This window comes from Acinonyx jubatus, chromosome A3 (assembly GCF_027475565.1).
Source record: "Acinonyx jubatus isolate Ajub_Pintada_27869175 chromosome A3, VMU_Ajub_asm_v1.0, whole genome shotgun sequence".
NCBI lineage: Eukaryota > Metazoa > Chordata > Mammalia > Carnivora > Felidae > Acinonyx > Acinonyx jubatus.
This window is the reverse complement of record NC_069388.1, coordinates 80,820,032-80,891,351: the sequence shown is the minus strand read 5'-3', so window position 1 is coordinate 80,891,351 and position 71,320 is coordinate 80,820,032. Positions and strand designations below refer to the sequence as shown.

Sequence of the window (71,320 nt, the reverse complement as noted above, 5' to 3'; positions counted from 1 at the left end):
GGAGGGGGCTGGGAAGGCAAGTAGCTGGGTCTGGGTGTATCCATGGGGTGGGGGTCTGGTAAAGCTGTGTGCAGTCACTGGATGAAAAAAGCAATTTAGTCGTGTGTGTGTGTGTGTGTGTGTGTGTGTGTGTGTGTGTGTTGGGGGGAGGGAGGGTGCAAGGGAGCCCAAGGCAAGGGGCACCAGCTCGTTAACACATGTGTATGAGTGCCTGCTGTGTGCTCAGCAAACCCTTAATTACTCAGGAAGACCTTCCAAAACTGGGAACTCAATATTGGTCCCTAAAAGGTTGGGTAATGGGTTTTTCTTGCATCTGAAATCTGAGGGAACAGACCTCTGGCTCCCCTGGGCTCCCAGATTCTTCTAGATGGCTTTGTCTTCTAAAATTCTGTGCTCCCACGGGACAGCACTTAGTTAAGGACATCAGAAATGCATACCCTTCAACCATATTCATCATCCTAAAACTCTTGCTTTGAATATATCATGTCCTCGATTCTGGTCCTCAGCAGCACCCACTACTTCAAGGGGCTTAGGGTGACTGTGTTCAAGCCCTCTCACCATGCAGACTTTTCTTCCCCAGCTCCCCACATGCATTTTCCCCTGAAGCCAGCCTGGCCCCTCATGGTCCCTTGGGCTTGTTGGTGGCTCTGCTTTATTTAGACAGGGAAGATCTCTTTGAGGAGGTGACTTTTGAGGCCTTATGGTTGGGAAGGACGCAGCCCTGTGGAGATCTGGGGAAGAGTGCTCCAGGGCAGGAGGGATAGTGAGTGCAAAAGCCCTGAGGCAGAAATACACTTGTTGTGTTCCAGGGTGGGCAAACCAGGGAGGCCACTGCCACTGTCTGGGGGCAGGGGAGGGGGAGGGCAGTGTGAACAAGGAGATTTGAGGGGCTCAGGGGACATAGGCAGGGACTAGATCATCAGTCCTCATGGGCCAAGGTAAGGAGTGTGAGTTTAATTTTGATTGCTGTAGGAAGCCTTTGGAGCCTCTTAGTTGGGAGTGAAGAGATTTCATTTACCCTTTAGAAAGATCACCCTTGCTGCTTTGCAAAACATAGTCTAGGAGCTGAGGAGAACAGTTAAGATGCGATTGCAGAAGTCCTGGCAAGAAGAAACAAAACCAGGGTGGTGACTATAGAGATGGTGAGATGCAGTACTGGTTTCTGGAACAATTTTGGAGGTGTAGTAGGTAGGACTTACTGATGCTCTGACCTATGACAGAAAAGAGGAGTTAAGGATGATGCCTCCATTTTTAGGCCAAGTGGATGGAAGGGATGCCCATGTTGGGGGAAGAGATGGATCAGTAGTTCTGTTTTGATAGCCCCCGCCAAGACCTATCAGACATCAGCTGGACACACGGAGGCAGGTTTGGGTCTGGAATTCAGGGGTGTCTTGCCTTCAGACTTAAATTTGAGACTAAGCATGTAGATGGTGTTCCAAGCTGTGGCCTGGATAATTCCACTCAGGGAAAGAGTAAAGACAGAAGACAGAGGGCTGGCCCTGAAGCCGTGGCCACATTTAAGGCTCTGGTAGAGGGAAACCAGTAAAGAAGCCTGGGAAGAACAACCTGTGAAGTTGGGAGACAAACCAAAAGATTCTGATTCTAACGAAACTCAGCCAAGGAAGTATTTCAAGAAGCAGGATGTATTGGTCTGTTATTGCTGGGTAACAAACAGCCACAAACATCTCAGTGGTGTATAACAGTAAATATTTCTTTTACTCATGCATTGTGGGTCATCTGGAGGTCAGCTAGATGCGGCTGACCTTGGCTGGGCAGCTCTGAGCTGCACTTGGGTCCGAGCCTGTTCTATATATCATCCTTGCACCGGCAGGGTGGTTAGGGCAGGTTTTTTTTTCCCATGGCAATAACATTGGCACAAGTAGGCAAGTGGAAACGTGAGGTGCCTCCTAAGGCCCAGGCTTAGAACGGACATCATGTCACTTCCTCCTATATTCCAGTGGCCCAAACAGGGTTACACAGCCAGGCCCAAAGGCAAGGAGCCAGAAAGTATACTCTGCCTCTAGTGGGGGAGGGGGTGGAGACTGCAATATCACATAGAGATATGGACGCAGGGAAGAGTGACAGGAATTAGGATCAAGAATCAGTCTCTGTGAGCAAACATGTTCAATACCACTGGGAGATTTGGTGAGACAAGGGCCATGAACTGGCCATCAGTCTAGTCAAGGTATGGGTCACTGGCACTCTTACTAAGAGCCATTACACCAGAACGAAAGGGATAAAAGCCCAGGTGGAGTGGGTGGGGGTGACAACGGGAGGTGGGGGAGAGGGCTGTCAGTCTAGAGACATCTCTCTCAGGAACATCCGCTCCGCAGAGGAGTAGCCTGCAGGAGATGTGAGGCTAAGGCTAATATTTTTTTTTTAATTTTTTTAACGTTTATTTATTTTTGAGACAGAGAGAGACAGAGCATGAATGGGGGAGGGTCAGAGAGAGGGAGACACAGAATCTGAAACAGGCTCCAGGCTCCGAGCTGTCAGCACAGAGCCCGACGCGGGGCTCGAACTCACGGACCGTGAGATCTTGACCTGAGCCGAAGTCGGCCGCCCAACCGACTGAGCCACCTAGGTGCCCCTCTAATATGTTTTTAAAGTTAGGGAATTAAGTCTGTTTGACTTCGATGGGAAGGATCTAGTAGAGAGGAAGAAGTGAGGTGTACCAAAGTCAGGGAGTACTTGTGTGGTGAAAGGGGAAGGGGCCCAGGGCTCAGCTGGAGGGGCTGGCCACAGATGGGTGCAGAGAACACAGAGCTGCAGAGTTTCTGGTGGCTTTGGTGGCAGCATGATCACACATTTGGTCTGACTGTGCCTCTTTTGTCTCTGAAGGATAGTCTGAGGTCAGATGGAGAGTGAAAGAGGAAGAGTGTTGAAAATATGCAGAGAGAGGAGAAAGTGTGAAGTGGTTGCCCTGTGGAGAGGGAAAAGGAATTTTCTAAGACACTGTAGTAGGATTGTCCAGCAGTTCAAATGCCTATTTGAAATTTATGGCTATAAATTTGAAGTGAGTCCATCCAGAGCAGCTGGGGAATTCTCCTCAGCGGTGCTCAACTGCTCGGTTGCAGGTGTGAAGTAAACAGTTTGATTTAAGCTCAGTTGGGTGTTCGCCAGGTGAACATGATGGAGAGAGACCAGTATAAGGAAGTTAAGACTGTTTGCAAGGGAGATATTTGTGTGCCGGAACGGGCAATCTCAGCTGGCTGAGAAGTGAACTGAGGGGAGACACATAGTGAAGGAACAGCAGCGCAATGGGTTGGAGGTCTTGGGTGGAGCCAAAAGACTGGAGGGGATGAGCTGGGGGGGGGGGGCGGGCTGGCAGGTGGGGGGGGGTGATCTTTGAGTCTGAGATTTGGGGCATGGTGTAGACATGCATGGTTCCAACGTCCAAGGTCGGACCAGAAAGCTAAAGCAGGGCAGGAGAAAATAGACTGTTAGGGCTAAGGCAGTCAAGGGACTCGGGCCGGGGTGTTGGGTGGGTCATCAGCACTGAAGCTGTGGTCACCAAGAGTGATGACAGTGGAGAAGGAGCCTGGCGTCAAAATCATCAAGAAACAGAGAAAGCGACCAGGAGGATTATAAGGTGACACTGGAAGGAGAAATGCTGGGTCGTACACTCAGATGACATGCATTCCAAAGGAGCTGGGTTTTCCAAGGCAGAGGAAACAGATTGGAAATTGGTGAATGAGGGCCTCTTGAAGTGCTTGGTCTGTGGGAGAAAAAGAACCTCTCATGGAGAGACCTGTGGGGACAGCTGTGCCCTCAGGGGACAGACAGACTCCAGGAAGAAGGAAGTGAGGGTCCTAGTCTTGGAGATTTCGAGTAGAGGCAGGGGGGATGGGTTGGGAAGGCAGGGAGGGGAGGGGGGTGTCGGCTGGGGAGTGTTCACCACTAGGGGGTAGGGCTTGGAGCTGGGATAAGTGGGCGTGAAGCACGATTGGTGTGCTTTCCCTGCCCTGGTCAGGGCACCCACACCTGGCCCCTTTGTGGAAGCTTCCCAGATTACCCCGGGGAGGCAGGAGGTGGGAACAGACTTCCTTTTCCCGGAACCCCCATAACTTTTGTTGCTGATGATTCTCAGGCCTTATCATCTACTTCTAGGTGTCTTTAGCGTTCTTCTGTGGATTTCTTATGTCCTCAATGAGTCGCAGGTTCGGGTGGTAGGAAACCCCAGATGAGCCACTTTGCACCCACTCAAGTCCAGCACAGCACCTGACGTGAAGTGGGCGCTTCTCAAATGTTTGTTGATGGAGTTGGATACAATGCGGTAATGGTTCTCTTTAAGGCCAAGAGTGGGGCCCGTCGTCTGGCGGCGGCGGTGCGGTGGGGGTGGGGGTGGGGGTGTCCTTCTACCCGGGGGCCCCCACGCCACCCCCACCGGCCAGCTGCCGCGCGGCCGCCCCTCCCCCCCTTCCCTCGCAGCCGGCAGGGCGAGTAACCCGACGCCTGGGCCCGCTCCCCCTCCCGACCCGGCTCCCGGTGGCCAATGGCCGCGGCCAGAGCCTCCGCGGGGAGTCGCGGGGCCCTGGCGGCGCCGCGCGGCCGGGCTGGAGCTGGGGCACCCGGAGGTGAAGAGCTGCCCGTCTGCGACTCGAGCGGCCAGGCTCAAGCCCCCGCCTGGGCTCTCCGCCCGCCCCGTTCTGCCCGGAGCCCGGCCCGGGCCCTTCCCACTGTCGGCCCCAGGCCCGGAGGCCAAAGGGACCCGGCGCTCGGCGCGGACTGTGGCCCCCAGCGGGCCAAGTCGGGCTCCCCGCCCCCTCTGCTCCCTCCCCCCAGCCCAAGGGGTCGGGACACTTGGCTTGTAGGCCCCTCTCGGGGACCAGCCAAGGGCCCTTGTGAAGTCATGGATTCTCTGAGCCTCAGTTTCCTCATCTATAGTTGAGGCAAGTGCTTATCCACCTCGGGGTGGGGTGGGGTGGGGTGAGCACCCAACCAGTGAAGGGCGTGGAAGTCCTCGTACATTAGCCAGAGGACGGGCCAAACCCAAGCCACTGTGACCTGTCACCACCTGCCCCGCGGCAGATGGGAACGGCAGCTCCTCCTACCCGCCATGCCGGCTCCACCCACCATCCTGGGAATTCCCTGGGTTCAAAGGAAGAGCCCAGCACCGCTTTCCTTGACACCCCCAGTACAGGCATTTCCTGCAGCTCGTCTCTCCCGAGGCAGAAGTCAGCTGGTGGGGTTTAGTAACCCTGGGGGAAGGGAACTGGAAATATACGCTGCGCTGGCAGGATGGAGCACAGTCCGGGCACCTTTCCAACTACCTATTTTATCTCCTATATACTTACTAGAGTGTAAGAACTGTAAAGAGGAAACCCTCACCGGCAGTAGCTTTTTCCTCCTCAAAAAATTAAAACTGCACACTCCTGACCATTACCGTCTGTAGGCTACAAATTCTCATGCGTCTGATCGGAACCCGCCATCATGGTACCCAAAAGAAAAGCAATGGAGAGCTCAGGAAATACGTTACAATCTGAAAGAAGAGAAAGAGAGGAAGTCTTTGTCAAGGATGCGGTATTTTAACATTCATAGCCTCCCCACACCCCCAAAGTAGCAGGTGTGGGTTGCCAGTGGTGATGAGGACACACATGTGGGGGTCCCCTGAGTTCTTGGCTTCTGTGTCTGTGTCTTGAACAGGCTCCCAAGTGCCTCCTGGAACCTGCAGGAGTGGTTCACACTCTTCCTCTGCACTGGGCTGGCAACCCTTGGGCACCTTGCCTGGGGCACAATGTCACAACGATAAACTGTTCTCTCTTTCTTGGGACTTGGACTCCAGGGCCAGCCCGCCTCATCAGGCCTGCTAGATAAATCCAAAGGCAGGAAGTGCCTGGGAAGTGCAAGGGGGTCCTTATGCAGGGAGAGGGAGAGGTGCCCACCAGCCCAGGCCTGAGGTTCTGCAGGCTTCCTGAATTCATTTGCTTCCAGACCTTTGCAGCCTTGCCAAGTCGTGTCGTGAAAGATCAGAACAGCTGGAAATTTCTATCAGGAAAGCACCAGGTGCTGAACAGGTCTCAGTCTGACTTACTTAGGGGCTGGGGCCATTTGGGGTTGGCATTCTTGCCTGAGCAGACAGGCAGGAATTGCTCGCGCTTGGAAGACAGTGCTACCCCTGCCCCTGTGCTGGGGCTGCAGTAAGCCCAGGACACTGTGCTGGGGATGGAAACTGGGAGCCTCCTCCCTTCCAAGCGCCAGTTAGATGATACAAAGGGCCTCCTCTGCTGGCCAAGGAGAAGGGGATGGGCTGACCAGGGGAGGGCTGGGACTGTCACCCAGTCAGAGCCAGGCGGCTGCAAATGAAACACAGGCCTAGAAGGCTCAGACAGGCACTCAATCTTTCCCAGAGCCAAGAAATCCTGGCTAGAAACTTGACTACGGAGCAAGGAAAGGCACCGGGAAATACTTGAAACCAGGCGAGACCCCTGGTAAGGTTGGACTCTTGACAAACAAGGAGCTGAGCCAAATGCTTCCCCCACCCCTCCCTGCCTGGCCCAAACACAAAAGCTGAGCTGGCCAGAGAGGACCCAGGGGAGGTGGTGGAGGAGCCGGGGAGGGACCCAGCAGGAAGAGGAAAGCAGGCAGCAGGGGTAATTTTTACCCTGCTCAGACCTCAGGGTTCTCATACAGCAAGTCTGCGGGGCAGGAAGTCCCCCAGTGGCTTTGCACAAAGCCAAGGTCACTCAGAACCTCTGAAAGTTCCCACGAGGGGTTTCAGAAACTCCAACGTGGCAGCGTGGAGTCCTAAACACACAGTAGCCAGGCTGCATGGGTCAGCTTTTATTTGAAGAAGGGGTTTGTAGAGGCAGCTGCGGAGGGAGGGCCGCACTCCCCCCACCCCCCAGCCCCAGGCTATGGAGGGACTGACCTGAGCTCAGAACAGACTCAGCTCTTGGGTTGGGGGTGGGGAGGATGGCGCTCAGCTTGCTTTATTTTAAACGAATATGCACAGTAGCCTGTTATGAGTAAAATCTATAAACCTACCAAGGAATCCTTTTATTCGTATTTCTTGTAATGTGTGAAGGGGGTTACTTTTTAAAAGTTCTACAATTAAAGAAAAAAGAAATCCTACGTTTGAAGATAGATCCAGGGTCTCAATTTTCTTTTTCCTTTGCTACATTTTGAAAGAAAAAAAAAAAAAAGAATAAAAAGAAATATGCTACAGTATGAAGGCTTCTTGTTGTTGTGTTTTATAAAAAAAGCTGCTTTCTGAATATGAAAGTAGATCATGCTCTATAAAAAGAAATTCAGACAAAAGGTATAAAAAAGGGAGCAGAAAATCAAGTATAATCCCACCACCCAATGCTAGATAGCCTGGATAACATTTTTGTGTATTTTTTCCCTACTATTTTCCATATGTGCACCTATGTTTTTACAAGGGGTAAAATGATTGACATAAGAATGGTCTTAGCCATCTTCCTCCCCCAGCCCTTGGACCTTGGGAAGAGATGCTCTGGGGAAGGAGCTGGGCCTTGGCACCCGGTGAGTGGGGGAGAGGGGAGGTCTTCCCTGGAAGATGGCGAGGGGGCCCACTGGAGGCTCCGTGGAGGATGACTTTTGCTACCCTTTGCCCATTCCACAGTAACTCACTCAGCCCATATTCTTTGGTGGTGCTGACCTCACACCATTTCCCCCTACCCCATCCTGGGCTGGAGCCAGATCAGTCCGAGGTCTCCATACCCTGATCAGGGTGATTGGTCCAAGGACAGACACACGACCAAACCTGGACGAAGTCTCCTCTCTCGCACGGTAAGCATCATGTGACACCAGAACTGGCCGTGGCCCTCTCCTCCCACCAAGTGAGGGGAGGGCTGCTGAGACGCACACGGAGCTGAGAGATGGAGACCAAAACGTTGACGGCATCACTGGGTCCCAGGTACCAACCATGCCTGAAGCCAGCAGGCTCTGTCCTGGACTCTTCATTTACATGAGCTCAGACGTTCCTTTTTCTTTTTCCCCGTTAGATTTTATTTTCTAAGCATTGGATTTAAAAAAAAAAATCCAAAAAAACAAAAAGCATTGGTTAAAAAACAAAGCATTGGTTTTTTTTCACATAACTTAAAATGAACCATGAACCATTTTATGCTTTTTAAATTTTTTTAAACTTATTTTTGAGAGAGAGAGAAAGACAGTGCAAGCAGGGGAGGGACAGAGAGAGAGGGAGACACAGAATCCAAAACAGGCTCCAGGCTCTGAGCCGTCAGCACAGAGCCCGATGCGGGGCTCGAACTCACAAACTATGAGATTATGACCGGAGCTGGAGTCGGATGCTCCACCGACTGAGCCACCCAGGCGCCCCAACCATTAACCATTTTTGAAGGGTGTGGTTCAGTGGCACTGAGTACATTCACAGTTTTATGTTGTCATTGCTTCTATCCAGTTCCAAGACATTTTCATCACCCGAAAAGGAAACCCTGCGCCCATCAAGCAATCGCTTCCTATTCTGCCCTTCCTCTCGACCCCTGGCAACCACAAGTTTGCTTTCTGTCTCTATGGTTTTACCTGCTCTGGAAGTTTTATGTAAATGGAATCGCACAGTGGGTGACCTTTTGTGTCTGGTTTCTTTCACTTAGCACGATGTTTTCAAGGTTTATCCATGTTGTAGAATGTCTAAGGATTTCACTCCTTTTTAGGGCTGAATAATATTCCACCCTGTGAATGTACCTATCAGATTTTGTGTATTCCTTAAGTTAAAAAAAATTTTTTTTGATGTTTATTTTTGAAAGAGACAGAGACAGAATGCAAGTGGGTTAGGGGCAGAGAGAGAGGGAGACACAGAATCCGAAGCAGGCCCCAGGCTCTGAGCCACCAGCACAGAGCCCGACGCAGGGCTCGAACCCACGAGCCGTGAGATCATGACCTGAGCCGAAGTTGGACGCTTAACTGACTGAGCCACCCAGGCGCCCGGATTCTTTAAGTTTTTTTAAATGTTTATTTATTTTTGAGAGAGAGAGAGAGAGTGCAAGTGGGGTAGGGGCAGAGAGAGAGGGAGACACAGAATCCCAAGACAGGCTCCAGGCTCCAAGCTGTCAGCACAGAGCCCGATGCGGGGCTCAAACTCACTAACTGCAAGATCATGACCTGAGCCGAAGTCAGACGCTTAACCGACTGGGCCACCCAGGCGCCCCTGTTTATTCTTATGGACATTTGAGTTGGTTCTACCTTTTGGCTAGTATAAATAATGGTGCTGTGAACATTCATTTGTAAGTATTGGTGGGGATACCTGTGTTCAATTCTTTTGGGTATATAACTATGAGTGGAATTTCTGGGCCATATGGTGATTTATGTCCATGCCTTCCTTTTCTAGTTTAATGTGAATTGGGTTTCTTTCCTGGGCAACTAAGTGTCCTACCTGGAGAGAGCGGACAAGCGGAGATATGGGAGACAACAGGAAATACGTTCTCGAGTGGGAGAGCGACGTGAGAAAGTATTTTCTGGACAAGCAGCAGGGCATACACTGCGTGGAAGACCCAAGGGAAGAGGAATCTTAGAGCAGCTGCTTCAGCGATCCAGTCTGGGAGAGGAAGTGTCCCTCCTCCTCTATTCATTCCTCTTCCCCCTCCTGCCAACGCCCGCCGGCCTGCCTGCGCAGGGATGAGCCAACAGGGGGCAGTCTGGGTGGGAGAGAACACATTTCCCTTTAAACGAGAAGGGTTTGTTTCACTGTGTACCTCCCACAGCTCTGCCAGGGATTGATTTCTCCACTGTGATGAGCCACAGGTCTCTCGGGACCACATCTGAGGGCGGCCAGCCACCTTCAGACATGTCCACTCTGCCTGGGACTCCAGGTAGAGTGACGCCTCTGACCCAGCTTAGAAAAGAAACCACTGGAGCCTCTGCTCCTGTTGCTTCTTTCCCACTGACTGCCACTCGCCCCAGCCCTGAAGTTACCAGTCCATCTGGGGACTTGTTTGCCACGTGGGATCCATGCTTCTGCTCACTCTCGTTCCCATGTGTGGAGATTCTCTTTAGAGTCAGTCTCACCGCCGCTGTGGGATGTCCTACAGGTAGATGGCGATCTTACTGGATTCCTTTCATGTTGAGCACCCTGTGTGTGCGCCAGGTTGAGCAAACGCCTGGGCGATGGGCGAAGAGGAGCTGGGCAGGAACACACGATGGCAGGGCTCTGGAAATATCACTAACTCGAGGCCCCTGACCCCGTGGAGCATGCGGCTCAGTGCAGGGAGACAGACTCCCAGAGGAGCCGGGTGGCAGCATGGAGGGACGCTGACAAAATTACATCAGTAGGGAAATTTGGTTTTTAGAGCCCTCCTAGTGAGCCTTCATTTACTTCGTATTTTCCTTAATTATTTGCTTAATTATATTAACAATTAATATCTACTGAGATTTAATAGAAGTACTAACTTCACCTAGTTTAGGAGCTGAGCTCTCCCACCAACAGCCAGCATCGGATTGCCAGCCAGGTAAGGGAGCCACGTTGGAAGTGGGACCTTCAGCCCCCGTCAAGCCTTCAGGTGACTGCGGTTCCTCCAGCTAGTGTCTTGACTAAAACCTCACGAGAGACCCTGCACCAGAACTGTCAGGCTAGGTTGCTCCTGAGTTTCTGATCCACACAAACTGTCTGAGATAATAAAAGCCTGTTGCTGTTTGAAGCGGCTAAGTTTTGAGATGATTTCTTAGACGGCAATAGAGAACAATCGCACAATGTTTGCTGTTACTATTTTCCAGGGTCGCTACCCTGAGCAGAGAAGCTGGGGACTGTTCTGACTCAGGTGTGCGGTGACCAGTGTTAATAGCTGAGGGCACCTTGCTTCCAGGTCGCGTATAACGTGATGGGCTAAGGACCATCCGGACAGGTTTCAAGGCTTCTTTTGAAAGGATACGTTTCACACCAATCTGGAGCGCACTTCCGAAGCCAAAGGTCTCAGGGAGGAGATGCCAAGGCCGATAGACTTCGTTCACAGATGACCCCAAGCGCTCAGGTGACAAACGTCAAAGCGAGACTTTCTGGGGCTGTTGACCTAATGCAGTTCCCACAGTTAGGAGCTGATGGAGCATGTTCATCAGAAAAGGCAGATTCATTTGAGTCCAGCCCATGTTCCCAGCACGTGGAAGCTCAGCCCTTCCCGTGAAAACACCGTGAAAACCTCTGCAGTATTTCCCAGCGAAACTGGCTTCCCTCCCTTCTCTCCCTGTCACCAGGAGCTGGACAGAGCTCTGGGGCGCATGACAACCACAGCTCACGTGAGCTTGTGTCCAAGAAGTCCCCACCCTCTCCCCTCTTGGTACCAGAGATTCTGGGAAATCAGCTCTATTTTCAGCCTCCAGGTTTCCCTGTTATTATGAGCACTGAGCTCCTCAGAAACAGGTAGCCGCAGGGGAGCTGAAAGAAAGGAAGATGAAGTGAAACCCACAACAGCCCCTGAAGGAGACAGTTCTCAATTTCAACCTGAAAACTCGGGAAACCTTTGACAAGAATCCTCTTAGCTGCTGCCCCTTGGAGACATCGACTGTATTTGGGGTTAGGTTTGGTAAGGCTTTTCTCAGTGAATGACTGGTCAGCCAATTGAGTCTCCTTCCTTGAAAGAAGTTTGATACAGAACACTTCAAAACAGAGTTTTAACATGCCTGTGTTTTTTGCTTCTTATTCCTTTCTTCTCTGGTTTTGCTGCTCAGAGACAGACCTTAAATTCAGCAACATCAGCCTCCCCATGGCTGTAAGGGGAAGCAGTTGAGAAATGACCATTTTTCAATTTACCCTGTCCCTTGGGAAGAAAGAACACTGAACTTGAGTTTGAACTTTTAAGGACCTAGGGGCTTACAAGTCTTTCCTCCTCCAGCAAAGGCCCATAGACAGTAAAGGAAACAAATCCAGCCAACTGGCTATTTGAAAGCCTTCACTTAGCATTTGATGAAGGATGCCATTTGGATTAACCATTAAAATTGACTTCCAATACCCAACAGAAATTAAACGCGCCCAGGCACTGCACGCAGGGTAAATGAAGACACCAACACCGAAAAAGTGAAATCTGGGTTTCTTTGAAATAAACACAGTTTGGGGCACCTGGGTGGCTCGGTAGGTTGAGCATCCGACTTGGGCTCAGGTCATGACCTCATGGTTCATGAGTTCGAGCCTCGCATCGGGCTCTGTGCTGATGGCTCAGAGCCTGGAGCCTGCTTCAGATTCTGTGTCTCCTCGTTTGCCCTTCACCCTGCTCGTGCTGTGTCTGTCTCTCTCTTTCAAAAATAAACATTAAAAAAAAAAAAAACAAGAAAAAAAGAAATAACCACAGTTTGGATATTGGGCTACCCAATAGGATAGGAGGTTAGGAGGGCTCCTCCACAGTTTCCTTGGCCTCCACTCATGTCCTCCTTGAGTGGACAATATCAGTGCCAGGGCCAAAAGGTAAATGGCGTGCAAATAAGGTGTCTCTAGCAGCAACTTTAGACCTGGCTGGCAGTGTAAGAAAAGCAAAAATGAAATCAAAGTAAAATACTGCCAATGCTTCTATTGCAATTTGCATTACATTACCCATAATGATTTGTAATTTTACATTTAAAGCTATTATCTTTTGGCAGACACCTTGACTTTAAATAAGTGTCTGTTACCCCAAGGGGCTGCGGCAAACTGTGCCTAGCATCCCACAGTAAGATCCAGAATGAGGATATCCACCCAGGAGTGCGGCTACCCAGGCAGGAGCACCACCAGCCTGAGGCCGTCTCTCCCTCTTTGGCATGAGGCTGCCCGGGCTTGGCACCTACCATGGTCACTGCTTTGGTGACTGTCATCCTGCCAAAGGTTTTAAGCTACCACCTTTCATCTGCTCCCACTTCTTCCTGCATAGAAAGTATCAAGTATCTTACATTCTTCCTTTGGTGCCCTAGGACCGTCTGACAAGTGCACTAAAGGATCATCTCTTGGTCTCTGACATCTAAGAACCTGCATGTGCTTAAAAACAGCAAGAAAGCTCCCAAAAGAATGGCTTGCAGAATGAGAAGTTGGATGGATTCCAGCTGGAGTGCCACTTCCCTAACCCCACACACCTTTAAGTGACAAGAGACTAAGGAGTGATAGGGGGTTATCACAGAACATTCCCAGCTTTTTGTCAGAGCCTGAGAGCCCCTTGGAGCAAATGACTCTACAGAAATTCAATCAGAATGGAAGAATAGGCAGAAGCAAACGGAGGGGCAGGCTGGGAGCTATGTCTCCTTCACAAACATTCTACACACTGATAGGTACTAATCTAGTAAAAAGAAATAGGACAATGACATAAAGTACATAGCCAGTGGCTGGCACATAGGAAGTGTATCAGTTAGCTCTTTCTGTTTAACCATCCAAAACTTAGTGGCTTAAAACAACAACCATTATTTAGCTCATGATTCTGCAGTTCGGCGTATTGAGGCTGGCTCGCTCACTCTCTGCAGTCAGCTGGTCTTGGATGGCCTCCGCTGGGCCCACTCCTCTGCACACTGTGGCACCTCTTTCTCTGGCAGGCTAGCCCAGCCCATTCACACAAGTTCCCAGAGAGAAATAGGCACGTTCTCCCGAGGCGTAGACTGGGAACTGAACACACGATATCTACTGCACTGTCCTGGGCAAAGCAAGTCACTAGCACAGCCTGAATTCAAAGAGTGGAGAAACAGGCTGTTGCTGGTGGTGGGAGCGGCCGAGAAGTCATCTTGCAAAGCGGTGCTTACAGAGGGAATGAGGAAAGATTGTGGCCATTTGTGCAATCTACTACTGCGGACACCGGTATATTCTGTGAGTACGTAGAGTTTTTCTACCATTTCCAAAAGGAATGATATTGACGTGTCGGTTGCCACGCCTAGGATGAAAAGACACTCGGAAAAGCAAGACCATCAGACTGATACAGACGGTAGTCAGAGGGTAACACCTTTGTTCATGTGCTGGTTTCCCCTAAAGCCAACCCCCATGCCCAGGGGCCCTCCTCTGATCCAGCCTCCCTTCCCCCTCCCCTTGATGGGAGGACCTGGGTGGGCCTTACCCAAGTCCAGAGGCCTGCCTTCAAGACACGAGTGTGTGGTTACGGAGACTTTCTCCATCTTTCATGAAGCTCCCCATCTAGCAATCCTGTGTCCTTGTTTTCTGCTGTCTTCTTGGAGTCATTTCAGTCTCTCCAGCAAGAATGGACCCTCTGTCAGTTAGAGGTTCATCACCTTGATCTGAAATGTTTATGTCCGCCTTATTTGGTAGTTAGTAACGTGTGGCCAGGGTCCATGAGGTCACCCTGTTTCTCAAATTGGCTGGATATTTGGAGACAAGTGTGAAGAAACCCAGGCTCTGTCTCAATGTGTACTAACTGGCTTCTGTCGCATTCTCAGGTGAGACAAATCTGTCTAGTGATTTCCCTTCAGGAGTGGGAAATGTATCCCCTCTTCCTTCTGATTCCCACCACCAGTGTTATCCCACACATATGTGCGACGCACTCATAGAACTGCATGGTTGTTTCTTCAGCAGAGGAGACACGGTTGCTTCTCATCTTCATCCACAACTGTCTTTTTCGTCACCCTTTCTAGCTCAGGGTGAGCATGGGACATCACAGTGACCTGTGAGATGGAGGTAAAGTCAGCGAAGTGAGACTTCTGGAAAAGCTTGTTTCCCTGACTTGAAAAAAAACAAAACAAAACAAAACAAAAGGACCAATGAGCCCTTTGCCCTTCCTCCTTCTTCCCACTGGGAGCATTGCTGTGAGGCCAGGAATTGCAGCAGCTATATTGTGACCATGAGGACTAGAGTCATGAGCCGAGGATGGTGGAGCAAAATTACAGAAGAGGCCTGGGTATCTGATGACGTATTTCAGCAGCTGCGCCAGCCCTAGGGTTAAACAAGTTAGCGCAAGTCAACATTGGTTGGATTTTCTTCTCATTTGCAGCCAAACAAATTCTTTACTGTTACAGGCAGGATCTTTACTGGTTTCAAAGGAAAGTAGATCACAGAAATATAACTGAGAGAGCTGAGTATTTCTTTCTTTCTTTTTTTTTTTTTTAATGTTTATTTATTTTTGAGACGGAGACAGAGCATGAACATGGGAGGGGCAGAGAGAGAGGGAGACACAGAATCGGAAGCAGGCTCCAGGCTGTGAGCCATCAGCCCAGAGCCCGACGCGGGGCTCGAATTCACGGACCGTGAGATCATGACCTGAGCCGAAGTCGGACGCTCAACCGACTGAGCCACCCAGGCGCCCCAAGAGCTGAGATTTCTAAGGAAGTTCCAGAAATATATCAGTCAGAGAAATCACTGTCCATTTCAGGCTTCAAGTTTCTACTATAACTTGCCCAGAAGGGAAATAAATCAGCATCGAGGAGGGTTAGGAGGCCACTCCCTGAAACATATTATTGTATTCTATTAAATCGCAGATGCCATTGGTTGTAAAATGCAGCATCGTCTTATGTATCACTGTGAAAGAAAAAAATGTTCTTAAGACCACCGCTAATTATAGGACACATGAACTCTGATGTCGGACATTTTAAAGTGGAGGGACACCCTAGAATCAGTGAGATATAGCATGTATTTGCTCCTTTGATTATCGCCTGCCGTCCCCATTAGAGGTGACTCGTTCTCTGCTGAGTCCCCATACCTGGGATTGGGTCGGGCACAGAACAGACTCCTTCCATAAATATTTGTTATTGCATGAATCAGGGCTCAAGTCCCTGCCTTTCCAATAACTTCTCATGCCACCCTGGCTGAACAAAGCATTTCCCTTTGTGCCTCGTTTCATCGTAATGTAGTTTAACTGAACCTCACCAGCACAGGAGAGATAAAAAGCCCCACATAAATGGAAAGCGGACCCACACTCTGCATCACCATGGCGATGCCTCCCAGCACCTCAGATGGATGCAGAAAGGCCTCATTCTCCATCATCGCTAGAAACCCCACTCTCCCCAGGGCCTGATTCCTTCTAAGGCTCTGGGATTAACCCTTTCCAGCCGAGACTTTTCCAACCCTCTGGGTTACTCAGTGTGCTCCCTGCAAATGGACAAGAGCAGAGGAAATATGCAAGCGCGTTCAAGCACAGAGATGGAGTTTTGTAACTTCCCTGAATTTCTCCAGGAAGTCAACATGCCAGTGTGTCATTGACACAAAATATCTTTCAGTAACATCAGCCTGCATCTCTCAGAGGGATCGTCTTGCCTAATCAAAATCACTGAGCTGAGGAGGAGGAGGGCTATGTGTGCCCTCAGAAACAGTAAAGATAATGGTAATAACTTACACATAGCAAGCGACAAACCCTTTGTATGTGTCTCCTCATGTAAACGTCAACAAAAACTTGTGGGATAAGAAGTATCATTTTCCCCTTTTTTTACAGGAAGGGAAATTACAGGAAGAGGCATAGAGATGTTAGGTCACAGTAAGTAGCCCAGCCTGGCTTTGAACTCAGAGTCTGTGCTCATTATGGTCTACTGCTTTGTAACTGCCTTCCACTGGGTACCTAGGTCACGCTAGGCTTTGTGCCTGGCACCAAGGCACAGAGAGGAATAAAGCCCAGTACCTTCTCTGAAAAAGTTCATGCTCTGGTGGAGAAGAGAGGCCTGCTGACAGAAACGGGCAGAGATGGGTACACAAAGGGTCACAGGGACACAAAAGAAAGAGAAAAAGGGCTGCGCCTGGGGGCAATCAAGGAAGGCTTCACAGAGGAGGTGGGTTTGAGCAGGGGATTGAAGAGAAAGTAGGAATTTGTTTAGTAGACAAAGGAGGCTCAGAGGATCCCAGGGAGCAGCTTCTTGAAGGCTGGATCTGGGGAAAGGGAGGAGGCAGAAGTCAGGGCTGAAAATAAGGGAAGGGGCTCCATAGGGAGAGAGTTTCCCTGCCTTGGTCAGGGAGCCTGGGAAGGATATAATCAGCAGAGTAACAGGGTTGCCTTACATTTTGGAGAGAGTTTTCAAGTAGCTGCACTGGGGTGATTGTGGGGAGAAGAAGAGGGAACCGCATCGGAGTGGACCGTGAATATTATGTTCCACGAATAACACGGTCAAATGGAGACGAGAAAGGTGAACAGACACGTAGACCAATTTCGGCTTCAAGTAGAGAAGGGGATGGACCTCCATGCCTACAAAACTCTCACACAAACTGTGTAGGCCTTCCGTATGTTCACGTGGAATCACAACGGTTTCTGGCAAGGTCTCTACTCCCACTTCTAAAACACCACCATTTATCTCTCTGATGCCTGAAATTCCACCTCCAGATACTACTCCTCTGGGTTAAACGCTGACCTTTCTTTTTCAGGGTTTTCTTGTTTTTTCCCAAGTGATTCTTTTACTTATTCTTTAAATTTCCAAAGTGGCCTACGTTTCTTACAGAGAAAGAAAACTTAAAAACATACTGAAAAAAAAGGAAAAAAAAAAGAAAAAAAACATCCTGAAGATGTTCTATGTTTCCTTCCTGACTGTGGCTGAGATTCTGAGTGTTCCTTAATATCTATCCTTGTTTCTTTTTTTAGTGGCAGAACTTGGATTATATTCTAGATGGCAATGTGTCTTGCTAACACACACACACACACACACACACACACAGAAAAACAAAAACAAAAACTCCTCCATTTCCTAGACTTTTTTTTTTGTAGTCAGGTGTGACTATGTGACTAGATTCTGGCAATGATGCAAGCAAGAGTGTTCTGTGGGACTCCTGATAAGGCTGCTTAAAGGGATTTGACTCAGCAGGAAGTGGGAGAGAGCTTTAGTCTTTCTTTTCTTCCTTCCAGCCTGCAACCCAACATGATGTGATGACTGGTGCTTCAGCAGCCATATTGGATCATGAGGTAAATTTGAGGATGTCAGCCACATACCAAGATAGTGATCTAGAGGCCACACTAATACCAGTCCCTGGACTGCTCAGCTCTTAGATAGGAAAGAAATACTTTTCCATGTATTAAGCTGCTCTTATTTTCGTATTCTGCCACATGCTGTTGAACCAAATTCGGTATGACACATGAACCATGCTGTCTTTTAGAGAAACTGGCCCAATTGGAATCACCTATGGGCTGTATGAAGCCAGATCCTCCCTCTCAGGACTTAGGAATTAGGTAGAAAAACTCTAGTTAGTCAATGTTGAGGCTTGACATAGAAAGTCACACACTTGTGAGGTTCTGAGGCCACCATTTTAGGGCAGCCACTATGGGGCCGCGTGCTGATAACTGCATGTTTTTTTCACGCAGTCTGCTGAGAGAAAAGATTGAAGTAGACACAGGCAGGAGAGATGAGAGACCATGGAACCCTGGAGAGTGAGAGAGAGTTGGAGACGGCAGCTACCTGAGAACATTTATGATCCCTTGAGGTCATAACTGTACTATCTGCAATCAAGTTTCATGTGAATGCCAGTTTCCGATTAATGAGCCTTTTCTTTTAAACCTAAGCCAGCTTGAGAGCACCAGGGTGGCTCAGTAGATTGAGCATCTGACTCTTGATTTTGGCTCAGGTCAGGATCCCAGGTTCACGAATTCATGCCCCACATTGGGCTCCGTGCTGAGAACGTGAAGCCTGCTTGGGATTCTCTCTCTCCCTCTCACTCTGCCCTTCCCCTGCTCTCTCTCTCCCAAATAAATAAACTTAAAAAAAAATTCTCTCCACTCGCACTAAGATAAAAAGAAAAAAAAGAAAAGATTTTTAAAAAATGAACGTAAGCCAATTTGAGCGAATTTGTTTCTTGCAATTAACAGACACCTAACACAACCCTACAAACTGACCTGTAATTTCCCTTTTAACTTTCTAGGTTCCCTTTTAAGATGCAAATGCTCCTGGGGAAGTAATGCCTATGTCACTAACGCTTTAGGACAAATGACTTGTCATCTTCCTGAGTGGAGGAAGTGAAGCCGGAGGCTGGCGGCACCAGGAGCTGCAGGTGAGCAGATATCCAAGGGGTGGGCCATGTCCCTGCAAAGGCAGGGATAGACCTGCCCGTCCTCATGGTTGTGCTTTGGCTCAGCCCTGCATCCAGAGCTCTCTCCCTGCCCTCAGGTCTGCAGGAGTTGGCTATAAAATTCCTGGAGAGAGTTGTTCCAAAGCACAGGGGTATAATACAGAAGGTAAAGAATTATCTGGAAGTCTGATCTCTTCAGACTGGGTCTGCAGCCCGTACCCAGTTCCGCAGAAATTCAAGACTGTTAATCTTTGCTCCATCTACAAAGAGTATGGAATTATTTTGTTGCACCAAAAACTTGCCATCCCACGATTTAGTCATTTCTCCCACCTTCTCATGTCCCAGGTGACAAACTGTTAATTAACAAGAAGAAAAAAAAAAATCAGCATTCCTAGTTACCTACCAAAACAAGTGGCTTTTTTAATGGCTGGCTTTCGGGAAGGCTGTCGAAAACACCTATACCCTCAAAGCAAGTGCCCAAGCCACACTTCACTTGAACTTACTTATACCCTTTCTCACTCCACAAGGGATCTGAGGGGGCTGTCAACTTTCTGTGTCATCAGATCATTACTCCAAACCTATAATGAACACTGGCCATGTGCAGAGGGCTAGAAATAGAACAGTGGCACACATGAATCAAACGCTTACTGTAGGCAAGCATCGTGCTCAGGGATTAACTCATTTGGTCTGGGAGAGGTACTTCCGTGTTTCACTGAGTCGACATTACCATCCTTTGGGAGTTGCGTCATTACGCACCACACCGTTAAGAAAGAAAAAAAATCTGTCAATTACCTGGAAGATGCAATACCAGTCAGGATATGGAAGAGTGTGCTGTGAAAACAGAACCCCAAAGTTCAATGGCTAAAGAGGCTTATGTTCCTCTCTCCCCTTAAATGCCCATTGACCCCACATTGTCTTCACCCTGGGACAGCCTCTATCTGGAATTTTGCTGCCTTTTTTGTTTGTTTGTTTAAAGTTTATTTATTTTGAGAGAGAGAGAGCACTCACCCAAGCAGCAGAAGGGCAGAGAGAGAGAGAGAGAGAGAGAGAGAATCCCAAGCACGCTCCCCACAGTCAGCACAAGCCTGACGTGAGGCTTGGACTCACGAATGGTGAGATCACGAACTGAGCCAGAATCAGGAACCGGACGCTTAACAGACCGAGCCACCCAGGTGCCCCACTAGCTGTCTTTCAAAGCTTCACCCAGGATGTGACACGTGACACTTCCTTACACACCCCATTGGCCAGAGCAAGTCACAGGGCCACTCCCCCCAGCTCAGCAGATGGGATGCATGCTCCTGTAGAGAGGGGCATTGCGGCAAACAGTATTACAATTCCGTATTTCTGTATCGATTGGAAGACGTATCCTGCCATAGCCCAGTTCCAGGGATATTAAAAGGTAAAAAACTGTACATCCTGGAGTGATGAAAAACGGAACTACCATACCCAGCATAGAGGTGAGGAAAGGAGGCTCAGGTGAGTCACACAATGCACTTGAGACCTTGGAGTGAAAGAGCAGAGGCTTCAGCCCAGGTATTGCCAACCCCACCCTTAACCCGGCCCCAGTGAACCCTCATGGAGGTGCAGGGTCTGTCAGGTGCTGGGGAAGCCTTGGGTGCCCCTAAATTACCCTCCATGTATTAATCTCTTTCTTAAAAAAAACTAAACAAAACAAAAAACCCCTCTTTTCTTCAAATGTATTGAGCTAGCACTAGGCTAGCTACGACACTGAGGACTAAGTCTCTAGTTCCCTTAAACAAAATGTCCCAGGTCAGCCAGGGGTCAAAAGGAAGATTCACAGAGGTCAGCTGTTAGCTGTGGAAGGAAAGGCATGCACTCAGAGGCTAAGATACACGTGACCCCTTCCAATACAGGGCTGGCCCTGACCCTGGTAAACCATCCCATAAAGAGATGACTATTTACTCTAGGCAGAGGCCTGGTGGGTGTGGGTCGAGTGCCAGGAAGCCAGTGAGCTGGCCATTGGAATGCGAGTGTGGGAGGGGTGGGGGGAAGTGGCCACTGGCTTCCACTGAGTCACAGAGGACTGAGTCCAGGAGGGTGGCTGGCCCCACTTGGTGCAGCAGGAAGAAGCAAGGTCAGAAGAGTCAGAGGTTGGGTGGGGCAGGGAGGGGAGGCCGGCTGTCTCAGGCCCCAGCGGATCTCAGAGGTGGCTGGCAAGCAGGCCTCTGATGAAAACACTGCCCAGCGAACACCCCCCGGGATCCAGTTGGTCATCCAGAAGGCTCCTTCTGGGATGTAAATCAGGGTTGCCATGAGAACATCCAGAACCTTGCCTTTGTCTGGTTTGAAATTCTAAAGTTGCTGGGCTAGGGCGTCCAGTACGGATGCTGAAAAGTAAAGACTTAGGGTCCTTCAGCTGCCACTCCTCCCCAGGGCGAGGATCTCAAGCATGAGCAAGCTTCGAGACATTTTAAAAATGGGAAGTAAGAAAAGCTGAGGCTTAGAAGCCAGTCGAAAGAATAGAATGGTTGGAGGGGATGCGGACAGAATGCGAAAATGAAATAACGCCAGCTATAGGACGGACTGCTGGTTAGTCACGGTGTAATGTGAGTGTGCAGTCCCAGCTCTGCTTTATAAAGTGGAAAGGGATTACCGTGGAGAGAGGAAGTGTGCGGCCAGTCAGACAGCTGCCGGCCTCCTGCAGAGCTCAGGGCCCTGCCTTCGCCAGCAGAAACCCAAGCTCCCTGCCCCAGGACCCCTGGAGAGAGAGTTCACTCCTGTCCTCTGCCCCACGGGCCCCCAACCTCCACAGCACTCTTCCGGACCCACCCTCTGGCCTGTGTGGCCACTATCCCTGCTCCTGTCTCTGTAGAGCCTTCTTTCTCCTCCTCCTCTTCCTCCTCCTCACCTGGGCCGCTCGCTCTCCTCTCCATCCTTCAAGGCCATCCTCCAGAATCACTCCAGCCCTCACTGAACACTGCTGTGTCCATTCCTGGGGCTCCTTTGACTACAAGTGTGGGCACCCGGCTTGCCCTGGTGGAAAATAAAAAGCAGGGAAAGCACATAACTAGGGAGCGAAAGCGTTTTCCTCAGCCTTCTTAGGGCCCCTGGCCGTGTCTGAAAATTAGACTGACAAAGACAGGTTAACCGCAGAAAAGCATACAGATTTATTTCATCTAAGTCTTGTGTGACACAGGAACCTTCATAAGGAAATGAAGACCTGAAGAAACCTGAGTATTTTATGCTAGGTTTGACGAAGAGTGGACAGTCACAGAGGAATAAGATAAAGGAGTAGAGGAGTATGAGGTATTGTAGTAAACCGGGGGGAAACTTAGTAAGGCCTCGTTGTAGGGTTCTTCTTGGCGTCCCTTTGTCTTCAGAGATAAGGATGCTTCTTTTGGGGTGCTGGGGTGGCTTAGCTGATTGAGCGTCCGACTCTTGATTTCAGCCCAGGTCATGATCTCATAGTATGTGAGTTCAAGTCTCAAATCAGGCTCTGAGCTGACAGCATGGAGCCTGCTTGGGATTCTCTCTCTCTCCCCCCCCCTTTCTCTCTGCCCTTCCCCAACTCACGCTCTCTCTCTTTCTCTCCCTCTCTTTATCTCAAAATAAATAAATAAACAAAAAAAGGATGCCACTTTCCTCTGAGTATAGCAAGGGCACCTTGCACATGAGGGTTTTATGATTTGTTTCAGGGAACAGTCTTGGCAGTGGTGGGGGGGGGAGGAGAGGGTGGCACTGGGAGTGACTTTCCTGCTTCTGCTTTTTTCTCCCCAGCTCCCTCAGGCTAAAATATTCAATATGCTAAGATGCCATATTTTGGGGTAGCATGTCCTTCCCATCATAACCAACCTGAGGAAACTTCCAAGCTAGATCCTGTGGCCTCAGGGTAGAGGTGGGGGGCTGGGAGGATACTGGCCAGCTAGAGACTTAAACTCCATCTGTCTGTCTCTCCCTGCCTGGTGCCTCCTCGTATGTTTTTCTCTTTAGGTTGGTTTCCTCCTGTCAAGCTGGCTGCCCCCTAAGGCAGGAACATGGCCTTGCTACTCCATTTTTCCCCTTCCATCCTTAAAACGAGGAGAAGTGACCTCTTCCTGTGCTACCTGGTGGCACCCTCCCCAGTGGCTGGGGCTGTGAAGCCTTTGAAGAGAATTGGGAGGCGGCTGGGGCTCAGAAGCCCAGGGCAGTCGAACCGCACAGATCATTATTGTCATATCTGCTAATGGTTGTGGGTGTCGAGGCCTCACCTACTCTGTGAGCTCCTCGTGGGGCTTCTTTCCTGTGCTTGTTGTGCTGTCCCCCAAGAAGCGGACCCTCGGTAAAGGTTTGCTCGCTGGCTGATGAACTGTCAACACCCACAAGCCTGGCCAGGACCACTGATCAATGAAACGAGACCTAACCGTGAAGAATCCTCAGATCTTAGAGTAGAATCCTCAGGATCTTCCAGGCTCTTTGGAAATCCAGAATAATCACGGGAGGTCCAGACCTCCTCCTGCTGCATTGCCACCATCAAGAATGAAGAGTGCCTCTCCCAGCCCGGGGCTCCCACCCCTCTCAGGGCCCAGAAAGGCAGCTTTCATAGAGAGGTCTCCCTGGGCCCGTCCAAGGATCCCTGTTCATTTCCCTCCCACCAAAGATCCCAACCTTAAGGGCTGGGATAAAAATGGCCAGTGAGGGGTGTGGCAGCGGGCACAGTTCCTTTAGCAGAGGTGATATCAAAGTGTATTATAGAAGACAATCAAGGGTTATAATTTGTCATTTAATGCATCCATTTGAGGGGTGAGAATTTCTGCGGCTTTCGGCTATGTAATCGCTCTTTTTCCCACCCCGACATCCCAGGGTTGCCCAGCAGCGCCTCCTTGGTTCATAGCCAGCCTCTCCTCCCCACCTTCCTCAGCCCTCTCTCCTGAGAGCTTGTCTGCAGATTCGAAAAGCAAGGCGGGCTGCACTCACTCCTCAGTCTGTGAGCATTTATTGATTAATCTGTCAGTCGATAAGTACTTAGTGAGCATGTGTTGTGTGTATCAGTCATTGTGCTGGGGGCTAAGAGGACCCCTGAGAAGTGTAAAATTGGACCCACTCTCCAGGAGCTATGTCTACACAGGGAGATCCCTGAAGACACATGATACTGGACTGGATGGTCTTAAAGGTTCTTCGGGGCACTAATATTATGTGGTTATAGACCAAGTGATTAGGTTTGGGCCAGGCTCTGATGGATGGTGGGGTCTGGCTACCTGTTAGAAGGTAGGTGGGGGGTGGGGAGGGGTTTATTATATTCCAAGGACTGGGGAAGGCAAGAAAATGAGAAAGTACAAAGTGTGTTCGAGGCTCAGGGGGTTGACATGCTTGGATAGAGGATTTTTATGAAGAAATGACAGGTTTGCTACAACACTGGTTAGAGCTAGTGAGTACATAACATATCTCAGGCAGAAGAGAAACAGGGAGAATTTGAGCAGGTGAAAACCTACAGTTGAATAGTTTTTACAACGGTGTTCAGACCCCACTTGCCCCCTGCTGCCTCTCTGATGGACACTGTTGGCTTTGCCCTCAACGGCCACCTCCCTCCTCTTTCTTTTTAACCGAAATCTTGGGATCCCAGACTTGGAGTACTAAAACTAGAACCACCTTGGGTAAACTGGGATGGTGGGTGACCCTATCAGGGGCTGTTGAAGTTGTTGGGAAATGCACCCCAAAATGAGGCCACTGGCCATTCCCAACACACAGTCTCTAACCTCTGCAGCAGGTTACCCAGGTTTGGGGGTCCTATTACCCAGTCTGGCTAGCCTGACACCATTTGCCCCCTTTCTCCACAGCACTGGCTTGCAATCTTCACCATGGCTCTCAAATTGCCCACCGGGCTCCCACTGTACTCCCTTTGCAGCTGATTTCCAATTTCACAGAGGAAAGAGAGACCATCAGCCAGAAAGCCCCCCATCCTCCTGCATCCTCAGAATGCATCTCCTTTCCTGCTGCCAGAAGAAGGCTTTCTCCATCTCAGTGCGTTCATCAGAAATCCAGAGGCCACCCCCCTTCCCTCTGCACCCACCTATAGCGATCACCCTCTCTCTCTCTCCCTCCAAGTCTCCTCTGCTGCCCGTTTCTAACTTTCCCGTCAGCCTGGCCTCTGCTTCACCCTTGCTCTTGCCAAGATCTCAAAGGACCCATTACGGGGCTCCTCTCAGGCCACAGCTGGCTGCCCACGGCACTCCTGTTGACCAACCCCTCCTTGAAGCCTGCCCTCCTCCCTTGGCCTCACCCCTTCCTACCTCTGGCTGTTCCCGTTCGGTCTGTTTCTTCTCTTTCTTTGCACTGGAAACATTGGTCTTTCCTTCTCTCCTCAATTGTATTCGCTTCTTTCGGATAATTCCATCTATAAATATGGTTTCGACTGTTACCAAACCCTGACAACTCCTCAGTCTGTAGCTCAGGCCAAGACTTGTTTTCTGTGCCCTGACCTTTATGTGCTGTGAAGTCATCAGTGTGATTGCTAAAGTCTGCGATTTTGGAGTCAGATCTACGGTTGAGTCCTGGCTTATCAGCTGCGTGACTTTGGTCAGGTGTTTAAGCTCTCTCTGTGCTTCGCTTTTCTCAGTTGTGAACCAGAGATCATAATATACTAACCTTATGGGGCTGTTGAGAAGATTAAATGAGATTATGTAGACTGCTTAATATAATGTCTGGCTCATAGTAACAATCAATGCAGTTATTTTTATAGCATTCGGTTGCCTATTACTCTATTTTTTTTTTTTTTTTGAGCATTTGTGTCCTGAACTACCAGGCACTAAGCAATGGAAATCATTCAATCATTAAAAACAAAAAAAAAATTAAAGCCCCATGGGGTGGGTGTTGTGGTCTCTCTGCAGGGGAAGAAACCGAGGCTGAAAGACAAAGCATCTCGTATCAGGTCACGGCTCAGCAGAGGCCAAGCTGGCCTTGGAGCAGACTGATGCCAAAGTCCTTCTCAGTCACGTCAATGAACCCATCTCTCAACATCAAATCAACACGCGTTCTCTTTTCTGCGTCTCACACTTGCCCTTCCGCTTAGAGTCCTGTTTTGCCAGAAGGATGTAGCATTTATTTTGTCAGCAAAAATCCACTCTCTCGGAGAAAGAAGGGCGTGGAGGGGGGAAGTGGTGCTAGTCTGCTCTCTCCCTCTACAGCCTCGCCGCACCCATCCCATCAGGAGGCCCTATCCTCTTCTTCCCATTTAGTGCCCTTGCCCCCCCCCCCCCCCGCAGCCCCTCCAGGTCTTTCGAAGGGGCATTTGCTAAAGCCAGAGTCAGCGCCTACAATAACCTAAAGAACTGTTAAGGATCCCTGGCTGATCTTAGCCTTGCCCCCAAATCCACCCTTTGCTCTGCTGTTCGGGTCACATTGCTAACACCTAACTATGTTCATTTCATTCTCCTAAGGGTCCTCAATGCCCCCCCCCCCCTCCATTTCCCCAGGACAAAACGTTAGGGAGATTCAGGAAAAAGAGAAGTCCCGTGTGAAAGGTTCCGGGGCCCCTTGGAGGAAAGAGAATTGCCAAAATTAGAGCCTCGGAGTCTGTGGCCTGAAGTTTAGGTAAGCATCCTCCCACAGATGCTGGGTTTAAGAACCCAATAGTTGTGTCCAGGTGAATCCTATTGCTCTCTGCTCCCTCCCAGCCCGCCACTGGCTGTCCCCATCACCCCAGGAGGGGTCAGTAGCGAGCAAAAGGTGTTGCCATAGGATGGGACTGGTGACCTCGCTTGTGGGCTTCCTCTCCAGGTCCCCGGGCAGAAGTCCGAAGAAAACACTCTGGCCACACAACTGGGCTTTTATTAGCATCTTTTCTGGCAGTCTCAGGGAGAATTTAGGGCTGGAGCGACTGGAAACTAGATTCTTTTTCCCCTTCTCGGGTTTGGCTCCTCCCACCCCTTGCTCCTGGGGCCAGGAGACTCCCCGGCCGGCCGGGAGGAAGGGCTGAGGACTGTTTGCTGTCCCAGCCCCTGGGCACAGGAGAGCCGCGTGGGAGAGCCGTCGTGTTAATTGCTCCTTGGGCATGCCACCCCCGGGGTGACTCACACTTTTTCCTGCCCGGTGGCGGCGGCGGCGACCGTGGGGGCCCACTGAGGAGCCCCTGGGGCCTTGCTGGGCGCGCCCCTTAGGTGGCACGTGCCCTGGTCATCCCCGGGGTGGTGCGTGGCTGGCCCGGGTGTGCAGCCTCCCTGAGCCTTCTCTGGATGTCTCCCATTCCGCCTTGCCACGTGTGGAGCCTGTGCAGCCGGCCCGCCCTGGGGGAAAACACCGAGTAGAAAGAGAGATCTGTGCGTGGTTTCGCTCTGCAGCCACTCTCTGGAAAACCATGTGAAAAAGGGAAAGAGATCTTCTCAGCCAGTGAACCAGGTCTCTGCAGTATTGGTCAGGGGCCCTAAACTGTTAAAGAGTGGTGGGAGGGAGTGGGTAAGAATACCAAACAAAGGAGGAACCCAAAGATAGTATCCTACTTGCCATTGACCAGGGGCAGTGACTGACTTGGGGGGTGGGGATGGGGGCAGTGAATCAGTCAGTCTGTGGGTTGCCTCTTAGGTTCTTGCCAGAAGTCCCTGCGCTAGTTTAAGATTTATGAACATCAGCTTCTTACTCCCCAGAATTCTAGAACTTTCGAACTAGAGAAACCTTAAGCCCCCCCCCCCCCCCCCCCCCCGTGGTTGTCGGTTCTCATTTAATGAAGGGACCTAGAGTTAGGTGACCTGAGCCAGGCCATGCTGTTGCTGCTGTTAGTTAATGACTAGTCACATCTAGAACCCAAGTCCCCAACCGTCCTTTCACCTATTGTCAAATAAGCATCTGCTCCCAGCCTTACCTGCCAGGGACGGGGTGCGGGGTGGGGGGAGGAAGGCTGGTGGGGGAGATGTACACTGCAAGGAGCTGATTAGGGAAGCACTAATCAAATGAATGGGGTCTCCCCTGTGTTAGAAACTTCATGTAGAAACAATTTTGTGTTTCAGTGGAAAACAGAATCATCCTCCAGGGTTACCAGATTCAAGCCCTATTCGCTGCCTTTAAGCTATTTTGCGACTCCGTAAATCGTAGGTAGTTGATAGGTATGTAAATTCTGTCCTATCTGGTAGAGATTCCACTTCTTCCCACCCCCACCACGTTGGCAGGAGAAAAAAAAAGCCCACTTCTGTCCTCATTTGCAATTCATCTCAACGTTCCCTTACTCCATGTAAATTTGTGCTGTTTTGACTTTTCCTTTGAACCAGTTATAACATCTATCTGCCTGGTTCTGTCATATCATTTGAGCAGAATAAATTCTTTAACACGTGTTCATTTTTGAATATTTTCACGGAAGTCACGATTTTACCTTATAACAGTGTCATACCTCATCCGTGAGACGCGGCCATCCCACTGTGTGCTGTGGTGAGAAGCTGCTGGATGGGTCTGTTTCTCTGTTCAAATGAATCCAACCTGAGCTACTCTTCTCTGGGTTTGCCGGGGGCAGGGGGGGACGGTGTGTCCTGGGAGGGCCAAGTGGCTGACCTGGGCCCTGCATCCCCACTCACTAACTGGTGTTCCTTTTCTGACACTGTATCCAAAAACTATGTCAGAGAGGAAAGTCATACCTAGTTCTGAGAACATGAAGCTGTCTTGGAGGAGAGGCAGAGGCCCAGCCCCCGGGAGCAAGGCTTTCATGGGACAGGGAGATAGCCTGGCTAGGAGCCTCTCTGGGTCATGTTTCCTCGGTTTGAATTCTTTAGCGTCTTTTTGCTCATGGGTTGTTAGAACATTGAATATAACAGAAGTACTTGCTTACTCTACTAAAAAGAGAGGGGCGGGGGGAGAAGGAGAAAGAGATGGGAGGAAATGAGGTAACAAATGGAAACTGGAAGAAATGAGAGAGAGAGAGAGAGAGAGAGAGAGAGAGCACAAAGGGCAGCATACAGACACTTCCCATCATGATTCCCTGGGCTACACAAAATGATCCAAGGACACAGCGTTAAATAAATAACAGTGCCCAGATTGTCCCTTTGACGCTTCAGATCATGTAAAGGAGAAAGCCTCAGTTTGGTGCTAGTCTGTCTTCAACACCTCTCTAACATTTCCTATCTCATCTCTTAATCAAGGGCGGGTAGGCCTCCAGCTCTGAGCCTCCAGTCACCAGCAGTATCCAGCTAGAATTTCATACTATTGCTGCCGTTTTCATTGTATTTGTCTTACTGTTTTATAATTTCCTCCTGCTTATGGCGAGGAGTACTGATTTTTCCCTGATGGAAAGCTTTTTTAAAAAGTAACCTTATTCACGTTTTTAAAAGGGGGCCAAAAGGAAAAAAAAAAAAAAATCAACGTCAAAAAAATTTAAATGAATCGAGGCTGTGCAAAAGTCACGAGGGTGGCACAAAATGACTGGAACTTCGGGCTGAAACACAGAAGAAAAGGGAAGAAGACAAAGAAGAAAAGAGAGAGAAAACATGAATAAGAGAAGTGAAATTGGTGGCGGTAGGGGGGTTTGGGGACAAGGGGGTGGCTGGGGATACCAGCGGGCAGCAGAGGCGGTACAGTGAGGGAGGGGAGGGCCAAGGGGCGTGGGAGGGGGTCCCACTTTTATGTTTGGGGTCGAGGTAAAGACGGCGTGTCTTAGATGTATCCCAACTGCTTAGGAGACTCTGGGAAGTTATTCAGGAAAACTGTAAGTGGTTTAGGGTGACTCTGACCTTCAAGAAAGGGAAGAGAAGGGGTGTCCCTGCCGTGGGCTGCCCTGCAAATGAACTCTACACTCTCTTTCTGCCATCAAAGAGCTACTTGAGTAGACACCACCTCGTTTTTCCTTTCTTCATTGGTATTCATTAGGTATTTTTAAATGTCTAATTGCAAGAACTCATTTCAAGAAGGTTGAATTTTCACGCCGTGACATGAAATTTGTGTCCAGTAACTCAGAGCCTGTCTGCTTCACTACTTAATTTAGAGATATGCTGGTTGGTGCAAAGCTTCCGGTGCCAAAAAAATCTTTCATTTCTGAAGTCTTCTAGCCAAGCTCAATGAAAAATACAGCCATAAATACTCATTCCAACGACTCCCCAGGCCATAGTCACAAAGCTTTTACACTGCATTTACTCAGGGCTCCCCAGCCAAAATTATCTCGCTCATTTTTCTCCAGGGTCCTTGGAAACGTCTGTGTCCCCCCACCACCTGCCTTACTGTGTACCCCGTTTTCTTGCAGGCCATGTGTCTACATGCCGAGGTTGAAGCAGTAGGCCCTGGTTTCCCGCAGCAATAAGCCTCTAACTCTCGGGCTTACCGGGAGGTGATGCTCTGGCCAGAGGCACTGGAGGCTGAAGTCTTGGATTCTGGCTTTTGCCATGGGAGGCCCCTGTCACTGGAGTTCAGATATCCAAGCAAAAGCTGATGAGTCCCTGGGTCGTGGCCTGCAGGGTGGATTTGCAAAATCTACCTATTTGGGGAAAGGGGAGAGGGAGATCTCAGAAGGATCTAGGAGGACAGATAGGAGTTCACAAAGTATAATGCTCCTCTCTCTCACCCCATGGATTGCCCTAGAACCCCTGGAGTTCACTTAGTTTACATAGGCTGCCTCCAAAAGCCAGGCATAGATCAGTCACCAGCCAGCCTGCACAAGGATATGCTTGTGTTTCTCAGTGCTGGCTACATATTAGAACTAACTGGGGAGCTTTAGAAATACTGATGCCTGAGCCCTGCCTCAGACCATTTAAATCTAGAATTTCTGAGGGGTAAGCTTTTTGTTTTTTGTTTTTTGTTTTTTAATTGAGTTATCATGTAAATAGAGCAAAGTGCACAAATTTTCAGTATACACCTTCATGAATTTTTGCACCTGGGCAACTACTACTGAGATCCATATTCAAGATGTGAAAGCTTCCAGTCCCTCCGAAAGTTCCTTTCTGCAAATAGCAAATATCAAACCCATCAAATCAGGAGCAGGGCCAGCCAGCACTTGTCTTGAACTTTTCTAGTCTTCCCAATTGTGGGGGTAGGAGAGGAAAAAAATTCTTCCCTCTGAACATCTTAACTTCATTGGCTGCAACTCTGTAAATTAGACTAACCAAAGATAGAATAATGACAGAAAAATAAGCAGGAGTTTATTTATTTTTTAATGTTTATTTGTATATTTTGAGAGCGAGCAAGTGAGAGAGAGTGTGGGTGGGGGAGGGGCAGAGACAGAGGGAGAGAGAGAGGATCCCAAGCAGGCTCCTGGCTGGCAGTACAGAGCTGGACTCAGGGCTCAATCCCATGAACTGTGAGATCATTACCTGAGGCTGAACCCACTGAGAAACCCAGGCCTCCAGGACTTCATTAACGTGTGCATCATGCATATACATGCAGTGCTCTGAGACCAACAAAAGAACAAAATAACAATGTATTTTTTTTTCTTTTCCTTTTAAAGAGAAAGCCCGCATGAGCACAGGAGATGGACAGAGGGAGAGAAAGAATCTTTTTTTTTTTTAAGTTTATTTATTATTTATTTTGAGAGAGCTATTGGGGGAGAGGCAGAGAGAGAGAGAGGGAGAATCCCAAGCAGGCTCCTCACTGTCAGCGCAGATCCTGGTGCGGGGCTCAAACTCACTAACTGTGAGATCATGACCTGAGCTGAAGTCGGGCGGACACTTAACTGACTGAGCCACCCAGACGGCGCCCCGAGAATCTTTAGTGGGCTCCTTGCTTAGCTCGGAGCCCGACCTCACGACTGCAAGATCGTGACCTGAGCCGAAATTAAGACTCCATCGTTTAATTTTCCCTGAGCTGAAATTAAGACTCCGGGTGCCCCTTTGAAAAAGAGACAAGAGGGAGGAAAAGGACTTTGAACCTCCAAGGGTAGATTGCGCGAAGGCAAATATCTGGGGAAACTAATGGAAGATGAAGGCTGGTATTGGCATGTTCTGTGATGTGGATTCCTCTGGTGCTGTCTCTGGGCTGATAAGGGTCTAGGGTAGCGTCCAGTGATGGACTTTGGTCCTTCCTGACAGAGAGGGGGAGGAGGGACACCTTTACCAATCTATATTCTGCTTTTTTAGGCAAATAGGGGGAGGAGAGAGAGTCTTTCCTGTATCTGCGTCGTCTCAACTGTCTTTAGCTCAAAATAGTCTTCATGTGGAGGAGGCATATCTTGGGGAGGTATGTTCTGCCCCCCTCCACAGGAGACCTGTGTCAGCGCTCTATGATCACCTCTTGGTCTCTGAGGTTGGGTGAGGGGAAGGGGAATGCCCAGGACCCCAGAGCATGTCTCTCCCTGGTGCGGTCACCACTAACATTTAGAACTAATGGCTTGAAGACACCCTGAGGCCTTTAGAAAAGCAGAATTCTGACGGGGGTTTTTTCTTTCTTTGTTTTTAGGGCCTCAGGCCTGCCTAGAAGGTGTTTCTGGTTTTTTGTTTTTTTGTTTTTTTTTTTTTTTTCCATTTAACCAGTCCTGCCTAGAAGGTTCAGCACCTTTCTTTAAAAAAAACTGTTTTTGTCACCTACTTTTAAAGTCCCATATTACCTCTCTGGGTGGCTCAGTCGGTTGAGCGTCCAATTCGGTTTCTGCTCTGGTCACAATCTCACTGTTCGCGGGTTCCAGCTCCGTGTTGGGCTCCGTGCTGACAATGTGGAGCCTGCTTTGGACTCTCTGTTTCTCTCTGTCTCTGCTCCTCCCCTGCTCGCACTCTCTGTCTCTAAATAAATAAACTTAAAAAAAGAATGAAGTCCCACATTACCTCTCTGATAATTGGGTTTTGTGTGTGTGTGTGTGTGTGTGTGTGTGAATACATGATAAAATATACATAACATAAAATTTGTCATTAAAAAAAATTTTTTTTTAATCTTTATTTATTTTGAGAGAGAGACAGAGTGTGAGCAGGGGAGGAGCTGAGGGGAGGGAGACACAGAATCAGAAGCAGGCTCCAGGCCCTGAGCTGTCAGCACAGAGCCTGACACGGGGCTTGAACTCACGAACCGTGAGATCATGACCTGAGCCGAAGTTGGACGCTTAACCGACCGAGCCACCCAGGCGCCCCAAAATTTATCATTTTAACCATTTTTAAGTGTGCAGTTCAGTGGTATTAAATACATTCACACATTGGGCAAACCATCACCACTGACTATCTTCCAGAACTTTTTCAGCATCCCATACTGACACTCGGTACCTATCAAGTTATAGCTCCCTTCCCTGCTTCCCCGCAGCCTCCGGCAGCCACCATTCTACCCTCTCTCTATGGATTGGCCTACTCTAGGTAGGTCATGTAACCGGAATCCTACAGCGTGCATTTGTCCTTTTGTGACTGGTTTATTTCACTTAGCGTGAGGTCCTTAAGGTGCATCCATGTTGTAGCATAGTACACAATTTCTTTCCTTGGAGAGGCTGAATAATATTGCATTGTACGGATACACCACATTTTGTTCATCCATTCATCTGGGGTGTTGATTATTTCCACCCTTCGGTTATCACGAATAATGCCATTATGAATGTCAGTGCACAAATAGCTGTGAAGTGTTTCTGCATGTATACTTTCAGATGCTGTTTGACTGATTCCAACATGCTGGAGGCTCTTCATGTGCTGTCCCTATTCTCAAAGCCGGGCCTCCTCATAGAGCAGGTGGAGAAGCCAGGAGGTGGCAGGACCAGGCAAGCCTTCATGCCATCAGGGCTTCTGATTGATCCCTGGTCATACCCAGTGCTGCCTCCTTGGAAGTGGGCTCCTGTTCTACTCAGCGTCCTTAGCGTCCCTGAGCTCCAGAGAGTTCCTGAACCTTTTCTGCAAGTTGGCCCTCCTCTTTTCCTTGAGAACAGTTCTGCATATGAAGGGGGTAGAGAGGACTTTGTCTTCCACAAAAGATCCTGATTGCACCCTTTTCTTCCAGAGCAGCCTTACCATGAACATGACCAAGAGGGGCCACTCCAAGTATCTTCCTAGAACAAAAAAAATCTGCTTCACGATGACTTCCTGTCTCCGCCAAGTCCCGGAAGCAGCTGGCAGTCCTTAAATTGCTGCTTCAGGGGCTAAAAAAATATCAGCTTTGCTTAGCCAAGCACCCCACTATACTCACTGGCCTGCCAGGTGACAGACAGGATCCGGCCTCAGGTCTGAACTGCACAGCTAGCATGGGTAGAGGTTACTTGGGTGTGAAGGGGCACGGTGCCATGTGGGCCGGGGAGAGGCCCATCTCCCTCCGCCCCAAGGGGCACATGGTGTGGCCCACTGGGTAGTAAGGACCTCCGGGGGTGTAGGTTGTAAGCTGGTATTTCCAGGGCTGGGAGCCTGGGGTCAGGGCTCTTGGCTGGGACCTCAGCTTCCTCGCAGCCTCTGGGAGGAGTGGCAATGCCAGCCGTTGCCTTGGCTTTAAAAGCCAAGACAGTGAGCTCATATGCTCCTCTGGGGCCTCCTAAAATCGGCACCAGAGGAAGCCAAAGTTCTGGGTTATGCCAGTGGAGGCCCAAGCCAAGGAAAGTTGAGTTTTTACTCCTAATGGGGGTCCCCTTTGGGCTTTTAGGCTGTAGGGGGCTTGGAAACTTCTCATTCACCTGGATAATCCTCAAATTCAATCAACAAACAGCGAGACTGATTCTCAGAGAAGTAGTTTCAAATCTTCCCATTTCCCAGAACTACACTCAGTCTATTTTGAGTTTCATCCTCCCCAACTCTCCCTGCTCGGGGGGGGGGGGGGGGGGGTGCTGCTATAGCGTAAAGTGGTCAGGATTCTGAAAGCGAGGCCAGCATCTAGAGGCAGAGCGCACACAACTGCATTGTAAGGCCTGGAACAAGGAGCTAGACTTATCAACACTCTCCAGGCTTCTGGTTTTCATAAAGCAGTTTTTGCCTGAGGATGAAACTGAGACGGCAAGAGCCCAGCAAATTAGGTCTGCCTGCTGGTGGCCAGAGCTGGTCAGACATTTCTGGGGCCACCACCTTCTCTGGGGCTTATTAAGGTCAAGATCTTCCCTAACAAGGGTCATTCAGCTAGTCAACAGTGACTGCCTGCTTTTCCTCAAAGCAAGAGCTGGAGCCCAGGAGAGGGAGGCAGGGATGGGGCCTGGTCAACCCCGGCCAAGAATGGGGTATTAAAGATTCACAAGTTCTTTACATTCGTCTTCCCCATGATAGGCTCTGCCCCCCAACACGCTTCAAAGGAGCACCAATTTTGTGCAAGTCACACTTGCATGCCTTGAGTGATACAGACAGAGATAAGACAGCCAGAAATTTGCCATCTGGTAGAGGAGAGAATCAGGCGTACAAGGAAGGGAGCCAATGCCCCAAATAAAGTGTAGGAGAGGGAAGACATTCCCTCTATCCCCCTGGCTTCAATAGCTGGGTCTGTGAAATCACTTGACAACCGGCAGATTAATGGGAGAAAAGATATACAAATTTATTCATTTCTAATATTACATGGATAAGGGCATCACAGAGGAAAAAAAAAGCAAACGCCTAAAAAAGAGATGAGATTTGAGAGCTTATAGACCATCTTAACAGAGAAGGGGGTGCGGATGCAGGTCACTTAGGGGACAGTAAGTGACTTGGAGGAAAGACGGAGGGGCCCTAAGAAGAACAGAGGGAAAGTATGACAGTGTGTGACAAAGTCCGCCTGGGTGTGGTGTCGACTCGACTCGTAGTCTCCTCTCCCGTGACAGGAGCCAGTCTTCCCTGGTTGATGAACCTCGAGGGTTGGGGGTTGATGACAATGGAGTTCCTTTCAGAGGATCTGTCTTTAGGCAGATGCGGGGAGTTCAGAGAGAGCCTCCCTCTGTATCTGCTGTTTTTCAAGTGCCTTCAGCTCCAAATAATCAATATAGCAAAGCATATTTTTGAACTTCTTCAAAAGCATGAGTAGAAAACGCAGAGTTCTGTTCACAAAGGAAGAAATCCTCAAGCTGTGTGGGATGTTGTTCTTTCAAGGCTGGGGCATTGTTTTTATACAAGTTTGGTATTCTTTTATTTTTTTTTTTAAGTTTATTTTGTGTGAGAGAGAGCCTGTGTGTGCATGAGTGGGGAGGGGCAGAGAGTGAGGCAGAGAGAGAATCCCAAGTAGGCTCCGCCCTATCAGCACAGAATCTGACACGGAGCTCAGTCTCAGGAAATGTGAGATCTTAACCTGAGCTGAAATTAAGAGGTGGATGCTTAACTGACTGAGCCACCCAGGGGTCCCATGGTATTCTTTTAAATAATGGCAGAAGCTCCCAAAATTGAATTAGGGTCAGATGTGTGCTAAGTACTCCGAATGCATTAATTTGTTTAGTTGATATAACAACCCTAAGAGGAAAGTATTATTATATATTTACTTATTTATTTTTAAGTAGACTTCACGCTGAGTGGGGATTCCAGTGCTGGGCTTCAACTGACAACCTTGAGATCAAGACCTGAGCTGAGATCAAGAGTGGATGCTTAACTGACTGAGCCACCCAGGTGCTCCAAGTATTATTATTATCATCATCTCCACTTCACAGATAAGGTTACATGCTGTTTAGAGGTATAAAATACTATTTCTGGGGTGGTCTGCCTGGTAAGAAGAGGAGCCATAACTTTGGCCCAGTTTGGTCCAACTCTAGAGCTTGAGTTGTAGATGCAATGTTGCACTGGATGTCCAGAGGCGTCAATGGGCACGTTGGTGGGAGCTCCGAAGAAGTGGGTGCTGGTTTTGCTGCAAGTGCTATCCAGCCTATGGTCTTAAGTCACAACTGTGCCCCCAAGCCTTCACTTATTTTAATGGTTGAAATAAAATAAAACAGATGGCTACGAACGTGCCTTCTGTTTACGAAAATTCTATTGGATTTTTAAGTTCTTACCATGAAACCACTTCATGTTCACTCTCCTAAATGCCTAAATCCCAAAGCACATTTAGGAGGCAAGCAAGCCGCTATTGTACTTACCCACTTCTGGATGTCTGGGAAGGCTACTAAAAAGGCTGAATGCAGCAAAAGGGTAGAAAGTGGGGGTTCAGAGGTAGGGAGCCATAATAGCATTTGGAAGGAACTCCATACCCTTACTCTAGCATTTATACAGTGTGCGTTAGAGTTGGCTGCTATGTCAAACAGCCATGATGTTTCAATGGCTTAACCCACGGAAAGTTTATTCCTTACTTAGGAGTAGTCCAACCCAAGTGCCCTATTTCAATGGCTCTCCTCCTAGTGGCTTCTCAGAGACTCAGGCTCTGACTGTTTCCTAGATCCTTGGGGTTTTTTGGCTCCAGTTATAGAGGATCACATGAAAGGCTTTTAGGGAGAAAGAAGCAGCATCCTACTTCTACCCCATTCCATTGGCCAGAATTGGTCACAAGATCCCACCCACCTTCTCAGGAGAATTGGGAAATGTAGTCTGACTGTGTGCCCTAAAGGAAGCTGATTTTGATGACTATATAGTGGTTTCTCTAGAAGACCATATGTAGTCAACTCAATCTTTAAAAAATAAGCAAAGAGGAAATTTGCCCTACCAGTCATAGAAGCTCATCATTGCTGTCCTCTCTGTGTTGTTGATGGCTCATCCTCCCACAACTGTTCTAACTTGAGTGTCCCTCAGCAAGAATAAAATGACCCCCCCTTTCCCTCTTTGGTTCTCTAAGGGAAAGTAATAGGACTTCTTTTTCTTCCTTCTTTCCTTCCTTCCTTCCTTCCTTCCTTCCTTCCTTCCTTCCTTCCTTCCTCCTTTTTTAAAGAAAGGCAGACTGTCACATGTAGCACCTCATTTGGATATGTCTGGAGTCTTGGAAGCTTGATTACCATACGTTCTTCTACAAATGGACCTTGAGAGCTTGTTTGGAGATTCTAGCAGGGGAGTGCAACTACCCAGACACCCTCGACCTAAGAATGGTCCTCCTCTATGGGGAAGGTTATCCTCTTTGACCAAGTGTGCAGCTTCAGGGGGGAACACACAGAGAGGTGAGGGAGGAAGGGGACACCCACTTAGCCAGCCAGATCAATCAAATCAACCCTGGCGATCAATGGAATGACAGATGTCTCAGCCAGATTGCCCTCACATCTGGTAGTAGGCCTTTCTTAAAGTGTATAATAGGACTTTCTTCAGTATCTTGTCTTGGGATCAAAGGTAGTAATAGTAACTAGCATTTATCGAGCACATATTGTATAATCAGGTACTTATATCATTATCTTAGGATGGGGCAAATCTTAAGATCTGGATGAAATATGTAAAATTAGTAATGTATTCTAATTTACTTTTTTCTATAAGTGGCTTTCATCCCTTTTTTTTTTTTAATGTTTATTTATTTTGAGAGAGAGGGAGAGAGAGCATGTGAGAACACATGCGAGCAGGAGAGGGGTGGAGAGAGGAGAGAGAGAATCCCAAGCAGGCTCCACACTGTCAGCACAGAGCCTGATGCAGGGCTCAGTCCCACAAACCTTGAGATCATGACCTGAGCTGAAGTCAAGAGGGGAGTGCTTAACTGACTGAGCCACCCAGAAGCCCCTAAATGGCTTTAACTTCTCTTTTTAATGCCCATTCTTCTGGGTGGCAGAAACTTAATTCCAGTTGATTTTGGCTCCTGCTCTATTCCAGGTTTTGCCTGAGTTTCCAGGTGATGGGAAGAGGCTGGGATTCCATGTCCTGGTGTCCATCTATCCATAGTGGCATCTGCCATTACATCCTGTCAAGTGACAGAACTGAAGCAATTTGAGTTTAATGTCCTTTATTCAAGGGAAAACCCTCCACAGACGAGGGAGTAGTGCCTCACAAGTAGCAGAGCACTGTTCCCAAGGGTGTTTGGGCAAGAGCGAGTTTTATAGGGCGTTAGAAGAGGCAATGTGGAAACAGGGCATGATTGATGAGGGTTTCCTTCTAAGTCTAACAGGTCTTGTTTCCTAGGGTAAGGTAACCTCGCTAAAGCTGAGGTGGAGGATTGTGATCGGTGTGTGTTAGGTTTCCCTGACAGATGTTTTTCCTAAGCACAGGCTGACTTGGGTTTAGATTTGTGACGTGAGCCTCCGTTTTGTGGGTCCCGGTGTACAAATTAACTTTATCAATCCCAACTGCCAGACTTGACATCCCATCAGGACCCTGCCTGGGTTACTCCTTCGCTCCACACCTCCAAGTCATGGTTCTCTCTGCTACCTCAAAACTACCTCCTACTTCACCAAGAACAAGCCACAGTTTCCGGCATCTGGAGAGAGCCTGATACTCCCACCTCCCCTCTCAGCCCTTCTGCCTGACAAATTCTGCTGCCTGGAGCCACCTCCCTGGGGTAAGCCTTTTTTTCAGGGACACTACTACCAACGTTTTGCCTCTCTTTGGCTTCTCTCCTCCCTTCCATAGCCTTGATCATCTTTATATGCCTAGTTCTCTGTTTTTCTGTGTTCAATATTTATGCCACAAACTTGATGCTTCCATCATTCAAGGGTTAAATTTGGCAGTTCGAAAGGCCTCCTTACCACTCCTAAGTAGTTTTGTGGCTTTTCTGCCTTATCACTCCTCCCCTGAGGCAATAAAAGCTAGCTGACTTCAAGGCGATAAGGAAAGACTACAGACAGAATCAGGAGGAGGGCAAGGGACACTAGGAAATAAGTACACAGTTTAAAAAGCATTTGTAAATTTGTCAAAATATTTCCCTGTCACAATCTCATTGAATTCTCAACGACCGCTCCCTGATGGCCATTACTATCTCTATTTGACCCACGAAGACACTAAGCTGTGTTCTTAAGATCTACCTTGCCAGGATACGTTTTGGTGTTTGGCGGATGAAAGAAGTTATTTCCATTTTCAATCGGTAGAAAGTTGGGAGAAAAGGCCATTTACAAGACATTCACTGTTATTACTTTTAAGCGCCAACACAAACTGATAGGAAATCTTATCTAATGGAGACAAGTCTTAGACATTCTTTAACAAATACCTAAGGCACACTTGAAAATTGTAAGAAGCCTATTATTTGGAATGGATAGAACAAAACATTCGAGAAGTATCCTCTTAATTAAGTTAAACTCCTTCCAGCAATCTCTTCTAATGATTTGCTTATTAGGAAAATCCTTTTATTTACCAACAGTGTGAATGTAAAGTTTGCTTAATCATTCAATAAATATTGATTGAGGCCTTTTTCGAGGCCGAGGCCAGACAGTAATTAGGTTTTAAACTCTCCAATTTGCGGCATTGAGATTCCCTGAGCTGCCTCCTCCCCTCAGCTTTAAAATCTTTTTCTAAAATTTAACAGCAAGGTTTCTTCATTCAATGAACACTGGAAGCAGGAGGTTCTGCACCAGAGGGGGCTCTGGGAGCCTCACAGAGGAGAGAGGGTGGGGGGCCCGGAAAGAGGTGCTTAGAACCGTGGGCGGGGGGGGCGGGGGACAGTGTCTGTCATGGCACGGGTGCCGACGAGGAGCCTGAGGATCTGAGGAATGAACAAACACTGCAGTGGTGTGAAAGGAATAGAAGACCCCTCTGGGGACAGTGCCTCCATTTTCTATAGATGTCTTCCTCCTGACCTGTTTTGACTGACCCTCAGTGCCCCAGGACGACTGGGCTTTTCTTATACCCAGTGAAACCCATCACGCCTTGGTATCCTAGTGCCAGACAGCGCCGCAGAAGAATCTGGAGGAGCATGGGACACAACAGCAGAGACGAACCAAAGAGAAGTGTGCGGCTGGATGTTTGGAGAGGGCAGGTCACGGTTGGGACAGTAACCAAGGTTGGGTGGCAGGGGAACGTGGCTGGGGCTCTCGCTTCTAAAGGAAACCACGGTAAAAAGTGGTTTTCGAAACGCCCAGACCTTTGCCCAGGATTCCAAACAGCACTTATCAGAGAACCTCCAGAGAACTCCTAACCTGCGTGTCCAGGTTCAACGAGGGCTCAGCATCTTACGGTAGAAGAATCAGCAACCTCAGAAGGAGGGACACCTGGCACCTGTGAAGCTTTGCAGGCGTTGGGTTCAATGGTTTCGAAGGCACTCATCTTCCGTTAGGAAAGACGGCGGCTTCCCGTGGGTAGCGGGGAGACTGAGGCGCTTCTCAGGAGAGCTTGGTGCAGCCAACGCTGGCATCCTTAGTAAGAGGTATCCGAGTGGTGTTGATATTGCCACCAACTGCCTTTTCAAACGCCAGAATCAGTAATGGCCATTTCCAGTAGCTGGGAAGGTTCGCGGTTAAGCCTGTAGGGATTACAAAGGAAGGAGTCAGGTGACCTGGATTCAAATCCTGGCTTCACTGCTTTCAAGGTGTGGTAGATTAAGATGGCTGCAAATTCTTTTCACGCCTCCTCCCATTGAGAGATGGAGTCCAGGGCCGCCTGGGCGGCTCCGTGGGTTAAGCGTGGGACTTCGGCTCAGGTCGTGATCTCAAGATTGGTGGGTTGGAATCCTGCCTCAGGCTCCGCGCTGACAGCTCAGAGCCTGGAGCCTGCTTCAGATTCGGTGTCTCCCTCTCTCTCTGCTCCTCTCCTGCTTGCACACACTCTCTCTCTCTCTCTCAAAAATAAATAAACATGTAAAAAAAAAAAGAGAGAGAGAGATGGGGTCCACCCCCATCTTGCTTACCTAAGCCTGGCCTCTGATTCACTCTGGCTAAGAACCTGCAGAAGTAGTGCTGAAGGCCAGAGCTAGAGGAGACGTGTGGCCTCTGCCCGGGCTTCTCAGGACAGTCCCTCTCAGAGAGGCTACCTCTGACACTGAGTGACGGCTCTAGCTTTCATTCGCTCAGCAAGCATATGGGGACATCCAGCCCAGCGGAGCCTCTGGGTAACCACAGCCATGGCCAACATCTAACTGTAGATGCCTGAGCCCCAAGTGAGAACCACGCAGACACCTGCAGAGAACCAGAAGCAACAATAGTAAAGTGCTGCTTTCCGCCCTGGGGGTGTGTACGGAGCATGACCTCGGGGAAGATCCTTAGCCACTTGGAGGTTTAGTTTCCTTCTGCAAAGTGGGCAAAAGAGCAGGTCTACTTCCTAGTTATTGTCACACGTAGGTAATAATGGTGGAAGTGGTGAGCACGGTGCCTTGCACCCAGTAGGACCTCCAATAAATGCCAGGCTTCTCCCCTGCCCGCTTCTGCAGGAGTTTATATATCCCAGGTGTGAGTGAATCTTGGCTGCCGCTCACAACTTCCTGGGCAAACACCCAACTTCCCTCAAAGGGAATGCCCGGGATCGAATTTGAAAATGGGGTTGGAGAGAACTTCATTTTTTTTCTTCTTTCTGGGGCAATCTGTGTCCCCCTTAGGAAAAATACCACTACCTTGTATGAGGAAAATTGTATGTTTTTAAAAATTTCTCCTCAATTCAAAGGATCGAGAGATTAAGTTTTTGCCTCTTTTTTTTTTTTTTTTTTTTTAACAAGAAATAAGCTTGCTCACACTGAAAAGTACCGGCATGAAATAAAACAACTCCCCTTCTGTTTCACAGCCAGCAGGTTTTCTTCAACACCCCAGCCCTGGAGAGCCACAGATTGCACAGCGGGCAGACTTTGTTGAACAGATGAACAACTGTGGCTTAATCTGTTTGGGGAAAAGAAAAAAAAAAAAAAGTCCTGAAGCAATTGATAAAGAGGCTGAGAGGCTGAGGTCAGTGTGAAGGAAGAGTAAATGAGGCCAGATTGGGGAACGTTGAAACCTAAGCCTCCTTCACCCCCTGTGCTGAATTGGGTGTGTGAGGAACAGTCGGGACGAATCTGCTGGGAGGGGGACTGAGAGCCTCCTGGATGGCCTGAGCTTGGAGTTATGTTTTCATTATTATTCAAAATTATTTTATGTCATTTCTTCCTCAAAGGTTTTTTTGTTTTTTTTTGTTTTTGAAAACTGTACCAGAGTATAACAGAAAAGCACATGAATCTTAAGTACCGGCAAGTGAGCGTTCATAAACTGAACACATCGTATAACCAGCACGTGGGTCGAGAATGGAATATTAGCAGCACCCCAGAGCCCCCCACAGGGAGAATCACTCTCCTGACTCATAACCTCATTATTTGCAGTAGCTCAGACACATTCATGTGTGTTCTCCTAGAGACGCTCCACACATATACAAGAATACAGATGTTATTATTTTGCACAAATGTAAAAATGTATTTAAACAAATTTTTTTTAAATATTTATTTATTTTTGAGAGACAGAGCATGAGCAGGGCAGGGGCCAAGAGAGAGGGAGACACAGATTCCGAAGCAGGCTCCAGGCTCTGAGCTGTCAGCACAGAGCCCGATGTGGGGTGGGGCGGGGCTTGAACTCAAAAACCTCTAGATCATGACCTGAGCCGAAGTCAGAGGCTTCACTGACTGAGCCACCCCCCCCCCCCGCCCCAAATAAAGATGTATTTTGCGCACTCTGTAGCCTATTCTCCAGGACGATCTGCCTCTGGATGTTTCCACATTTATCTCAGGGATCGTTCCATATCACTACATAGAAAGCAGCTAAGTTTCTTTAGTGGTCACACAGCAGTCCATTGTCGGAATGTACCACAATTTAATTTTACTAGAAGGCAAAGAGGTTGTGTTCAACCTTTTTGGAGCTGGCCTTTTTTTTTTTCCTTTTAGAGTATTCTTGAGGCATCTTTGTTGTCCTTTAGATGGAAGGTGGCAACCAGATGCTGCTCTCTGGAAGCCTTAAAAATACAGCTAGTAGTTCTTCCTCATTTCTGAGCCGTGTTGGGTGTGGTACCACCTGGGGTGGTCGCCTATTTTATTGCCTTGTCCTGTTAGGACTCAGTTGTTCCATGTTTGAATACGTATCCAGGAAGTGGAAATAATGTCCCTGACACCCCCACTTCCTTTTCTGGCAAATCAGTGTCCGGTGAACGGATCCGACTGCTTTCACCCACCCCTTTCCTTCAGTCAGCTGCCTGCCCAGCATTGTCCTGGCCGAGACCTGGAGGTTTGGGAAGAAGGGCCTCAGGAGCTCTTCCAGACGGGACTAGTTGGAGGAACTACTGTTCTTTTGGGTTGAACCAAGCCCTCCCTTTCTGCCTGCCTTTTCCTTCTGTGGGTCTTTTCATCTCTCAACTCCAGTCTGGGCCCCAGGCTCTGGACCCTCCCTGCTCTGACCTCAGCTCTCAGAATCATTGAGACTTGGTGCTAGTTCGAGTCGGCGCCTACTTCTTTCTCCTCCGAGTATTCGCTCTTTCGATTTCTTGCCGATCATATTTATAGAACAAAAGACTTTGTCTCCTTAAGGCCTTTTGATCCCCTGACGGGAGGAACAGTTATATATTTGGGAGTTGGGGCGATCTCCTCCTCGTCTCCCTCCTTCACTACCAGAATCAAACCCGTCCTTTCCCAGCCCTCAGGGGACGGGCAGGAAGGGACAGGCGTGGCTGGGTCAGGACCTCAGGGCGAGGTGGGAGTCACCTACAGCAGAGGGGAAATGCCACCAGCTTGTACGAAGGGTGCCAAGGCTGAGCTATAGAAACACGCCCTCGGAAGGCAGGGTCACAGGCAAGTATCAGGGAGGGAGCCACTCCAGTTCAGGGTAGGAGGGAAGTCCTCGGGGGTGTAACACCGGGAGGTGAGGATCGCTGGCTCACCTCTTGGAACTGGCAGCCACACCTTCTCTGAGCCTCAGAGAAGGCAGTAACAGTGACCGCCTTGTAGACTTGTAATAAAGATGAAATGAGTTGATATATAGCCATGGTAAGCGCTCTATAAATGTTAGCTCTCATTATTATACGAGGTGGCCCAGACACAGTGGCCCCAGTGCTGATTACTGGTGGCCAGATTAGCTCTGTCCCTGCTCCATCTCTCCCCCTGTGACTTGGCCTTGGCCTAACAGACAGCCCCGCCTCTCCCTGCCGGAGCCAGTTCTTGGTCTCTGCATCCCCTTTCACGCCCCTCTCTCATGCCTGCTCCCTCCACCAGGGAGCCCTCATTCTTTGCTCTCCTTCATCACTGCCTGTCCCTCCTTTCAGGAGGGGCAAGAAAGCCCACAGCAACCCCTGGAAGATGAAACCGCTTCTTCTCCTAGTGCTTTTGTGTCTCGCTTGCCCCTTAATCTTTGCATTGTCCAGTCTCCTTCCAAACTCCCGACTCCAGGGTCTCCCTGCCATCCCCTCCCCTCCCCCTTTGTGTGCCCTGAGGACAGTCTGGTGGGAGAGGAGAGGATGCACAATCCTGATACCTGGGGACTCTCCTGAGATCAATGATGGCTAACACATCTCTACCTCCTGGCACCTATTGCCCGTGCAGGAAGATAAGAACAACAGACCTGAACAATTTACCCCTGAGGACCTGCTACACACCCTGCATTGTTCCAGGCATTTCACAGTTTACTCTTTCATTTAATCCTCACAGCAACCCTCTGGCCTGAGTATTAGAACCATTCTGTAGATTTTCAAACTGAGGCTCAGAGCAAGGTTTCATCACTGCTTAGTAGTCGAAATGGGATTTGAACCCAGGTCTGCTTGACCTCAGAGCCCACCCAATAGGACTTCTGATAGTAATAACATTTTACATTCTGTTTTGTATTTGGATCAACTAGCCCAGGAAGTGGTGTTTTCTACTTTTGAACTTGGGATGCCCAATGGATTAGCTGAGGATTGCAAGCTTTGTCTTGTCCACACACAGATTTGATTTTGAAATAGCCAGATTGTAGATTCTCGAAAGTAGTTTTGCCAAGGGTCACGTGGGTGCATTTGTTTTCCCAAACTTCTGAAATACATTCCTCTGTAATAAATCTCCCAGAGAAGAGCAAGAATTAGAGAGACGGTGTCCAGGGGCTCCCCACCTCCAGGGAGGGGGCTCATCAGGATAGAGGCACATCACAGAAGGCACGGACAGGAAAAGCAGTGGATAGAAAAGGGTGCCTCATCATGTGGGCTTCTAAAATGGCTTGAGAGTTGTACTCAAAGCGAGCAATGCTCACCTTCATGGTTAGCTTAAGAGCACTAGCTTGCAAAGGCATCCTTCATAGCTCCCAAACAGTCAGAGATGTATGAAATGTCTAAGTGGAGTTTCAGTCTTACCTTCGACCTGAGGTCTCTCCCACCTGTTTCCCTCAAGGTTTGAACTACTCGCCCTCTGGATTTTTGCCTGAAGCTCTCATTTGAGCATGGTCTGTCTAATGATATCCCTAGTTTTCTAGGATTAAATAGGGGGACTGCTCTGGATTGAATGGTGTTCCCACAAAATTCACGTCCACCCAACAACCTCCGAATGTGACACTATTTGGAAACAGGGTCTTTGTAGACGTAATTATTTAAGATGAGGTCATCCTGAATTTGTGTGGGCTCTGAATCCCACGACTGGTGTTTGCCTAAGAGAAAGGAGAGAGAGAAATCACACAGGGACACAGGTGAGGAAGAAAGCCATGTGCTGACAGAGGCAGAGATTGGAGTGAGGCATCTCCAAGCCAAGAAACACCAAGGATTGCTGGGACCACCAGAAACTGGAAGAGGCAAGGGAGGATTCTCCCCCGGAGCCTTCAGGAGAAGCGTGGCCTGCTGACACCTTGATTTTGGACTGCTAGCCTCCAGAACTGTGAGAGAATCAATTTCTGTTGTTTGGAGTCACCAGTTTGTAGTAATTTGTTCTGACAGCTCTAGGAAACCAGTACAGGGATCTCATTTGGCTCTTTAAATAAAAAGCTTCTTTTATTATGAACATGTCCATAGGCTTTGTCTTGTTTTTAAACAAAGCTCCCTGGGCCTCAATTTTCTCACCTAGAGACTGTTTGTTAGTCAGCTACGGCTGCATGAAAACTACCCCAGACCTCAGAGGCACAAAACAACGAGCATGCGTTACCAGGCTCCCAGGTCTGCGGGGTGGCTGGGTGGCTCTGCTCCACATACGTCTTGCTCTTTGAGGACCACAGACCTCCTGGGCGTCTTCTTAGGGCAATGGCGGAAGGCCAAGTAGGGAAGCCCCACTGTGTAGGCACATGTAAAGCCTCTGCAGGTGTCACATCTGCTAACATCCCATTGGCCAAAACAAGCCAGAAGACCAAGCCCAACATCAGTGGCATGAGAGTACCCTCTGCTCACAGTGAGAGGGGAAAGGGAGTGAACACAACCATAATCCCAACTATCAACACAGATGGCATAATACCTGCAGCTATAGACTGAATGCCTATGTTCTCCCAGAATTCATTTGTTTGTTGAAACCTAATTACCATTTGGAGGGGAGACCTTTGGGAAGTGTTTAGGTCATGAGGGTGGAGCCCTCACGCCCTTATGAAAGGGACCCAAGAGACCCCCAGAGAGCTCCCTTCTGTTATGTAAGGACAAAACGAAATAATAGCCATCCACGAACCAGGAAGCCAGTCCTCACCAGACACAGAGTCTGCACACAGAGTGACTTGATCTTGGACTTCCCAGCCTCCAGAAATGAGAGAAATAACTTTGTGTGTTTGTAAATATCAGTCTGTGGCATTTTTGTCATAGCAACCCAAATGGACTAGGACGCCTATTTAACAGGATTATTGAGAAGTTTCTGTATGTATAACTAAATTAGTATAATGAATAATCAACTTTTATTGAATGCTTATTATGTGGTGGACACTGTTCTAAGTGCTTTCTAAGAGTTTTGGTTACCTATTGCACACACAAAAAAACCCCTGAAACAAACAAAGAACAACAACAACAACAAAACCCCCAAACTTTAAAACTTAGTGACTTAAAACAACTTTTCTCACAGTTCTGAGGCAGGCTCAGCTGGGTGGTTCTGCTCCACAGGTGTCAGCTGGGGTCATTTACTCAGGTGTATTCAGTTGGTGGCTGGCCTGGGCTAGAAGAACCCACAAGGCTTCACTTTCATGTCTAGCGTCTTGGTGCTTCTCCATCTGGCTAGCTTGAGCTTCCTCACAGCATGGTGACTAGCCGTAATGGACTTCTACGTGACATCTGACTTCAGAGGGATGAAATTAGAAACTGCAGATCCCTTAAGGCCCTACTTTAGATATTACACGGCACAACTCTGCCCAATTCTATTGCTTTGTGTTAGTTTCCTATTGCAGCTGAAAAAAAAAATTACCAGAAATTTAGTGGCTTAAAATAACACAAATACATTACCTTGTAGTTCTGGAGGTGAGAAGTTTAAAATGGGACTCATTGGGCTAAATCCAAGATCTCAGCAGGGCTGTGTTCCTTGCTGGGGACTCTGGAGGAGAATCCATTTTCTTTCCCTTTCTGCTTTCTAGAGGATGCCTGCATTATTTGGCTTGCGCCCTCCTTCTATCTTCAAAGCCAACAAGGGCTAACCCGATGTCACTCTGACTCTTCCGCCTCCCTCTTAACTCCTAAGGACCCTTGTGATTTCGTTAGACCAGGTGGACAACCCAGGATAACCTCCCTACCTCAAGGTCAGCTGGTTAGAAATTTTAATTCCACCTGCAACCTTAATTCTCCTTTGCCGTATAACATTAGATAGTCACAGTTTCTTGGGACTGGAACACAGACATCTTTGGGGGCCATTATTCTGCCGATCAGTCGAAACTAGTGACAGGGACAGTCGAGGCTCAAGGGGAGGGGATATAGACTATTCGACAGGAGGAATAACAAAGCTTCTGTGGCTCTTTTTAACCAACAACAATGCGGATTAACTCATGCAATCCTCAGAACAGCCCCACCAGGTGGGTACTAGAATTATCCACATTTGAAAGTAGAAAACGGAGAGCAGAGGTGTTCATTACTGGCTAAGTTTAGCCAGCTGGTAAGCAGGAGAGCTGGGTCTTCAATCTAGGCCGTTTGGCAGTGGAACCAGAGCACTGTTGTGCCTGGCCTTCCTGGTCCTCGGCAGATGTTTGTTTTCTCCTTCTCTCATTTTCTCAGCCTTTTAAGAGGCTGAGAATCCCCTATAGTTCATGATACACATGCATCTCTCAGACATACACCCACACACACAGAAGGGCTATGGTAAAGTCCCCTTAATAATCAGGGTGATGGAGTGATACCTATTTAGGTAAATATAAATTTGGTGTTGATTTTCCAATCGTGTTCTGACTGGTTATTAGTTTTCTTGTGATTTCTCTACCTGGGTTCTGAATTGTCCATGCAACTGCCACCTAACTTCCATACCCTTTTTTTAATGTTTATTTATTTTGAGAGAGAGACAGAAGGTGAGCAGAGGAGGGGCAGAGAGAGAGGGAGACACAGAATCCTAAGCAGGCTCCAGGCTCTGAGCTGTCAGCACAGAACCCCACTCGGGACATGAACTCACAAGCCGTGAGATCATGACCTGAGCTGAAGTTGGACGCTTAACCGACTGAGCCACCCAGGCGCTCCTCCATACTCTTGACTTGTTGATGGAAACTCAGTTCTGGCTGCTAGTCCCTATCCTTAGATATTGTTTTAGTAATATGTGGGTCCTTTCCCCTCTCTGATGTGGCACTGGCCCCAGCGTTTCCTACCCCCACCCCAAGCCTGGACTAGTCTCTCAGAGCAAACCTTTGCTCTACTTCAGCTGGAATTTCCCATAGTGCAGGTCCCAGAATCAGAAGTTATGGGGCTATGCCCAGAGTGAGTGGAAGCAGCAGCATCTAAAATCGGCCTCTTACCTGGTGCCTGTCTGGTTCAGTGAGTAGAGCATGTGACTCTTGGTCTTGGGGTCATGAATTCAAGCACCATGTTGGGTGGGGTCATGAGTTCAAGCCCCATGTTGGGTGTAGAGCTCACTTAATAAAAAAAAGCGGGAGAGGAACACCCTAGCATCGTCTTGTCTGAATACATTCAAATTTAGGTGGGTTTGAAATCAAAGTGTGTGGAGTACTATGTATCATGGTACATCGCCAAGTTCTCTATTTCCTGCCCCAGAACCTGCAAGAAGATGAGCCCGGTGTCAAGACAGTCTGGCAGACAGACGTGGATACATGCCTTGTAAATAGAGTCATGCTTTTGGATTCATTCACTTGTTAGACAAATATTTGTTAAGAACTTGCTATGAATCAGTCACTGTGCTAGGCATAGAGGACAAAGATGAATAAATTGGATGGTTCCTACCTTCCAATGGAGTCCACAGTTAATTACAATTATTATCCACATTTTCTACCTGGGCATGTAGAGTCTGAAGATGTTAATCACTACATATGTCTATCAGTAAGGCAAGGTGTTTTTTTCCTGAAATTGTCATTCAGAAAAGAGGCAAGTGCTTTTATCTTTGGGTCTGTAAAGGAACAACACACTCTTGTGTGTCCCCTTTACTACTCTTACTCAATACTTAAGACATTTCTGGTCACCAGATGTGTGGGTTTTCCACACACCAAGCCCATGTGACACAAGCTGGGTGTCCTACAATTTAACTCAATTCTTTTTTTTCAAATTTTTTTAATCTTTATTTATTTTTGAAGGAGAGAGAGAGAGAGAGAGAGAGAGAGAGAGAGATAGCATGAGCATGGGAGGAACAGAGGGAGACACAGAAACTGAAGCAGGCTCCAAGCTCCGAGCTGTCAGCACAGAGCCCGATGCAGGGCTCAAACGCATCATGGACCGCGAGATCATGACCTGACCGAAGTCGGACACTCAACCGACTGAACGACCCGGGCGCCCCTGTTTGTTTATTTTAAAGGTGACAAAGGGAAATTGCATGCTGATTTGTTCCTTGCAGGCTGTCCTACTGGGGCTGAGGTTATAGGCATCTTTTAATCCTTCTCAGGAAGTAAACAAGAGAACAGGGAAGATTAAAACTCATGTTGCTTAACAGGGAGAATGGACTATAAAACCTGAATCCAGAGCTGTTCTTAGTCAAATTAGTCCTTTTTCTCAATCTTCAGTTAAAAGTCAGTCTTTTCTCTCTTCAGTGCTAAAAGTGATTCACAGGTTTGAAAAACGAATCCTCCATTGTAGTAGGTGCTCAATAAATGCTCTGAGTTGAAATTGAATGAAGTAAGTGGACAACGGGGCCAGGGACTTAGATTTTATGAAGTTTGGTCTCATTGGAGAATTAAGGCAAACACATTAAGGCAAAAAAGTCTGACCCATCTGACTCTGCCCTCCTAGTTGTTTCACTTTGGGCAAAGATCCCACACGTGCCCAAACAGAAGCTGGCACCAAATATAAGGCAGACCTAAACTTTCCAAAGGGGAAATCCTCCCATAGTGTTTTGGTCAACCTGAGCACAGAAAAACTTTAGTGACATAGATAAAACTGTGATATGCTTATTAAATTTATGAATTATTATACATATTTAATATCATTTATTCAATTAATTAATTTATACAAAAAATTAATTTGTAAGTATCACTGTTTTCCCACTCTATTCCATAAAACAAATCTATTCCAACTCTTCACACACCTCTTGGTCATCAGTGTCCTCATTGTCCCTGGAGCCATTTATTAGGCATTCACTCTCACTTCCATCTGGATTGTTGGGGACTCTCTTGGACCCTGCATGGGATGCGGTCACTGGACATTTTTCCCAAACTACAAAGTACCCATTCGCATAGCATTGGCCAACTCATGTTTTCACTGGTCTCTCTGACATAACTACTCACCGTTCTGCTTTTTCAAATGATCATAAAAGGTTTGTTTATGACAACTTCCAGCATCGCAAATGTGAAGTTACTTCCCCAGGAATAACTAACAAATCGGTGTTACATTTCTTCACCTTTTGCACTAAGTCAGTGATCTCCCCAAGCTTCCAAAACTAGCATGAATTAAGAGTATTTTAGGCCAAGATCTTCCTCAATCCATAATATGGTTGTTAAGCATAAAGAAATTTAGAAAGGGGCGTCCGGGTGGCTCAGTCGTTGAAGCACCCGACTTCGGCTCAGGTCCTGATCTCACAGTTTGTGAGTTCGAGACCCACATCATGTTCTGTGCTGACAGCTCGGAGCCTGGGGCCTGCTTCAGATTCTGTGTCTCCCTCTCTCTCTGCCCCTCGCCTGCTCACACTCTTTCAAAAATAAATAAACATTTAAAAAATAATAAAAAAAAAGAAATTTAGAAAGCATTGGTGTAACATGTGAGACACTGTAAGGATCCTATGATATTGTGATTTATATTAAGATATAGATATAGATACAGATATAGATTTGGTCTTTGTCCCCATTTCTGGTAGAGAACTCCTAAAACCCTTGGAATTTCCTAAGTGATAACAGGAGGAAAAAAGAAATGGGTGTCTTTTGTTATTCCTAGAAAAAGCCCCTTCAACCGTACTTGAGTTTACATTAATGAGGTGATTTTTGGAAAGTCCCAAGATGAGCTTAGGATGGGGGCTGGTTGCTGGGGGAACATTCTCACCCCTCTTTCCCCACATGCATGACCTCTGGGGAGGGGAGAGGAGCTGGAGGTTGAACTCATTGCCAGTAGCCAATGATTTCATCAGCCTTGCCTGTGTAATGAAGCCTCAATAAAAACCCAAGGACAATAAAAACCCCTGTTGCCCCCACTCGCACTCTGTCTCTTTCTCTCTCTCTCAAAAATAAACATTAAAAACCTTTTTTTAAGTAATAAACAAACCTCATTAGTCTTTCGGGGGAACAGGATTTTATTTTTTTTACTTATTCTCTGCAGTATCATATAAATTTTCTATATGAGCATGGGCTGTCTTTAATAAGAACAAAAAACCTACAATATTCATTTTTGAAAACACACAACTATTAGGCTACAGAATTCCAATTTCACTTTCCAGACTTGCATTGAACCCACCTCACAATTAAACTCTTTCCCTCCTGGGCGTCTGGGGGGACTCAGTCGGTTGAGCATGGGACCCTTGGTTTCAGCTCAGGTCATGATTTCACACCCGCATTGGGCTCTGTGCTGACAGCATGGAGCCTGCTTGGGATTCTCTCTCTCTCCCTCTCTCTCTGCCCCTTCCCCACTCATGCGTGCATTCTCTCTCTCTCTCTCTCTCTCAAAAATAAATAAATAAACTTAAAAAAAAAAAAAAAAAACTCTTTCCTTCCAATTAATCCAGGCTGAGAACCAAGCACCTGCCTGTGGGAAATACCCTCAGGGTTCCCCTCTTTTGGGATCTGTTTGCCATCCAACCCCACCTTCCCACAAGATGCCAAGTATGTGTGAAGGAAAAGGAACAGAAAAATGCTCCAAAGAGCTTGAGCTATATGTTGTGTGTGTGTGTGTGTGTGTGTGTGTGTGTGTGTGTGTGTATGAGTTCAATATTATTATGTCTGTCTGAGACTTTCCTTTAAGGCCACATTCTTACACATTTATCAAGGTCCTATAAGTTCTGTGAAATAGAGTAGAAGACCCTGTGTGACCCAGAGCAAGTCGTGCATCCTCTCTGAGCTTGAGTTTGCTCACCTGTAGAATGAGTGGTTGGATCCAAAAGGAAGGGGAAAAGAACGTGGCTTGGGCAGACAGACAGGACTGAATTCAAATCCCAACTACTTACTTCCTGTGAAGATGAAATATGATGTATACTCTGTACTGTGTAACATACACGGGTCCATCCTATATGCTAAAAAAATGGTAGCAATGGTTTTTATGATAATTACTACTACTATATATATATGAAAGAGCCTATTTCTCTTAAAATAAAACCATAAAGCACAAGACTCTCAGCTCAACTGCACAAGCTGTTCACTGCACAACTCCAGGGTGCCATCCACATAGAATACAATGTCTAGTGGTACCTTGAGAAAGCTTCATACCAATTTTAAATATTACTTTTATTAAGAATCATTGAGAAGAGTCGGTTAGTGTCCAACTTCGGCTCAGATCATAGTTTCATGGTTTATGAGTTCGAGCCCCTCATGGGGCTATGCACTGACCGTGCAGAGCCTGCTTGGGATTCTCTCTCTGTCCCTCCCCTCACCTCTCAAAATAAGTAAATGAGTTTTTAAAAAGAATAATAGAGAGGTACAGAACTTTTAGTGTTGTAGTAGGTACAGGGGAGGCTCCTTAAATTAATAAAATAGGTAATAAGAAAACTCCCTTTTTTTAAAAATTTTTTTTCTTTTAACGTTTATTTATTTTTGAGACAGAGACAGAGCATGAACGGGGGAGGGTCAGAGAGAGAGGGAGACACAGAATCCTAAACAGGCTCCAGGCTCTGAGCTGTCAGCACAGAGCCCTACGCGGGGCTCAAACTCACAGACCGCAAGATCGTGACCGAGCTGAAGTCAGCTGCTTAACCGACTAGGCCACCCAGGCGCCCCATAAACTCCCTTTTTAAAAAAGGTCCTGGACCTTCTGGTCAGGACTTGTTAAAGAGAACAACAAAACGCCAAAAATCAGAGTTCTGCCTTTATGAGTCTATCAGTCGCTCAACTATTTTTAAGAAGTTTATATCTCTATCTCTATCTAGAGAGAGAGAGAGAGCATGAGTGGGGGAGAAGGGCAGAGGAGAGAGACTGAATCTCAAGCAGGCTCCAGGTCTCCATGCTCAGCGAGGAGCCTGGTGCAGGACTCGATCCCACGACCCTGGGGTCATGAGGTCATGACCTGAGCCAAAATCAACAGTCAGATGCTTAACCAACTGAGCCATGCGGTGCCCCATCAGTCACTCATCTTTAAGTGATTTGTTCTAAGTGTCAGTAGTGAGGGACACTAGGGAGAGAGTTGCTCCTAGGCGTTTCCCTTCTCAAGCTGGGTGAAGGGCCCCAGTGCACTTGATATGGTTTTCCTACCATTAGGAAGACTGGAAAAGTTCAGAGGAGAGGTGCTGTTTGCCCCGCTCCTCACAGTGAGCAAGGTAAACGCTGCGAACGAGTAGGCCTCTGTCCCACCAAGGGCCTCAGAGGGTCTCTCCAGCAGAATGGGGCCAGCATGGATGTAGTGGAAAAAGAATTGGTTTGAGTTATTTTCAAGTCTCTTTTAAGGTCTCTTAAGTTCTGTTTGCTTTATATTCTCTCTCTCTCTCTCTCTCAATCTCTCTCCCTCCCTCCCTCTGCCCCTCTCACCCACTCGAGCTCTCTCTAAAATAAGAAAGAAAGAAAGAAAGAAAGAAAGAAAGAAAGAAAGAAAGAAAGAAAGAAAGAAAGGAATAAAGAAAGAAGGAAAGGAAGGAAGAAAGAAAGAAAGAAATTTAACAGAACTATAGTAAAAGCTTTGTTTTTCTGACCTTCTATTAACTGGAAATATCCAGTTTACTACGCATCTACTCTCCATGAGATTAACTGCTCTTCCTAGAGATGACCCAAGGCACTGAAAGATTCTAAAGTCCTGAAGTCCTGATCCTCTGAGAAAGTCTGAGTTCTACGGCACCACAATTGGGTGTGAAGCATACATTACTGCACGCCAAGTCTTCAAATGATCGCCCTTTATCAATCCAAGTAATTGATGAACCTGAACATCCCATTCCCCAAGCATGTCAGATAACAAACATTTCTCGTACTTAGTGGTGAGGCTCAACTGTGAGAGACATAGCATGGAAGGAGAAAATTTGCTCCTTCCATAGCTCAAGTAAACCTTCATGCCAAATAAATCTCTCCAAGGCCGATTTCAGATGAATGATGTTCAAGATGAAACAAAGTGATGAGCCCACATGGAAACATATATCCCTTTTCTATATACATTTATAGGCAGATGTCTCTGGAACTCAAGAAAATGCCTTTCCCTCCATCAAAATACCAACTCCCCTACAATTTCTTGGCAGTTCGCAACTAGAGCATCCTGGAGAGACTGCATTATTTTACCTCAAATGTGTAGAAACACATTGTTCTCAGAAAGCTGTGTTCAAATCTATTGAGTGTTGGCTTGTCCGATCTTTGGGGTCATCCCAGCTGTGCAGTAAATGCTGGTTTATCCTTCTGGATATCACGGAGTCATCCAAAGTCAGTGTCCACACAGAAGTTGGGAATTTGTTTGAATAACATCGTTATGCCTACAGGAACGTGAATGTCCGTGGTGGATTGACGTATAGAACATGGTTAGATGTTGACGGGCAGGATGGAGGGCAGTAGGGAGAAAAGTTAAAGCAAACAAACAAACAGGGAGGTCATCTCAGAGAATTAGGAAATCCGGATCTTTTCTTTTACAAGCCTCAGATCTTTCTGGGATTCCATGTGGCTTTCATTTCTAGCTCCTTGTCTTCTAACAAAGACAATGAGGATGGTGTTTAAACTAAATGCGAGCCCTTCCAAGAAACAAGAGCTCCTCCCTTCTCCTCTTTTAGTCTAGTAGCAGAATTTTCTTTTGCACTATTAAAAATGGCGTGGGCCACCTTTTCTCCAAAAACACACGAAGCTGTGGCATAACTCTTTCCCAAATAATTAATCTTTCCAGTGGAATCTTTCAAAGCCCCACGTTTCCTGTTATTTTATACAGCTGCAATTTGTAACTGGAGCTCCTGCCCAGTGTTCCATGGGCAGAGCGCCAAATCCCCTACATTTCACCTACCAAGGTGCCCCGCACAAATAATCCTTAACCGCAAGTTAAACAGTTAGGTCCTGTTCTAGCCGAAAAGAAAAGCCCAAGGAACAAAAGACTTTTAACATGTTTCTGTGTTAAAATTTTAGTGGATGCTCACAATATTTTATTTTCCAGCGTCAACATTTGGAAGTATCACCATGACGCCACAATAAAAGAAGTTTCAAACATGGATTGGTTCTTGTGTCAGGCTATTATTTGTGGATCACAAAAGTGACACCCTTTTCGTTATCTGGAAGCCAGAAACACTGAACTGCTGTGTCAGACCAGCCTTGTTTCCTTCCTTGTCTATGAGCTGGAGGACCAGAGCTAAGACTGGCTGGAGGGTAAGTAGAGAGGCAGAAGTCAGGAGGTTGGCTGTGACCCCCTTCCTTCTCTTTGCATTTCACCTCTTCCCTCCACCCAGTTATCATTTCTCCAAGCTGCCCGTGAGGGAAGTTCTCTCAAGATCACTAAGTTGGGAGTTTCTCCTATTTTAAACTCTCTCTATTCTCCTTCCTACCTTTCCAACTCTCATCACACATTTCTGCATATAACCTGCCTCCTAGTTTTCAAAAATTGAAGCCATTGAACCAGACCCTCAACTTCTGGCTGCAGCCCCACCTACCCTGACACCATCCCCCTTCCTTTCCTCCCATCCTGGCTGATGCTTTCTACCCTAAGGTCAGGCCCTGGGTTCCGGATCCCAGCCCCTCCTTTCCTCTCTCGAGCCTGACACTATAACATGTCTCTTCTCCCCTGTATACTCATCCTTCTCTGACACTGAATCGCTCCTATTTACACTTAAACATACTCAAGTCCCTCTTAAGATAACACAAAGGCACCCATCTCAACCCACACTCCCTTCCTGCTATATTACTCCTTCCCAGTAAAACTTCTCAAATAGGTTATTATGCTACTCTTCATTTTCATCATTTTCCCTCACTCCTCAGCCCCATTACTTTGGCTAAAATGACTAATGGCCACCATGTTGCTAAGGCAAAGGACTCAGTACTCACCTTTCCTAGTCTCCCTGGGACCCTTCTCTCCTGAAACCCTCTTCCCTGGGTTCTTCTTGTTTTCCTCCTACTCCTGCCCTGTTCTTTCTTTACTTTCTTTCCATTACCATCCTTCTCCACAGAGCTATTCAATGTTTCTGTTTCTTAAGCTAAAAATGATTTTCTCACTCCATATTCAGTCACTACCATCCACATCGATAACGCCAATTATCAGACTCATATATTCAGTTGCCTACTCAAAATCTTCACTTGGACTTCTCGTAGCCCCAAGTTCAAACCCCAAGTCATAATCTTTCCTCCTAAACTTGATTCTCTACCTCAGATTCTTATCTCAGCAAATGATGCCACCATCTACCGGTTGCTCAAGTCATAAACCTGACATACTTGGTAACTTGCTCTATTTCTCAAATCTAACCATTCCCTTAGGCCTGGTGATTTCACCTCCTAAAATTTCTCATATCCATTCACTTCCCTCCATTTCCACAGCCACCACCAACCATGGGCATCATCTGCTCTCTTCTGGACCATTTCAATAGCTTTCCAACTGGTTTCCATACATCCATTCTCAACGCTCACTTAACTGTTCTCCACAACGTTGCTACACTATGTCACTCTCTTGCGTGGATTCTTTTAATGGTACGTAGGACACAATATCTGTGTGCCTCTCAGACCCCCTGGACTCCTTCCTTTTATTTCTCTGGGTTGGGTGTTTCACATACACCTCAACTTCCAGGTTTGGTTGAAATGCCCCACCTTGGTCATGACCACTGAGGGGCTGAGTGATGTACTCAGCACAGGGGAATTAGCTTTCAGTAGAGTGAAACATGAACAATGGGCAATGGAAGCTGGGAGAATACTAGGCAGATAAATCACTCCCTCCTTTGTCTCTGATAAGAAATGCTCTGAAATATGGTTTTCCTCGTAAGCTTTCTGGAGAAATTCTGTATGCTGGACAAACACACCACTTTAGTCTTCAACTCAGAATTGACTTCCTAGAGGTCCCAAGTAAGACAAATGTGTAGGATAAAGACCAAAATATTTACCCAAGACTCTACATGGATTGATTCCTACCTACTTCTGTAGTCTCTCTCATCTCCTATCACTTTCCCCTTATTTTTCTATCTTCAGCTACAGTAGAGAGTTTTCTATTCGTGCCAGATCCTCACATGCCAGAAAGTTTATCTGGAAAACTCCTCCTTTCCACGCACCCACCCCCTCCTTCACCTGGCTAGCTGTTTTCCAGCAGATCTGTGTCACTTCCTTCACTTCCTTCCAAAGGAAATCTCTGTGGTCCTCTCCCTGCTCCTGCTCCTGCTCCCCACTTTTTTCTGTTTCCATTGCTAGGGACTATCAATGATCTGTGTCAGGGTTTGACTAGTGTCTGCCCCCTCCCCACACTGATTGTAAATTCCATGAGAGCAGAGACAGCATCTGCCTTGACCCCTCCTTTGCATCCCCAGAGCAGAGCCTAACACTCAACAACATATACGGAGTAAACAAGCTCTTCAGATCCAACTCTCCTGTTTTATAGCTGGAGAAGCTAAAAGCAAAGAGATGAAGGGATTCATTCAATTGAGCCCATCAGTGGTAGAGCTTGGCTGTTCTTATACATTCTTTTTCAATTGAAAATCATCCTTCTTAATTCTGGAAAAAGACACGTAACAGACAGATCAATGAAACAGAATAGAGAATCCAGGAATAGACCTCAATACCTCTGTCACATACAAAAAGTACTCATCCTCATTCATAATAAAATAAATGCAAATTAAAAATGAGGTGAAGGGGTGCCTGGGTGGCTCAGCTGGTTAAGCACCGACTTCGTCTCAGGTCATGATGTCGTGGTTTCCGGGTTCAAGGCCCACGTGGGGCTCTGTGCTGACAGCTCAGAGCCTGGAGCCTGCTTCAGATTCTGTGTCTCCCTCTCTCTGCCCCTCCCCTGCTCGTGCTCTGTGTCTCTCTGTCTCTCAAAGATAAATAAAGGGTACAAAAATTTTTTTAAAAACGAGGTGACTTTTTTGTATCTTTCGAATTGGCAAAATTCATAAAATTTGGTAATTTCCTCTCTTGGAGAAGGCACTCACCAGTAAAGCGCCAAATATATAAGAGTAAATATGTAAGCGTTTGTGAAGTACGTATTTCAATTGTATTCTTTCATGAATGACAGTGTGACATTATAATAGGTACAAAATCACAAGAGCACATGGTCTCTGCAATGCGACTAGCAGTTCAGCTTTGGGGTATTTATCCTACAGATGCATTCGCCCAGAAAATAATAATAAAAACATACAGTTTATTCATTGTAGCATTATTTGTAATAGCGAAATATTTAATGTGCATTATTTAGGGACTGGTGAAGTCAATTATGGTATTTTCACACAGAGGCATAGTATGTAGCTGTTTAAAAAAGAATGAGGTAGTTCAATCCTTCTGAATTCCATATTGCTATCTGTGACTATTGCATATTTCCATTGTAGGAATATTCCATATCCCTATATATTCCATATTTTTGTATATACTAATGTGGGACCCTTTCTGCAATATACAAGTAAAAACCGAGGTGGCCAGTAGTTATATAATTGAGCCCCCATCTGGGTTAAAATGAACAAAACCTACAAATAAAACCAACTGCATTGTTAACGAAACTCAGTGAGGTCAATGCCTTCTTACAGTTTGTCTCTCTTACATTGAATAGCAAATACTCCATTAATATTTTTTATGAAGTTCGATAAGAAGAAACGACGTAAGGGGAAGGGGCAAAGGGAAAATGGACAAGTAATCATTGTTTATGCTTGTTTGCCAGTTGGGTGATATCTCATCGAAAGAGAAAGTGAAATCTGCCCGTCAGTATGATGGTTTTAGATCATCTGCGGATTTTTGTTGTTCTCCATGAATTAGTTAGCTATTCCCCATGGGAATTGAAGAGTTGTGTGTCCTTGATTGTATCAACTCCTTTCTACCTCAACGAGAAAAGAAAAGATACTCAGTAAAGCTTTGTCTACCCAACGCTTATTCAGATCAGGTCTCTGTTATTTGCATGTCCTCACTACTGGATTAACCCGATTTCTCACTCACGTATCACATCAGGAAAATCAAATGAAAAGATGCTTATGAACTGGCAGAAAGCTTGGCTCATGCTAAAGAAACAGGTATAATTTGATTAAATCTAGGATTTCGTATTGCTGCCTGCATGTTCTTTTGGAAGACATATGACTATATAGCTTAGACCTGGGAAGTACTAACTGTGAAATCTGGCTGATGCCAAAGTAAATATCTGCATGTTTTCCTGTCGAAATGCTCAGTGTGTGTGCTCGCCCTGCCTCAGTGGGGACATTACTGCTGCAGAGGCGCTTATGTTATTTTTTCCTGGAAGGCTTTTTTTCTAAAGTAGTATTCAAGTGTGTCGATATGAAACATGTTTTCTAGTGTGACAAAGGCCCAGTGATATTAATAACATCAGGAAGCTGTTGTCTTCCTATCCTGAAATCACTATCTTAAAGGCAGTGAGAGTCTTTTCCACTCACCAGAGAGCAGGTAAAGGGATTTTTGCAGGATTAGCCTTGACCCTTTGGCTTCATCTTAGATAGATAGATAGATAGATAGATAGATAGATAATAGATAGATGCAGATGGACAGACAGACAAGACAGACAGGCAGACATAGAAGATACATATGTAGGTAGTACACAGCATTGCTTTAACTAAGGAGAGGTCTGGAATGAAGACTGCGTTTCTCAGCTTCTCTTGTGGCTGAGCAATAACATGTAAATGATACTTTTGAATGGGTCTTTCAAGGACTTAAAGGAAGCTGAATCTGTTGGGATGAGTCCATTTCTCATCCTTTGGGTTTGATGGCCTGTTAGAAGGCTACTGCAGCACAGAGATGAATAAGGCACAGCCCCTCTCCTTGAGGCATTTATAATGAATCGCACATTAAAGGTATGAAATGACCAGAATACAGAAGAAAAAGGAATTGATTCTGTGTGGAGGAAACCCACAAGGCTTCACAAAGAGGATCCGGTCTAAGCTGGGCTTTACAGAATGGGTTATAATAATAAAATCTCAGATTTGTTAAAGACTTACTATGTTCCAGGCGGTGTACAAGATGCCTCCCAGGCATTATCTCATTTACTCTATGTGACAGCCCTGTGAGGAAGGTATATGATTATCCCCATTTTACAGATGAAGGAACTGAGGGGCAAAGAGGTTAAATGACTTGCTGAAGATTAGAGAGGTTGTAAGTGGCTGAGCCAAGGTCCAAACCTCAGCCCATCTGATGTTCCTAAAGCTCAACCCCCAGGATTCGGTGGTGTGGACCGACATGGATGGAGAGATGGGGAGAAAAACACATACAGGCTTCTCACCTCCATCATGAACTCCAGTAACAGTCAGTGCAGGCAATTCAATCCAAGCGGGTTGTTAGGTAGAGATTAGGCCAGTATTGCCTAAAGTATGTCAGCATATTTGGCAGAACATCAGTCTTTTAAGATGCTCTGCAAAAACGTTAAAAAAATGAAAATAAACAAAAGACTTACACACATTAACATATAAAGGTCCTGAGAAGGCCTATGGTAAAGAAACATGCTTAATATTATTTTATTTTTTTAATGTTTATTTATTTTTGAGAGAGAGCATGAGCAGGGGAGGGGCAGAGAGAGAGACAGATAGAGAGACAGAGAGACAGAAGATTCGAAGCGGGCTCCTCGCTAACAGCCATGAGCCTGATGTGGGGCTCGAACTCACTAACCATGAGATGGTGGCCTGAAATCAAGAGTGGGACGCTTAACCAACTGAGCCACCCAGGCGCCCCAGAACTCTCTGATTATTGTACTGACTCAGTTTTATAAGCAAGTGCCAGCACCAAGCAATCACATGCTACAAAAAAAAGCACAATAGTTGATAGTTCTTTTCTAAAACACTGTTAAAGAATTGAAGCCCTCTTAATAATTCAGCCTGAAAAACACTGGGCGGAATTATGTTCAGTCCTTCCCTCTCAAGATGTCTTTGGCTAGTGCAGGTACTAATAACTGGATTGTACTACCTTTTTTTTTTCCACTTGACTTTCCCAATAGAAACAAAATAGAATCCCATTAGCACCCCAGGAATACACTTTCTGAGGAACATATTTTGAGAAAGCCTGCTTTAGACAAAACAACCAGTTGAAAGAAGGCTTCACTTTGCGTGACTGTTTCGGTATTGAATAGCTATAGCTTTGGACTCTATCTGGGTTTTTTTTTTTTTTTTTTTTAAAGTCATCACATTCTAAACGGAAGGACTTCATAACCAGTCCTAGTTGTGACTCCTACTATGTCTGTGATACTAAACCATGCACACACACATAAACACACATGCACAAAATACTACAAAGCTTAACACAGGGTAACATGGCTGTAAAGTTAAAATCAGATCAAAACCATATGAAGCAAGTGACTAGGTTATTCGAGGCCTATTGGAAGGAGATGAATCTAAAAGAGATGCTTGCTGTATAGAGATGCAAAGTGACAAAGTAATAAACCATAAAGCACAACAGCAATTTAGTTTCCCCGTCTATGACAGCAGCTAAAATGAACACCGCATGCCAGGACACTGCCAACGGTATCTTCTAAATTAAAGAAAAGAAGAAATGATTTCATTCATTGATGCTTCAATGGCTAGCTAAATATTTATACACCCCACAAGCACTGTACTCAAAATTTACAGTAGCAAAGCAGCCTGCAGCAACCAAAATATTGATTGAGTCATAAAAACGCGAGGTTATTAACCCAAATATCTTCTTGCTTTGTATAAAACTAATTGCCAGGCCAGGGAATGCAATTTCTGAGACAATTACCAGGAATGGGGGCTTTAATGACTTTCTCTTACTCTTTGCATAAATAAACAGTAGCTGCCCAATCCAGGGCACTGGATGAGTTTCCTTCGGCAGCTCAGAGTTAATCAAACTCATTTCTCGCCGTGTGCCCAGGTGATTCTTTACCTGAAGCTAGGCCCCGTGTGCTTCGGCAAATGTGAAATGTGTGTTCCTGAAACCGTATACATCCTCGGGCCAACATCCTATCTGATGATACATTATCAACCGTAAAGCTGTGTGAAGGAAAACAAACATAAGCGTAAACTGCCAAACGACGAAAGCCATCTCTATTACAAAAAGCCGGCGTAGTCATCTGCTGGTGTGCGTGGAAAGCAGAAACTCCAGGCAGCCTTGGGGTCAGCAGGGGAAGGTGTCAGGGAAGACTTGGCAGTTAGACGGTGTGCTTCCTGCCCGGGGCCAGGCACCCCTCCCCCCACGTATCTCAGAACATAGCCAGGCGTGGTCTAGCTAGTGGCTACAGGACAGGATGGACAAGGAGGAGTCAGGACCTGGAAGCAAATCTTCCTCCTGGAGCGGACGGGCTCCGGGGAGACACGACCAGCTGAAGGAGCAGGGAGAGTAGAGCTTGATCTCTGGAAGTGCGGTTGTGAAGCCAACTTTGGTAGTGCCCGCAAGGAGTCCGGGTCGGGCAGCTCCACACAGAGCAGTGGAGATGTCCCAAAAGACAAGCAAAGTATGAGAGTCAATAATCCTGGAGTGGGTGATATTCAGAAATCCAGGAAGAGGGCCATTTACCCTGGGGAGGTAGATCGGCAGGAGCCAGGACCCAGGCACAGGCTGTAGGGAGGGCTTCTAGGTAGGCAGAGGCCCAGGTTAGCAGAACCAGACAGGACCCCAATGTTTTGGTTGGAGTATAAGCTGGGTATTGTTGCTGTTACAAAGACACCCGACATAGCATGCCTTAAATAGTACAGAATCTCATTCCTCTCTTGTGCAACTGCAGCAGTGAAGGACACCATGGCTCCGTGAGGTTGCCCAGGACCCCAGGACCCCTCTGCTCACCGTGTCCACCCTTGTGTCTGAGACGGCTGCTCCGGGAGTCCTCTCTGCTTGGTCACGGCATGCTGACCAGCACCGTGATGGAGTTCTGGGCAGTGGGAAGGGAAAAGAAAACAAGGCAGTGGTGGAGAGAGGGGTAAGACACTTTATTTTGAAACCCGGGAAGCAGAAATTATGCACATCACTTCTTTTCTTTTTTTAAATAGTTTTTTTAAGTTTATTTATTTTGAGAGAGACAGAGTATGAGCAGGGAGGGGCAAAGAGAGAGAGAGAGAAAGAGAGAGAATCCCAAGCAGGCTCTGTAGGGTCAGTGTGGAGCCTGACACAGGGATCAAACTCACGAAGCTGTGAGATCATGACCTGAGCTGAAATCAAGAGTCAGAGCCCACTGAGCCATCCAGGCGCCCCCACACACCACTTCGACTCGTGGGCCAAACGTGGTCACGTGGCCACTCCCAGTTGTCAGAGGAACTGGGAGATGAAGTCCCTACCTATGTGGTAGGGAGGAGGGTGGTAGTAGTAGTTTCTTGTGGCTCCTGTAACATAGTAGCAAAAACTTGGCGATTTAAAACAACAGAAAGTGATCCTCTATGGTTCTGGAGGACGTATGTCCAAAATCAGTATCACTGGGCTGGAATCAAGGTGTGAGGGCGGCTCTTCCTGTGGAAGCTCCTGGGGGAGGATGCCTTCCTTGCCTCTTTCAACCTCTGATGCCTGCTGGCCTTCCAGCATTCTGTGATTTGTGGCCACATCTCTCCATTCCCTGCCTCTGGAACCAGATCGGCTTCTCTTCTGTCCAGGTAAAAATTTCCCTCTACCTCGCTGTTACAAAGATACACGTAATTGCATTTTTAGGCTCCTTCCAGATCATGGAAATCCTCAATCACATCTGCAAAGATCTGTTTTCCAAGTAAGGTAACACTCGGAGGTTTCAGGGATTAGAAACTGATATTTGGGCCGGGGAAGGGGCGCACATTATCCAGCTTGCTACAGGGGTACTCTATTGCTAAGAGGAAAAAGGAGAAAACGGTCTCTGCATCACTCAGCAATCAGAATCAGGAAACTCTGATCAATGCCGTGAAACCCACTCAGGGCTGAGTACCAAAGAATCTGTGTCTAGCTCTTCAGGTTTTCCTGGCTTGGCTCTAGACTGGTCTGGAGCCTGCACTGGGGCCAAGTCAGGCAGGTAGCCCTGGCCCTAGGGAAAAGAGGGCCACTAAGCAAAGGCAGTGTGTGCCTTGTAAACAGTATCACCCATAGAGAGAAACTTGGTAAGTGCTACCCAAGGACACATAGGAGGTTCTCAGACCAATAAATCAGTACCGAGGCCTCAGCAAAGCACTGTTTGCAGATCACAGCCCCTTAAGACAGAAAATGCCTTCCACCTTCACATCCCTCACCCTCCTCACCCCCGAAAGGCCCCAACAGTCCAGATGCTTGTAAGTGAAATGGCGAAACCCTCTTTCACCTACTCCCCCTGTTCCACTCCCCAGAATTAACCATTGTTTGTTAACAGTTTGATCCTTCCTGACTTTTCTTTTTCCCCCTGACTTTTCTTTATGTGTTTATAAACGCACACACAGAGGGAAATACAATGGTGCCTTTTTACATAAAGAGGATTGTGCCATACATGTGTTTTATTTATTCACTTAATAATATGTCATAGACATCATGGCTTGTCAACGATAATAATAAATTCAGTACTCACACGGTGCCGGGGGAGATGCTGAGCACTTTCCACATTTTTTATTTCACATCTCACACCACCTTAGTAAGTAGGTACTATTATTTTCCTCTCTAAATGATGACCGACATTCACAGGGAGCTCAAGTGACTGGCCCAAGGTCACACAGTCGGTGAGTGACTGAGCTAGGGTCTGAACCCGGCTTGCTACTACCTGGACCCCCATCTGCTAGCATACTTTGCTATCACACAGACGTCCTCGGAAATCTTGTCAGGCGGCTCTTCCGCCTACATCAGCCGTGGCACCAGACAAGCTTAACTTTTGCATCACCACCTCTTAGACTTCCCTGGAAACTGCAGTGGTCCCCCTGGTTACTGGACAGCTGGCTGTCTTGTAGGGCACGTGGCTTCAGCCACCCCAGTCTGTGCTGGGAGGGAACCCTCAATTCTGTTCCAGCGTTTGCACCTGCCCTGGTTCCAGTCCCTTGGCGTCTGCCCCTCGGTCCCTACCTTCTCTCTGCCTCTAAGTTTGCTCTCTTAAACCCTAGCGGGTTTGGCCCAGCATCTGTCACCCTGCTCAGATAAGCTGGCCTTACCTGGCACCTTCTGCTGGAAAATCTACGATCGTGAATGGTAGTTTTTGACTCTTCCCTAGGGCTCCGAGCGGGCGCTGCTGCTTTCTGCTGCAAAAGCCAATAGAAAGTCTTTGTAATCATCAACCTTTCCTCCTGGGTCTCCCCGTTGGCCTGAAGCAGCCAGTGAGGGCCTGGTACCAGTGAGACCTCTGCTCCCCTTCTGGACCATTACCATGGAAACAGATGCCGTAGAGAAACCACATCCCCCTTCCTGTCTGTTCGCATTCCCCAGGTGCTTACCTTCTCGGGAGCTCCGTCCCTCTCAGTTTCCCCGTTGCCTGCCTTCCTACCATCGAAACCTTCTCTCACGCACGGGCAGGTGGAAATGGCTGAGAATGTAGGTGCCCAGCCCAGCATCTTCGGTCTTCCTTGTGGACAGCAGGACTCCAGTGTGCGGCTGAGCAGTCCCTGCTGATCGACACAGACACAGACACGGGTGTTGGTTAGTGGGGCAGAGAGGCTTTCCCCTTCAGAGAATTTGAGGCTTGTGGTCTGATCCCAGACCTTTGGAAGCTAAGGGTGTGCCGAGGCAGAAAAAATTACTCTGAGGTGCCAGGAGAAAAGGCCTGTTATCTCAGCTCTGCCTTGGTGCAGCTGCTTCCGGTGAGCCCTGCTCACAGTCCCGCCCTTGCCAAAGCCGGCCTCCTGGCCTGTCACCGTGTGGTCTTTTCTCCTTGACCTAGTTGCCTCAGGCCTCACCAACTTGAGGACAAAGCAAAGAAAGCAAAGAGGTTGCCACAGAACGGGCCCCTGAGGCACGGCAGTCTCAGGATGAAGTCCGGGCAGAGGTTCCGGGTGACCCGTTGACCTCCCGTTGACCTCCCACCAGCTCCACCCCAGACCCACTGAATCTGAATCTCTGGAATGGGACCCATAATGTGTTTTAACAAACCTCCCAGGGAAGTCTGAGGCATGCTCAAGTTTGAGAACCGTTCTCCTGTGGCTCCTGATCCTCTCTCCTCGAAGGAAACAGGTCCACTTCCCTCACAAGACTAAGGGACTTTTTCCTGGGTAGTTGTGGTTTGTCACTTTAGACAAGTGGCCAACCCTTGCGAGCCCATGCCCAGATCTGTGGGCCATGTGCCAAACTTTTCTGTACTCTGTTATGAGAAGTCAGGTATCTACCAGAGATAAGGAAGGAACTTAAAGCATTGCCCCTCTCAGGGGTACTGTTGTTTTATGAGGCCAAGACAACTAACAGTGGAATCTCAGGCTTTGGAAGGAGAGGGATTTAGGGGAGATAGCACGGTTTTCATGGTTCTCTTAAAACCAACATGTTGAGAGGGTCCCCTTGTTGTCAGAAAGGAACCCAGGCTTTGTCATGCCCCATGTGTATAGTTTTGTGCCACTTAGGCTCAAGTCAGACTTTTGATAACCACAACCTTCTAGAACTCAGGGCTGGAGTGGGAGCCAGGGCCAGATCATGAAGGGCCTTAAAGCCATTTCTTTTATTTAAAAAACATTTTTTAAAATGTGTTATTTATTTTTGAGAGAAAGAGAGAGACAGAGCATGAGCAGGAGAGGGGCAGAGAGAGAGGGAGACACAGAATCTGAGGCTCCAGGCTCCAAGCTGTCAGCACAGAGCCCGACTTGGGACTCGAACCCATGAACTGTGAGATTGCAACCTGATCAGAAGTTGGATGCTTAACTGACTGAGCCATCCAGGCACCCCTGAAAGCCATTTATAAAAGTTAGTCTTGGGGTCCCTGGATGGCTCAGTCTGTTCAGCATCTGACTCTTGGTGTGAGCTCAGGTCATGATCTCACAATTCATGAGATCGAGCCCTGCTTCAGAACTCTCTCTTAGGACTCTCTCTCTCTCCCTCTCTCTCCGCCCCTCCCCTGCTCTCTCTCGCTCTCAAAATAAATAAATAAACTTAAAACAATAAAATAAAAGTTGGTTTTTACCCTAAGAATATTGGAGGAGCCATGGAACGCTTTTAGGCTTACGAATGCCACGCTCAGATTTAGAGGTGAGAGACAGCTCCTGCTTCCTTGCAAAGAATGGATTGGAGTGGGGCAGAGTGGGGTCAGAAGGACTGAATGCTCAAAAACCACTTAGGGACACAGGTGAGAGAGAATGGCAGCTTGAATTAGGGCGTTGGCTGTGGTCATAGAGAGAAGTGGACAGATTTTAGAAACATTAAATACGGACAAGAGAAGGAAAAAGGACAACTCACTGCGTGCTAAGAAGTGTCCTGAACATTGACATCTAAAACTTACAGTGACAGCTTTATGAGGTCTCTACTACCACAATCTTTGTTTTACAGACAAGGAAACTAAAGCACAGAGAAGCTAAATGTCATGGCCAAATAGTTTCTGACTGGTTGAATGTAAGAGAGAGAGGGAAGGAGGAACGAGTAAAAGATGACACTTGGTTGCTGACCTGAATACCAGGTAGATATATTGGTGCCACTTGCTGAGATGGGGCGCGTGTGAGGGGAGGCAGGTTGCAGGGGGGAGAGAGACAGGGAGGTCTCCCTTGGACTTGGGTTCGAGAGATGGAGCTCTTCAGCTGTTTCTCCTTAACATGCTTTCCCAAATAAGCCACTGTGATGCAATTTATGCATTTTTATCAGAAAGGGTTATGATGAAAAAATATGCAGGTGTTGGGAGGGGGTGGGTTTCAGTGAATTACTGGTATGGCTTGTTTTTAGGGCTCTTGGGTTCAGCCTCTGCTTTGGGATTACTATCCCTGAAACATGAGAGATAAAGCCTTTGTCTTTTCCTTGGTAGCTGCTACCTCAGTGCATTGAATTCTCTGGTTTTGCATGTATGGCCACTTCTTTGGAAAAGGATTCTTCACCCAAGAGACCAAAATGAATCAAGTAAATATGTGTTTAGACAGTTTCTAAAAATCTGTAGTTTAACCCAAGAGACCAGAAAGGTTCCTGTCTCCTAGGTAAACAGCAATTAAATGGTGTATTAAAATGTATATTATGTACCCGATTGGTCCACCGGGTAATTATGCATTTCAGGAATATCTGGAAACATGTGTTCTGCTTCCCTCAGCACTGTTTCAATCCATCAAGTAACTGTATACTTAGAACATGTGTTCTGCATAGTAAGAGTCGTTTTATAAACCCCTCGTTAAAGGGAACCAAACTAAAAGGCATTAGCTGCAGACCATTTTTCAGGAGTGTTTATGCCAACCAAACGTAGACAAAGGAAAACAAAACTATAGAGGCAAAGTCGTCCGCCGTGGACCGTCCCTGACTGGCTGCGGAAACTCAAGGGTGATCCTGGACCGTGAAGAGAGCAGATGTTGGGGCTCACTTGGACACCTTCTGGAGTGAGGCTAGAGGATGTCAAAAAAGAAAACAGGGAGAAGGGTTATAGCACAGGCACAGGTTACAGCCCCAAGGGAAAAATTCACACTTCCCCTGAAGAGAATGAAAAGCAGGTGTTCTCTTGGCTGGTTGGCAACGGAGAAGCAGTGGGCCAAGGTCCAACTCTTTCGAGGGTGTTGTGTTTGCCAAAGGGTTGGAGCAGTTGGGCACTTGGGGTCGGTGGGGATGGGGGGACACAAGAGGAGAAGGAGCAGCAGGACGCCCCTATTAAACCTGTGGCCTGGGGCCAATGGGTTACCCATAGCTGCCAAGGCTTCTGAGATCTCTTGGCCTCACCACTGTTGTCCAGGAGACAGCAGCATGCACAACACTTTCTTTTCCCTTGTATTTCAGTCTCTCCTTAGTATTCCTAAGTGCTGTTTGCAAGTTAACTCCTGCAGGCTGCAAGGAAGCAAGGATGCACCGAACTTTTCCTGGTCTGAGAGTCTCTCCGAGCCCTTAGCTATTAAATAGAAGGAACCAAGCCTTCCTCGAAACGCACTGGATTTAGTGGAAATGGGGAACTAGAAACTTGGAGCCCTGGAGGCATCACCTGTATCATAAAGGCCGGAAGAGCTGTGACACAGGAGGGGAGATGGGCTTAGGAACTTAAGATCCTACCTGGAAGGGCTGTGTGCAGAGTTAACTCGCTGAGGACCAAGGACACCAGGCTATAGGAGAGAAGCAAAGCAGACCAAACCAAAGGTAGGCAAACAGGAAGGTGGAATAATAGGGAGGGTCCAAACGGAAGTAATAACCGGAGGGGAAATTTCAAAGTGCAAAAGAGAGGAAAGGAAAAGGAAAACTTTCAGAGAAGTCAGGCAGTGTCAAAATACAGGCTTTCGTGGGGGTTGATTGATGATTTGCTTGCTTTTAAGTTCACCGGTGGTGGAGACAACATTTTCCCTCTGTGTATAGAGAGGAGAATTCTCTCTGTCAGAATGGTGGCGGCATCCCTCTTGCTTTAATTGTCGTATTATAACAGTGCAAAACAGTAGCTATTATCTGGGAACTGGGGAATTCTTTTGACGTTGTTTTTGGACCCAGTCCTAATCAGTTTTGAAGTATGACACAGATGCATTCTCCTAATGTGTAAGGTCTAAAGTCCTCGATGCTGCTGTCTGAGGAAGGAAACAGGCTGTGTGAAATGCCCGAGTGGGTCTTGGCCAGCTCCTACAGCCTGAAGAAATAACCGTGTCTGCGGACACAGTAAAGCAGGTAAAGGCTGCCAGGTGGCCTTGGACTTCATGATGCATTACGTCCTTGTCACCATCAACGGTGTCACTGCCCTGGGTGGTCGGGTAGGAGTGCTGACCCCACTTCGTCGTCTAAGAGCCCTCAGCTGTTGGGCTCCTACTGGGTACAAGCATCGCCTTGGCTGCATCATATTCACCATGCCTGATCCTTACAACCACTTTGCAAGGTAGACTTTATCTGCTTCATTTAACGAAGGGACAAAACTAGCATGATCTTGGGCTCCTAAGTGAATTTAGTCTTCCGTGCTGCCTGCACAGCTACCTTGCTGAACTGTGTTTTATGGGCTCATTCTTCACAGGACACCAGCTTGTCACCCATCCACACCGTATTCCTGTCTGGAGGGGGTGAGCAGGTCAGTAAGCTGTGAGATGAAGAATACAGAGATCAAAGGCACCCTGATGGGGGCAGGGTCCAGTCCAGGACACTGGAAAGGGCCCACTCCCCAGGGTCCATTTGGTCATCTGCCACATGTCCAACACCTGCTGGGTGCTGGGTGCTGCATGGGACATAAGGGAATCCTTGTGGCCTGTTCAGGAGATGAGTCATGAGAAACCTCTCCATCAGCCAACTAGTGTTTCCTGAGCGTTTATTTCGCTACGTGCTGGATAAGGCCT

General features: G+C 47.5%; 1 long non-coding RNA gene across 5 annotated transcripts; it reads right to left on the bottom strand.

Moving 5' to 3' along the window:
- Nucleotides 1-36,497: 36,497 nt before the first annotated feature.
- Nucleotides 36,498-66,861, bottom strand: LOC106976237 (uncharacterized). Of its 5 annotated transcripts, none has more exons than XR_008289355.1 (6): nucleotides 66,362-66,855; nucleotides 66,083-66,169; nucleotides 63,807-63,891; nucleotides 61,300-61,428; nucleotides 47,301-47,630; nucleotides 36,498-42,194 (listed from the first exon to the last, which is right to left on the bottom strand). It is a non-coding gene; the product is annotated as an uncharacterized LOC106976237 (long non-coding RNA). The 5 variants fall into 5 exon arrangements; XR_001430442.3 differs by lacking the exon at nucleotides 36,498-42,194 and adding an exon at nucleotides 62,910-63,016 and having other exon boundaries at nucleotides 42,765-47,630; nucleotides 66,362-66,861; XR_008289356.1 differs by lacking the exon at nucleotides 36,498-42,194 and having other exon boundaries at nucleotides 42,767-47,630; nucleotides 66,362-66,529; nucleotides 66,626-66,854.
- Between the last annotated feature and the right edge of the window lie 4,459 nt (nucleotides 66,862-71,320).